The following is a 71876-nucleotide window of genomic DNA, read 5'->3' as shown; positions in this document are numbered from 1 at the left end:
CAGGGGAGGCAGACGTGCCTGCTCTTCTCGGGTACGGGTACAGCTGGATGCTGTGACCTGGATGGGGACAGCCACCACCTTGTCCTTGTTCTCCTATTAAGAGAGGCCAATGACACTGTGGGATCAGTTCCCACACGGTAGCAGGAGCCCCTCGGTGTGGGATGGCAGCAAGGGACACCCACGCTGGCCTGGCCACAGCCTTGCCCGTGACCCTCGATGGCCTGCAGTTCCCCAGTGTGCATCCAACGCTGTTGAAGGCCAAGTGCAGGGTCCTGCAGGTGGGTCAGGGCATTCCCAAGCACAACTCCAGGCTGGGGGGAGAACGGTTGGAGAGCAGCCCTGAGGAGAAGGACTTGGGGGTGTTGGTGGATGAGCAGCTCACCATGAGCCGGCAGTGTGCGCTGGCAGCCCAGAAAGCCCCCGGCACCCCGGGCTGCATCCCCCGCAGCGTGGCCAGCAGGGCGAGGGGGGGATTGTGCCCCTCTGCTGTGCTCTGCTCTGGGGAGACCCCCCCGCAGTGCTGCCTCCAGCTCAGGAGGTCCCAAAGGCAGAAGGACACGGAGCTGTTGGAGCAGGGCCAGAGGAGGCCCCGGAGATGCTGGGAGGGCTGGAGCCCCTCTGCTGGGAGGACAGGCTGGGAGAGGTGGGGGGGGTCAGCCTGGAGAAGAGAAGGCTCTGGAGAGACCTTAGAGCAGCTTTGCAGTATCTGAAGGGGGCCTACAATAAAGCTGCGGAGGGACTTTTTCCAAGGGCACGTAGTGGTAGGACGAGGGGGAATGGCTTCAGACTGGAAGAGGGGAGATTGAGATGAGATATTGGGAAGAAATGTTTCCCCGTGAGGGCGGTGAGCCCCTGGCGCAGGGTGCCCCGAGAAGCTGTGGCTGCCCCATCCCTGGAGGTGTTCAAGGCCAGGTTGGACGGGGCTTGGAGCAACCTGGGCTGGGGGGAGGTGGCCCTGCCCAGGGCAGGGGGTGGGACTGGATGGTCTTTAAGGTCCCTTCCAACTCTATCCATTCTGATTCTATGACAAAAAAATGATGCTGCCAGCCTGCCTTGCTCCATACCTGGCATTTAACGATGGCAGCAAAAGCAGCCATGGAGAACAAGGCAAGTTCAGAGTGGAAGTGAATTTTCTTTGCATGACACGAGAAATTCCTTTCCTGCAGCATTAAGCCGCTCACCAGCAGCTCAAAATGCAGACGGTTGGCAACGTTTTTCTGTGCAGACATATATATTCCCGCACTCGTCACTGGTGATGAATCTTTTCACGGTGATCTTGTTCCCTGCGGAGCCAGCACGCCCCACGCGCTGCCGGTGCTGGGAGTGTCCGACAGGAAAATCTGATTTGCGCTTCCCCCATTAAGCTTCTATTTCCAACCCCGAAAATTATGCTGGGTGACATCAGGCAGCCAGGCTCCGTAAAACAGTGTAGAGAAGGCTGTCAGATGGCTGCCTTGGCAGAATAATCTGCTCTGACGCTGAGGAAATCACTGCACGGGTAAAACCGAGCCCTGACCCAGCCAGGGACACGCGTGAATGTGAGACACCAGCGCTGCCACCGCAAGACGCGGGGACCCCTGGGTACGCCACGCGTGAGCCAGCGCTGCCCGCGGACGTGGCCAGCGCCGCGCACCCCCGAGCAGAGCCAAAGCACCTTCACGCAACCTGAACTGCACGCTATATGAAGCAATACCCCCTCTCCCCCCCCCGAAACTCCGGTGGTGGGGTCTCCCTCGCAGAAGGTATCGGCAGAGCATCCGGCTCTTGGCAAAAGTTGATGTGCCCGGAGCGAAAAAACACACGCAACTCTCGCAGCCCTGCACCCAACCTTTCTTACGACAGAGTGCGGTCTTGCCGCCGCCGCTGTCAGAGAGAGTTTCTGCGCAGATACGTTATTCAACTTTTAAGGAGTAACCAAAGCCCATCAATCACTAGCGTATTTCTTACCACTGTACCGGCCAAGGATTACTTCAATACTTATTTTAATGGATTGCTCAGCTATGAACGATTTTAAGGTTAAAGGTCTTGCAAGACTCTTTTTATAAGCTTTCTGAAATCTAATCCATCACTAATTTCCATATGTCTTGCACAGCACTGGGCTAATGTAATGCATCACCGCAGAAATCCCTCTCTGATAAAATTATCCCGGGTATTACAAAAATTCAAAGCATTGTTCCTAACTACGTGGGCCTTTTTCAGATGTGTCACTAGTTGACACATAAGCCCAGTGTGTTCGTGGGTTTTTTTCCTTGCTAATAGCTGGAATAGGAAGTTTAAGATGACACTCAGCAGCTTAGATTTTCCCTGTCAGCAAACGTCACGGGCTTTTTTAATGATACCTCTTAACAAAGAACAACCACCTTCCTACCCTTGTGTCTCCCCAGATTCAGTTTTTTGGCCCCAGTTCCGGTGTTTTTCACCCCGCAAGCCAACCCGCTTCCTCTAACACCACGTAAAACACTGACGTGACTCTTTTGTTCTTTCATCATTGATCTCCCCGAATAATTTGGGTATTCTCTGCTACCCAGGGTGTGCAAACGTCAGCCTAAGCGTCAAAAGTGCTCTGCTTCCGCTTGTCGCCTTCTTGGTTAGCCGGCTGTGATGTCCCACAGAGGAGACAGGGAATGGTGTTAAACGACTAATTCTGGTACACACGACTGTATGCTCAGCTAAGACCGGGCAGCTTTTTGCCTTCTCTATCCCCGAGTCACTAAGAAAATTCCTATAAATGGTATGAGAAGGGCAACATGAGAAGCCAGGTCAGCTCTACCACAGTATATGTTACATTAGGGGAAAGTTTACGTCCAGATGCAGAGACTAAGAGGAGCAAGAAAAACTTTTATTTTTCCAAAAAGTGTAAGGAAAGCTGTTAGCACCTCACAAGGTCAATACAACACCTGTAAGAGTACAGAAGAGGAGATAAACGGGAAAGGAAGCCCTGTCAGTACATTGGCAAAAAAAAATATGGTCAAGTCTCACATGTGAAGTCGTATGCAATGATTGTGGCAAGAGAAATCATTCTATCAAAGCTTGTAGGCAGCACAGAATCCCCGAATCCCAGAGTGGTGAGGGCTGGAAGGGCCCTCTGGAGCTCCCCCAGTCCCACCCCCCGCCAGAGCAGGGGCACCTCCAGCAGTGGCACAGGACACCTCCAGGCGGGTTTGGAATGGCTCCAGAGGGGGAGACTCCCCCCCTCTCTGGGCAGCTGTGCCAGTGCTCTGCCGCCCGCACAGGAGAGAAGTCCCTCCTCAGGTTGAGATGGAACTGCCCATGGTCACGTTTGTGCCCGTTCCCTCTTGTCCTGTCACTGGGCACCACTGGAAAAGGACTGTTCCCATCCCCCGGCACCCGCCCTTGAAGGATTGATAAGTGTTGATAAGATCCCCCCTCAGTCTTCTCTTCTCCAGCCTGAACAGCCCCACGTCCCTCAGCCTCTCCTCACAAGAGAGATGCTCCAGTCCCCTCATCATCTCCGTAGCCCTTTGCTGGACCCTCTCCAGCAGTTCCCTGTCCTTCTTGCCTCGGGGAGCCCCGAACTGGACACAGTGCTCCAGATGTGACCTCCCCAGGGCAGAGCAGAGCAGAGCAGAGCAGAGGGGGAGGATGGCCTCCCTCCACCTGCTGCCCACAACTCTCCTTGATGCACGTTTAAAGTCGTCGGTGATTCAGACCCGGAGAAGGTGCCGTTACCCCATGCAAAACAGCAGAAATAAATAGTGTACGTCAAGTTGCCCTCAGAGGCAGAAACCGGCCCCACGCAGCCCCCGGGGAAGCGGTGCCCGGAGGAGGGGCCGCAGGAGGTTCCCTGCCGGGGGGGGGGGGGCTGAGGAACTCACCCGGGCACAAGGAAGCTCGATAGTCTGTAATGCAGCTGCAGCACATCTGTACTACAGCAAAGCTGAGCCAGCAGTTCAGAATTAAAGGCAGGTGCAGAAAGCAAAGGCAGACATGAATGTGCAGAGAAACCAAAGGCTTCAGAAACCACCTTTTAAGAGATTTTTTGTTTTAACCTAATGCATCCGTCACCTTAAAGTCCTTGTATGCCATCACCAGCACTGCTGCACCGTACACAAAATGAATGCAAAATTCACCTTTGGCGGGATACGTATCACCTCTTCAAGGCTGCTCGGGGCTTCTGGGCGCAGGTATATATATTTCAGGTATTTCTGAAATTAGGAGACGCCCAGGCAGCCGGGCTCTTGCCCTCACCAGCAGTGAAGGTGGTCCCTTTCTGAAAACAACCTTTGTTGGGGTTTGCAATGGGGAGGACTCTCCCCACAAGGTTGTTTAACGCAAGTCCCACGACAATTCTTAAAATTGCAAGCTGCCAGCCCAGGCTTCCCAAGCCAATCTGTTTCCAGTAAAAAGTGCTTGTTTTATTTACAGGTTACCATTAAAGAGAAGATTTGCATCACATCATTATTAAACTGATATTGCTGAGAATGTTGTGACCGGAATAGCTATTCGTGGCTCGTGGCCATAAATAATTTATGCTGAGCCCACCTCCATCCCTCCCCCCTCGCTGCCTCATCTGTGCTGACATTTCTTTGTGAATATTTAAGGTAATGTCTGCTCTCATCGTCTTGTACAAAATCAAACACAAGCACGCTGCAGAGCGTGACGGGCAGTTGCTCTTCGGTACGCAGCACACCGACACGCAGAGAACGCCGGCGATGACGGGGTACAGCGCATCTGCAGAAAGGTAGTCCTCGCCGGGCTGCTTTCGGGGTCTGGATCGTGTAACTCTCACCAACGAGCCTTTAAAACTTCACCTGGAAAGCGAATGCAAAAAATTTTAGCCCTTTCTTTCTTTATGTTCCGGGAATGTTTGACCGGGCATGAGTTAAGCAGCGTCATCAAATGCGAAGGCGCTGCCACCGGTGGGAGATTGGCCATCCCAGGGCACGAGCGCGGGCAACGGCTGAGCCTTTCGGGACAATTTTCCCCATGGCAGGGTCTGCTCGGGAGTTTGCCTTTCCCAGGGCAGCTCTGCCCCGTGCGTGCCGGCGCCGCTAGCTGCGTGTGAGCCAAATAAGTGACGGCGGAGCTCATTCCTCCACAAATGCACCGACCTGGCGTGACAGAGTTGGGAGCGAAAGGCATTTTAAGACACTCCCGAGTGGGGACACCAGGTCATTTGTTCGTTTACTGAAACGACACCTCGTTGCCTGCAGGGCCATGTATTATGCCACTGTTAAACCTTCTCATGCAAGAAATATATATATATATATAAAAAAGCAAATTCTGTGCAGCTATGTTTGCGTGTTCTTCTCGTTGCGACCTCTTGGACATATTCCTGGCCGACGATGGGGCTGTCAAAACCACAGTGATGTGTCCCCCAGTGCCTGCAGGGTTTGTGCTGCCGAGCTACTGGGCGATGCACGGCATGTAGGAGGGACGGCGGCACTGGGGGTTATTATTACCACTTGCCTTTGCCACGCGGATTTTTTAGCGTGTGAAAGCAATCTCTACCCTGCTTCTGCCCGCCCTGGGGGGGGGAAATAACTCAGGCTGCAAAATAAGGACAGGCATGAGGCAATGGGGCTGTCACACTCATAGGACGCTGTGTCCTGCCGCATCCTCCCTCCCTCCGCCGGCTCTGCCTCAGCCCTCCCATGGGACGGTGATGTCCCCTGGGCTGAGCCGTGGCTCTGCTCCCTCCTTGGCCACGGGGACTCCGCCGGAGCTGCATGGAAATGGGATTGCCCCGGGGTGTTCCTGAGAGCAGCCAGAAGGAGGCTAAAGGCCCTCCAGCTCCCCCCTGCACGCCACGTCTGCTTTGTCCCCATCCTCCAGCATCACCCGGGATGAGTTTAGGGCTCCCCTTCATCGGGATGCACGCCAGCGGAAGGGAGCGGGTTCTGCCAGCTTCCCGAAGCCTCCACATGCTTTGTGGCATGTGCCTTTTTGTGACAAGTGCCTTTTTGGCACTACAAGGAAATTCCAACACTTCAGCAAAACGCTATATGTGTGTGTGTGTGTCCCCATTTTCTTACCATAGGTTCAACGTCTAGGATGGAAGCCCTGCTGCTTCCTCCTGGTTTGCTTTTCACTCTCTGCAAGTGGAAACTGGGGGGGTCACAGGGCCATTTGTGACGGAGGGAATGGCTCCTCTCCATCCCTCCCCCTCCCCCCAGCTCACTCGGTGCGTTTGTTGCCATCACTCTTGCTTGGAGACCGCTCCCTGCATTTGGAAAGCTCCCCCTGTTTACAACCCCCTGGAAACACCACTGGGAGTAGCTTTGCCCGTTACACAAGTTAAACCGGATTGCTGCAAGATTTAGAGAGATTTCACCACCTCTGGCAGTGTCAGAGCAGCACCACAGCAGCCGCAGCTGCAGACAAAGTCACCGGCTACTGCTCTCGGGCTGTGTTGGGGCGCAGAAAGGAGCCACGCAGGTGACAGCCACGCTGAGACCGGGGACATCCTTGTGTGCCACTGTGACCACGGGCTCCGGCTGTAACATCACTGTCTGTTCCGAACATCCTCTAAATAAAATCCCGTGTTTTGTTCACAATTTTTACATCTGGGGACTCTCCTGGGAAACCTCCCGTTACGCCTTTGGAAGAAAAGAAATACTGGAAGTGCTCCTAAGATCATTAACGATATAAACATGTCTATCGTGCAAACCCATGAATATTCATTCACATGAAGTTGGGCTTTTGTTATATTCAGCTCTCGATTAAGGTGTTGGACAAAGCAGACGTTCTCCAGGACACTTTGTACGTGTAGTCAGGGGCAAATAATAACTTGCATCAGTGCTCGAGTTTCGATGTATATGGGAAATCATGTTCTCCAAAATACAAAAATAAAAGTTAGGGGGGGGGTTGTGGTTATATAGTCGAAATATGTGTGTAGAAATTGCCGGAGAATGTTCTGGCAGTTGGTCTCAGCTTTTAAGGGGAAATAGTGAAGGAAGGACGGGCCAGTTTGAACCTGCGGAGGATCTACCGAGATGTTGGTGCTCAACCGCAGAGTTTACAAAACAGCACATTTAAAAAACAAAACAAAACAAAACAAAAAAACGTTCCCTGCAAGCAGTGGAACTGCCCAACAAGAAGGAGAATCCTTTACCCGAACGGCAATGGGACGTTAGAGCAGGCAACCTCCCTCCAGCAAGGGAGAGCCTTCAGCACCAGTTACTCACAGCGCAGTCCGCAAAGCCTCTGCGCCGCTTTGCCGGCGCGAAGAGCCCCCAGGTGATGCAGAGCTTCGGGAGAGACCCAGCAAGGCCTGCCGGGCCTGTCCCCATTGCTCCCCGTTGTTCCCCAGTGCCTGGGCGGCAGCAAATCCGGGTACCGCAGCGCCGGGGCTCCGCTGCAGCTCAGCCTTTGCCGGCATCCCGCGCCACGCGGCAGGGGAGAGCGGGTGCCAGAGCAAAGGCATCGCGGCGCAGTCTGTTGGCAGCGTGTCCTCTCTGTTACAGCCGAGACGTTTGAAAAATATCCCCGGTTTTGTTCACCGGAATGTTGGCAGCGAGGCGGGGAATCTGCGGGAGAATCACACAGGGAATAGTGACAGGCTAAATGGTTATTTTCATTACAGCCGCATTAGCGTGATTAGAGAAGGTGGTCACAGCGCAAGAGGAATTTTCTGTCCTCTCTCAGTTCTCCATTACTGGAGACATTAATCCAAAAACAAATCCAGCCCTCCTTCCCAAAACCTTACTCCCATCTTTCATTCTCCTTCCCTGCTGCAGGCTGCGAGCCTTCAGCTTGCTGGCGTAGAATCACAGAACGGTTTGGGTTGGAAGAGACCTTGAAGATCACCCAGTCCCAACCCCCCCGCCCTGGGCAGGGCCACCTCCCCCCAGCCCAGGTTGCTCCAAGCCCCGTCCAACCCGGCCTTGAACACCTCCAGGGATGGGGCAGCCACAGCTTCTCGGGGCAACCTGCGCCAGGGGCTCACCGCCCTCATAGCTAAGAATTTCTTCCTGATGTTTAATCTAAACCTGCCCTCTTCCAGTTTAAAGCCATTCCCCCTTGTCCTTTCACTACATGCTCCAGATGGTTCTTCAAACATCATCAGATGGTAGCCACGGAGAGTTAATACCCATGGATGTATGTGCATGGGTTTCCCAGCACAGGGACCACCTTCCTCACTACACACCACCTAAATGCAGAAATCTTCACCTGTGAAGACGGTCCCATGCTATTGCCGAGACAGAGGAGCTTTTGAGCACCATTCCGTGCGGTCGTGCACGGCGCTTCACATCCCTAAAGCATCTGGAAGATGGGCAGAGGGTCTCCCCCTTTCAGAAAAGGGAAAAAAAAAATCCTCTAAGTCTGAAGGACAGACAGTCAAGGAATGGGCGAGGGCAAATGGTGCCCAGGGAAATAATCACCCAAACTTAGGAAGCAAGAACCTTGAAGGAAACAGAAAATTGAACTCAGATAATTTTCCAACTCATTAACTGTCGAAATGGAGCGAATTCCACATCTGGACCTGGCTTCAATAAATTGAGGGTTTGAGACACATTGACATCTCACTGCCCAAGCCCACCCCTCTCTATCCCAGCTCGTGACCCCGTCCCTCAAGAGAGGCGCCCAGCAGCGCCGTCCCATCGCAGACCTTCCCACCAAGCAGCTCCAAGCTGTCCGGCCAAGCTTTACTACAGCCTTTTCGAACCCAACTCTGCTTTTCCAAGCCGTGGCAGCCCACCTCACCTCACGCCCCGAAATCCCGGAGGCAAAACGATCACCATCTGCCCACGCAGAGCTGACCTCGCTTGGAAACGCCACTGCTCCTGCTCTTCCGTCCCCCTGAGATGGTGTGGAAACGTTGTGCGGTGGCAATACCGGGCGCTGAGGGACGGACCAGGCTGCGGAAGGACCGTTGGCTGGTAGGTTGTCCAGCACCTAATCGTCTCCGGGAGTTCCGACAGCTCAAAAAGTTTGTGGCCAGGAGGGCCAAAGAAACAAGAGATACACGCATTTCGTTACCTTCAGTCCATATTTAGGCACCTACGCGCATTGCCTGCTTCCCAGCTGGGACAGACGGGATTTTCGTTGCGAGGAGCTGAGATGGAGCGCAGCGGGATGCCCACACATTTCAGCATCCCACACACTTTAATACCCGTGATTGTTACAACGTAGCAACTAGTCTGTAATTAGTACAGACGTTGCCAGAGCCGCCTTTGTATTACTCGTGAGTCACGCTACTAAAATATTCTTTATTCGTTATCCAAATCCTTCTCATTTCAGCGCCAGCCATTACCACGTTGCAGGCTACAGAGGACTCCATCAGGCTCGTCAAAGCCAAGTGCTTTCCGATAGGGATCTTCACATTTTATCTGATGAAGAGTTACTTTACAAAAGCGCGAGATCAAAAAGGTTCATCTCTGCACAAAAGAAGAAAGAGACACTTAAGCGTGTCTCAAAGTAAGGGGTTTTCTCCTTGTTGCTTCTCCAGGCACCCAGCTGCAGTGAGAAGAACCACGTTCAAACGCGGCTTAAATTGTTCTGTCAGTTAATTAAATATTTGTATTTTAATGCCATTCCAGTTAACTAGCGAGGAAAAGGGCTCATGACAAACTCAAACTGAATATGAAACTTTTTTTTGTTGTCTTTAATATAATATGTGGAACGGAAAGGGGAAAATGTAGCTGAAATATATTATGACAAGCAAATAAAAGTAATATCAGAAAATTCCTTTGGGCAGATTCTGTTCTAGGCCAGTAGTATTTACTAAGATTTCTTTTTTTATTCGCCGCCTTATTAAATCACTGGGTTGGAAAGTCCTTGGGTCATTTCAAACCACTGTCTCATTGATTTCTTATTCCTAAAGCATCCTTAATATAGGATTGTCGTTAGAGACGATGACAACGATCCCTCGATTTCCCCCGGCGGTGGACTAATTGTCTAAATGTTCTTGTTGTTGAAGAGGAACACTGACAGATTAATTCAGGCCCCAAGACCGGGTTTGTAAATAAAGGAGTAGGTTAGAATAAATAATTAAATAAATAATCTGACAGCACGAGAAAAGTTCCTACAAAAAAAAAAAAAAAAAAAAGCATCAGAAAAGGAGTGCCTCGGCTCGCGGGGGCCCCGCTCGCTCGCAGCCGGCCGGGCAGAGGGAGCGAGCGGGGACGGGAGCGCGGCAGGAAGAGCGCCCGGCTGCACCGCGGCGCCCGCGGGCGCCGGACCGCTGCTGGGCCAAAGAACGTACGCTTTGGTGCTTTAGATGGCGTCTGTTATTTCTCACCGCTGGAAGGCACGTTGCAGACAGGGGTGTCTCCCCCGAGTCTGATATTTTATGGGAATGGTGGGTTTCCATCCAGTTAATTCGATAATCTCATCGTGGTTTGCATTTTAAAGCTTTTCTTGAACGTCGCTATTCTTTTCAGATTTAGCCGTATACTTTAAAGACTTAGTTCTACCGCAAGGTGGAATCCATTGTTTTGTATTTTGGAAAATACGCTCTCAAGCGCGCCTGCTTCTGAAGTCGAAAGAGTTAACCTCACTTTATTTCTGAAGTTTCTTGAATCCCTTTTCCGTGAGCGTACAACCTTTGCCCTGCAAACAGAAATCTCCGCACTTTCCTGCTTAGTACATCCAACCGGTTAACGTCTCCCAACTTTATTCTCCTGCTTCTGTTTTCGACTCTTTTTCACTCCTCGCTCGCTAATTTACTTAGCGTTTCTCTTTAGCCTTTGGAAACCTGCTGGATCTGTGCTTCAAAGAGCAATTGCTCTCCCTCCCACATCTGCACTGGAGACAGAGTGGTTTTTTCTGAGCCGTGTAAGCACCGGAGAAGGGGAAAGGCCAACCCCGGTACCGCTCGGTGATACAGTGGAACAAGATTACTGATGTAGTGATGCCCGAGACAGGCCTGTAACGTATGAGCTGTGTCAGAGGAAATCAAAGTGCCGTCAAGAACAATCTTCCAACTATTCAGTATAGCAATCGAATTATTTCTCAATTAGAGAGGACACGGCCGAAATGCAGTCCAGACCGCTATCAAGAAGACAGAAAGAAAACTTCCAAAGCATTAATCAAGAAATAAAATTAAATTTCTGTTTTTAAACTGAATCAACATTCCCCCACCCCCCTTCCACATCATCCATCCGTCTTCTTCCTTTCAATAAAATCCCTGGGTGCACCCATTTCTGAAAGCACAAAAGCTTTTCAGAACGTACCCGCTGCGCCCACACGAGGAGGAGGGACAGGACCAAAGCAACCGGGATGAACCACCAGACGGGCAGCCGAAAAACTGCTGCTTTTACTCCTCCCTTCTGCGAGTGCTTTCGACCAGTGCTAAAAGCACATGCGCCCAGTTAAAGCCCCAGCGGTCGGTTTAGGGCGGCATTTGGCTTGCGGAAAGAGAGGCGGGCAACTAAGAGGTTCAGCTGCAGGAATGACCGCGGCTGCGGTTTCCAAATCATAGCAGAAGGGGTTTAAAATAATGGAAAATAATACAAAACTACTTTTGAGAGCCAGAATGAGCTTCTCTGTGGCACTAAGAGACACTAAATTGTAAATTTCTTCATTAACTCATCTCGCTACAGAAGAAATGGGGTTTCAGAGGGAATTCAGAAATCATTTCTTCCACATGAAAAATTTGTGCACTTAATTTGTGGCAGTAAACCGCCGTTCTGAATGCTGAAGAGCTCTGCGTTAGCCAGATGATGAAACAGCATCTGCCTTAACTGCTTTTTTTCTCCATTTAACTACTAAAATATTTCCATTTCGGTGATGAGATGAAAAGCACAGCGGAGGAAATCACAGAAGAAAAGAAACGCCCGGTTTTCTAACCAGGGCTTCAGAGTGACATAGGCTCAGCACAAAAGAAAATGATGGAGAATTCTTTTACAAAACTTGTTACAATGAACAACTACAGTAAGAGCGTTTTGGAGGAGCTTATAGAGAGCTTATAGCACCCAAGCAGGATTTCAAAACAACATAAGGCGCAGAGCTACATCTCTTTCATTACCCAAACTGTTAAGACTCGTCTTGGATCTAAAACCCAAAATTGCCAATGGGAGGACGTACAGACTCGGGAGTCTGAAGTCCGAGTCCGGTTTCCATAGATGTCCAAGGCGTTCAGAATAAGAAGGTAATTGGAAACTACAGCCTCCTAACGGCGCAATTAGGAGTAGGACAACACCTTACTGCATATAAAAATACATTATTCAATCTGAAGTGAAATCAGAAGTGTTTTAATTACTCAGAGCCTTGGGAGGCCCCGGCTCCGTCTGCAGCAGGAATGCAGTCAAGGATTCAGCCGCTGGATTAATCCCCTGGCTCAATGGATGGAGCCAAGGTTCAAACTGAGGAGGTTTGGGATAACCAGGTCACTGAGCCCAAAAATCCTTATGGTCAGTGATGCCTGGCAGTGGGCTCTCCCCACGGATTTTTTCTTTTTTTTCTTTTTTTTTTTTTAATGCGGGTTTTTTACTGCAGCCCTCTTCCCCGCATGAAGCGCAGCGTTCGGTGCGTAAGTGCCCCACCGCTGTTGCACTGCGTGCAAGGGACCCGCAGACCAAAATGACCGGGAATAACTTAATTATGGTGCGGAGGCTGTGAGAAAATGGACGACTGCAGAGCACGTTTCTTTTTCTCGCAACATTTGGGCAGAGTTCTGGGCACAGAAAAGACCCCATTCCCAAACAATGATGGGAAAGGGCAACTGCTATGCACTACTTATTCTTCATGGTTAACACAATATTTTGGGCTTAGTCACAGAGCGGCAAGGTCTCTTGGCGTTGCAGATGTTGGTTAGATCTTCTCCCCAGTGCAGGCAACACATGGAGTTGGAGAACCAGCACTTACAAATGTTCACGTGTTAAAGATGTAATGTAGAGGAGCGGTGAGTATTAACGGGAGGGAGCCCTGACTGCACCCCCCGGCTCCGCTGGGGGAGTTCCCAAAGCCTTTCTCTGCCTTTCACTATTTTATCTCGCTGGGAGACAGTGTCTCAGCGAGGTGCTTTGTACCCTTCTCCGGAGGAGTGAACTTTGTCCCCATAGGAAAGTGGACAAGGTAGGAGTGCAGATTTGGAGCATCACTATCTGTTTTCCAGCTACAAGCATTGCATGGAGGGGGATGTATGCATGGCTACAAATGGCCAAAAAAAGCAGAAAGCCACATTTGTCAGAACTTTTGGTCATAATTAGCAAAATGTTGTTAAAAACTGGTTACCAGCGTACCCATCTGATGACTATTTGTAATTTCATCGCCTTCCTCGTTGTACCCTGCACACGAAGCAGTCAGCAAGGAGAAATCAGAACATGCCAACCCATTTACCAGTGTGCTACAAGCTTCGCCGCAATCAAATTGCATCGACCCACCAGAGCTGCTCGAGTTACAGAAAGCACGAGATAGCGTCGGGGAAGAAAATACGTCCCTAGGAAAAAGTTACAGCGGTGATCTTGTTGGAAACAGCTGAGCGGAATGGATAATGAGAGTCCTCCCGAAATGTCAGCGGGTTGCGCGGGGACTCTCAGACCAACGCTGGTACAGTTGAGCCACCTCTTGCCATTTAAATGTTATCACAACAATTCCCGTAAGTCTAAATTGAAAAAAAAATAATTAGGAATACACAGAAATTGATCATTGCCTTGTACCGGGAAAGCAGCTAGCCAAAATATAAAGGACCTTTACGGTGTCACAGAGACATTTTTGACATAGTAATGACTAGTGGGAAGGGTTTATATTTGCCCCTGTTCTGCTGCCAGCCTAATCAGACCGGCACCGCTAATAAAGCGTATTTCCCTCTCGCTGGCTTCGAGCTTGCGAATGTGAGCGGAGAAAGAAGAAAACGATTGCCCCCACTCTGCTTTTCATGGGTTTCAGGAGAGGGACGATGCCGAAGTTTGGGAAATCTAGGTTCAAATAATCCTGACCAAGACTCGCGGGTGAATGCTGCTGAGCCCCGCGTCGCCCACCCCGGCCACGCTTCGCCCGCGCAGAGCGCAGTGTGCGGGGCTCTGCAGCTCCGCACGGGGTATCCGTGTGGCCGATCCCCCCTCCCTCGGTGTCCCGGGGCTGGACCAGTCCCGCTTGAGCACCCTCCGGGCAAGCACACGGGCTTAAATTGCCCGTGCGTGAAATTCCCAGGAAAGCTGGGAATTTATTTTACTTTATTTTCCCTAAACCACTGCTAAGGCTGGTTTTATCAAGTACCTTTTGCTCGTCTAACAAAATACCGTCATCGCTTCCGAAGGAAAGCCAGATGGGCAGCAGATGAAGCCGTCCAGGAGAGCGTTGGTGACAGCACTGCAGATGCACTTAGATGCATTCAATTTATGATAACAACGCTGAGCGATGGAGCAGATGTGCCAACCTCCCGGCTCGGGTTTGGATACTCCATCTCCTGACGCCTTTAATCCTCCTTCTCTCCGCCACGTTCGGCTCTGAAGTCGGCCCGTCTCCAGGCGGAGGGTTATCCGGTGTAGACAGCGCTCACACCTTCCCCACCGCCCCCCCGCGGTGACGAGCCGGCGACGCTCGGGTGCATGTGCAGGCTCCTGCCGTGCTCCGCTCAGCGAACAGATTCATTTCTTCTCGTCGGCAGCCCCGAGACGGTTTATTCCTGCCTCTGTGTTGGGCTGGATGTCAGTTTGTGTGCCTACAAGGACCGGCTCACTGCAGAAAAGCAGGTATCACGCTGATTTTCTTGAAGTCTTCCTGAGCAGCCTTTCGTACAAAATACAAATTACCTAGCCCACCGCTTCCCTGACAAATATCTTTTCTAGCTTTTTTTTATTGCACAGCCGTAAATACCTCACGTGGCAGTGTACATGCAGAACCTGCTGCGAGATCTTTCCACCAACGCTATTTCATCTTGCAAAAAGTGGGATATTGACAAAATACGCGGTCTTCAAAGTAAAGCGCAGTGGCCACTTCGTCTGAACCCACCACTTAAAGGAGGAACAGTCCCATAGAAATTCATAGAATCATAGATTGGTTTAGGTTGGAAGGGACCTTGAAGATCATCGCGTTTCAACCACCCTGGACACCTCCCCCCAGCCCAGGTTGCTCCAAGCCCCGTCCAACCTGGCCTTGACCACCTCCAGGGATGGGGCAGCCACAGCTTCTCGGGGCAACCTGCGCCAGGGGCTCACCGCCCTCAGAGCGAAAAAATTCAAGTGTTTTCAGAACGATTGTGCTACCTTGGCTCAGTTTGCAAGAACACTCGGCTGCCCATATTTTTTATAACGCCTGAAGTTGGTAGTGTGCTGGACACTGAGGGTATTTGATATATGGTTTTATGGCAGCGGTAAAATTAAAAATGACACAATAAATAATGTGTTTGTGAGTTGACTCGCGAGTCAACTTTGAAAAAGCAACCCAGGAGGCCACATCGCACCTTCGGGTTCCTCCCCAGTGAGGGTTTCTAACCCCAAGAGCTGCCCCGTGTGCCCTCCCCAAGAGGACCACACTCAGCATCGCTCCTCTGCAGCCGGGCAGTCGCTGACTGTGCTTCACATTTTGTTCCCCCAACAGATCTGCTCGCAGAAAAACTTAAACAACCGCACCTCCGAATTGCCCTGTGCTCAAAGGAGCCCCAGTGCGTGACACTCGCTGGGACCGAAATGCCAACAGGACCTTCTGGCTCCATCTCCCTGCAGATTAATGTTACATGGGTAACCTTACAGGGTCACACATAGCGTGTCACCCTACGGTAGCTGCCCCCTGACGCTGTCACATTTGTGAAGTCGAAGATTATTTTGCCTTTTGCGCTATCTTACGCTGGTCCTAAACATAGGAAGAAGAAGAAGAAGAAAAAAACCCGCCTGTTTTGCACATCACTAGCTATTAGGCTACGTCTGGTTACATCACGTCAGTTGACACAACGTAAACCACTGTAAGCAGATATAATGTGACACAAACGTCACGTTGCATCAGATTTTAAAGGAGTTGGCAGCTTTTACAGCGGGGAGGAAAAATACCAAGTTCAAGCATCACACCTGCAAGCCTTCAGGATAACGCAGTGCTAGCCACCACCTGAAATCTACATTTTCATATTCTAAAAAGGCGCGTTTCTAGCTTCTGAAACGACCATTTTCACTCTCTCTTACGCTCCTAGTCCTTCCCCAAAGACACACAAACATGATGAGGGCTAACCTTCACAAGGCACACATCAGCCGGGAATTCACCTACTGAAAAATGGATAAAACATAGAGCCTGTCTCAAAAAAAAAACCCAACCCAAAACGAAAAAAAAAACCCCAACACCAAAATCAATAGCAACCTTTCCATTGATTCAAACAGGAAATGGATCAAGGGCTCCATGCCTCAGCACATATTTTTACTGTACAACTAATTTTCTATTAGAAGGAAAAGTGTAGGGTTTGGTTTGTTTGTTTTTTTTTTTTTCTGTAGGCTGGAGGGGAAAAAGCAGAGCAAATTTTATTTAAGGGAGCCGACCGATTACAAAGGGGAGGCAGCGCTCAGGTGATGTACCAAGTGCGAATAACCGCGTTTGGTTTTTCGATGTTTCCCATCATTTTCCGCTCACACAGAAATTGCACACCGAGGAAAGGGCGAGCCTGGTGTTGGCCCCAGTGGGATGCTCCTCCTCGCTACGGGGGTACCTGAGCGAGCCCACGGACCCCCCCCCTCACCCTGCTGCCGGAGCGGAAAACAGCTCCGGGAATTCGGGAGCTCCCTCACACGTGGTTTCTGAACTAGTCATTACAGAGCCACATCATGTGGGAGCTACAGAGGAACTCTGCAGGAATTCCTCTCAGCCAACTATCAACTACTCGCGGCAGCCTGAGGGTATTTATCCCGCGGTGGCTCCGTAGGATTCTGCCTCTGCAGCAGATCATTGCCATGAGGCTGTTGAAACTCCCGTGCCACGCTTAGACGGTAACGCTCCGGTGACACAGTCGGTTAATAACTTTGGTTTACAAGCAGAAGCCGAGTCAAAACTACGGGAAAGAAAGCCGAAGACGGGCAGCACCGGCGTTGCCTGCGCTCCTCGCGTCCCACCCGCCCTCCGCCGGCACGGGGAGCTGCGCCAGCGCGGGGAGGGCTTGAGCTGGCTGAGGGATCCTGCTCCCCAAAACACACCACCTCAAACTGCCTGTCGGAGGTGGCAGGAATTAAAAAGGATGCTGCCCAGGACATATGGTTCTCCATAAACCCGCAGTAATCTCCTCCTCGGCGTTGCGTCCGTCACGTAATAACGCTTCGGGAGAGGAGTTGTGCTCAACACCCAGATCTCGCTCTGCCACGCCGCTCGCTTTGCCGTGAACCTCCCCTTTCTCTCAGCGAGATGAGCAAAGGCTCGTGTCTCACACGCTTTATTTTTCCCCCTAAAAACTCTAATAGCTCCACTCTCAGCCCAGTTCCGGGGGGAAGAGAGCCCCCGCAGGTTCCCGCTGGGGGCAGAGGTGCAATTTGATAATCGCTGGAGTAACTTTCGGAGTAAGATTTTCAGTATGTCGAAAGCGGTACCTGTGCGCTCCTCCAGGCAGCCATGGGCGGGCTGCAGAGAAGACAGACGCCACCGCGGAGGCCAGCGCCGCCCGGCGAGCGTTCACCTTTGGCGCGGAAACTGGGCGAAAGGGCAGCCGAACCAATCAGACACCGTCTCTGAAGTGGAAACGTTGCCAGCTCGTCCTCTTCATCCTGCAGATTGTTGAGCATCGAGTGTAGGAAAGCATTCCCCGCGGTCGGACCCAGGCAAAGATTCAATAATGAATCCGGCAGTTTACCAGTAGACTTAAGACTCGAATTGCGAAACGATTCATCTTAGAACCCGTTTGTAAGTGAAAAACAGATATCTCGGGGCTGGTGACCTTTTAGAAACACCACGGTGACAGATTCTGCCTGACAGGTTTGATATGAATTTTGCCCGCTGTATAAATATTGATGGGTTTAATGCTGAGCATCGCAGCTTTAATCTTCTTAGAGGGTATATATCCAGATCTAGAGCTGTGCTGAGCGCAAGGTGTGTCCCGTCCACCCACCCCCCCAGCCCCGACTCGGCACTCAAGGTGTTATTTAGAGTCATTAGTCCTTGAAAGGAAAAAAGTTAATTGACAAGTGTTCACAAATGTTGTGTACTTGCGCGTCTCAGGAGAATCGCCCAATTAATGTACTCGCAACCAAGCAGATTTGGGATCATTAAAATCCTCTGACACGTTAAAGAAGGCAGAGAAGTGAACAAGGGCTCCTGCGGTCGCATTGCCCTCGTCGCCATGGGGCAAACGAGCCACCCTGCCACTGCCACGACACTTCCACATTTCCTACAGAGCCCCTGGAGATCTCTGTAAACAGGACAAAAAATAAGCAAAAAAGCAGGATTTCAATGTGAGTGCTTATTTTTAGACCCCGATCTTCTGACCAGCTCTTCCGAGGAGGTCTGTGTCCACAGAGGCTCCGAGCCCATCTCCACCAGCCGGACGGGTAATTTATAACTCCTCCTCTTCAATGTCAAAGCCAGCTGCACAAAGGACATACGGTATTGAGAGAGACCCGATTTTACTGACACGATGAAGGATTAAGGAAGCAAGACAGGAAAAGAATATTAAAAAAAATAATCTGTACATCAGTTTGCTTTGTCTTCTGGCCGGCTTCTGTTTGCTTATTCCACCCGCACATCTCAGTTCACCTTTAGATAAAGCTTAGATAGATGAAAGTTTATTCCAACTTTTTAAATAAAGAATGTTTTAACCTAATTGTTGAAGTTAATGAGCTGCCCTGTGTGTTTTCTTTTTTTGAACCGGAGCCACTCTTGGTCGGTCCTGCCAAACCAAATTCTTTGACCTAATTTCTAAGAATAAATTCCCTCCTGAAAACTGAACGCAGCTGCACCAACCCGTATTGTCCAGCCTGCTGGAACTGGGTTTTTATCACGAAAATATGCAGAGCCTTCAGTGATGGTGATGCAAATTAAGCTACTGTATTACTAATTTTTTTTGCCAAGGCTATTCTGAAACTCTGAGGTCAGTGCTTATATGGCTTGGTGACAAGGGAATTAACTGCAGAAAGATCAGGTGATATTAGAACGAAAAAAGCAGCTCACTGGGAAAAAATAGAAGCATTCAATAATGTATGAAGCATTGATACACCATTATTTAAAGCAAAAGAGCTGTAATACTTTTTTTTTTTTTACTTTTACACTGATAAATGGAAGCAAGAAAAAAAAAAAAAAGGACTTTGTGTTGTCTATCAACAAATATTCTTTGAAAAAATACCATCATAGAATCATAGGATGGTTTGGGTTGGAAGGGACCTTGAAGACCATCCAGTCCCACCCCCTGCCCTGGGCAGGGCCACCTCCCCCCAGCCCAGGTTGCTCCAAGCCCCGTCCAACCCGGCCTTGAACACCTCCAGGGATGGGGCAGCCACAGCTTCTCGGGGCACCCTGCGCCAGGGGCTCACCGCCCGCACAGGGAAACATTTCTTCCCAATATCTCATCTAAATCTCCTCTCTTCCAGTTTGAAGCCATTCCCCCTCGTCCCATCGCCCCCCTCCCCGGTCAGGAGTCCCCCCCGGGTCTCCCGCACCCCCTGTCCTGGTTTGCCCTCAGCCGGCGACAAAGAACCCCGCGGCCGCCGCAGCCGTGGGGGAAATCAGAAGAAAAAGGCAAAACTCAGTGAGTTGAGATAAAGGCAGTTTAACCGACCAACAAAGGAAAGAGAAAAAAAAAAAAAACAAAAAAAAAACCCACCAACAATAACACCGATAAAGGAACGTACAAACGTGACTGCGGTACCACCGCGCCCCGACCCGACCCCGACCGCTCCGAGCGGCGCCTTCCGGTGTTGTGTCGTGTCCCCCCCCCCCGGCAGCTCCCCCCACAGCCCGGGCACGGCATGCCTGTGTCCCCTGCGGCACCCCTGGGGAATTAACCCCATCCCTGCCGGAACCAGGACTCCCCTTTAGGCACTGTAAGGGGCTCTGAGGTCTCCCCGGAGACTTCTCTTCTCCAGGCTGACCCCCCCCACCTCTCCCAGCAGAGGGGCTCCAGCCCTCCCAGCATCTCCGGGACCCCCTCTGGCCCCGCTCCAACAGCTCCGGGGCCTTCTGCCGTTGGGACCCCCCGAGCTGGAGGCAGCACTGCGGGGGGGTCTCCCCAGAGCGCAGCAGAGGGGCACAACCCCCCCTCGCCCTGCTGGCCACGCTGCGGGGGATGCAGCCCGGGGTGCCGGGGGCTTTGTGGGCTGCCAGCACACACTGCCGGCTCATGGTGAGCTCCTCACCCACCAACACCCCCAGGGCCTTCTCCTCAGCACTGCTCTTCATCCCTCCATCCCCAGCCTGTATCGATACTGGGGGTTGCCCTGACCCCAGTGCAGGACACTGCACTTGGCCTGGTTGAACCTCATGAGGTTCACATGGGCCCACTTCTCCAGCCTGTCCAGGTCCCTCTGGATGGCATCTCATCCCTCAGGCATGTCACCGCACCACTCAGCTTGGTGTCACCTGCGACCTTGCTGAGGGTGCTCTCCATCCCACTATGACATTGATGAAGCCATTGAATAGTGCTGGTCCAAATACGGACCCCTGAGGGACACCACTTGTCACCGATCTCCATTTGGAGATCAGATCTCTGTGATCTAACTTTTAAAGATATACTCTATAGCATGAGTTCACCGGCTATTATATTTTAACTGCCAGTCACCTGCGACCACAAAGACCATTTGCCTTTGCCTCTGCTTTCTGTTTAGGCTGCAAACCCACGAGCCGCGGAGTGTATCTCACTGTGACCTCTTGCCCGCACCTTAAATCAATGGTAGTTTTGCTGCTGAGCTGCTGTGCTTAAATCAAGCCCTGTGTGTGTTAATAAATATAAAATCACGCAGCAGCTCGGTGCTGTAATCCTGGTGGGACTCCGAGGAGGCTGTCATCAGGAGCGCTGTAGCCTGGTAACAATCGCACCCCGGCACCCAGGATTTGTATTTCTGCTCAGCGACGGCTAGAGCAAGGCTCCGCTTTGCTTCAACTAACGTAGATTGAGGCCTCTTTAATCTCTCCTGGGGATATTTTTACCTGCTATTTTTTTCAGGGGAGGTCACGACAGAGGGAGAATACACGATCAGCCTTTCTACGAGGGCTTGATCTCGCCAACTTCTCACTCAGCGAGAGCCCGGGGTGCCCAGCGCGGAGCGCGGGCTGCCTGCGCTAAACCGCGGATAAAAGGAGCATCTCAGGGAAGAGCTGTTTGCTGCCACGTCCCCAAATCTCTCTGAGCGGAGGAGGAGGAGGAGGGGGCAGCAGAACAAGCCCAGGCTGACAAAGAGCAGAAATCACCGCTCTCCCAGTGCAGCGCTTGCCTTAGAGGCAATAACAAATGCGATGCCCAAGTCTGGAAAGACGCCGGAGTGATGAGGAATTACAGGCAGAATTGGACCCCTGGGAGGGGACCGGCAGCAGCACCGTCAATACTTGCTGCAGAAACCAGGTTCCCTGGCTGAGCCGCTTACCTCTTTCTGAAGACGAAAGGCACGAAACAAAGTTTTGTCAACACGAGCATCTCATGAAACATGGATGAAACCCCTCTGTAGCGGTGTTCCCGTCCGTGCACGCTGGCACGTGGCGGGATGAGGCTCGGGCTGTGCTCCAGCTACCCCAAGCTCACCCCCTGTCAAGGAGCCCAGCACTCACCCAAAAATACCGCCCGGAATAACTTAGGACTTGCTCGCGCTCTGCCTTGACTCGCAGAAGTACTTTTTTTTTCCTGCTGAAAATATACAAATATATTTAGCAAAGCTGACATACCTTAAGACTAGAAACTTTGCAGCTCTGTCATTGCTATTCTCTTCAGAGAGGGCACGTATCTCCGAATCAGTGCAAAGAAGGGACTTTTCTTCTATTGGAGTCAGAAAATGGCATTTGTGCATCTCAAAGAGAAATATTTAACAATATTCAAACGGGCTAAAAATGTCACTCGAAATTCTTGTCTAGATTTATCATTTTAAATAAAAATAGCTAAAAAATCTTCCTTAATAAAACCAACAAGATGAGTCAGCTTTGAAGGAAAACCAGGAAGAACTGCGGTTCTCTACAGCAGCAAAGATACATTCACAACTGAAAGAAAGAAAGAAAATACCCAACTTACTTGCAGGTTGTTTTGTTTTTAAGGGAAAAAGAGTTTCTTGTCTCCAGCTGTAGAGCAGAGAGCTATTTCCAGTCCATCAAAGAGAGAATCTCAGCACAGACCTGGTCAACCATGCAATCAATTTCCATTATTATTTTTTTCCGAAAGCAACAAGCTTCTTGTGAAGCTGCATTTGTTCTGGGTTTTTTTTTTTTTTTTTTCTTGGCTGAACGATTTTGCATTAATAACAAGATTATCAGTAAAAGCTATGCACATACTGATTTCTCGGGGTGTACCGTGTGTAACTGCGGGATTTCGTTCCCTTCAAAGACGAGAGGTCGACAGTGAAACCAGTAGTGGATACGTGATGGCCACCTGCTCTGGTCGGTAGGAGACAGAGCTGAGATGAGAGAGGAAAGATATATTAGAGGATCCTGCACAGCTGTATGAGCCAGTAGACAATCTTAAAGACCTTCCTCAACTTGGACCAGAGCTACTCATCACGTACCAGCTGGAGAAGAGCTCTCCCGCCATACGGGGCTGGCACGATGCTACAGCTCAAGTACTGCAGGTGCAGCAGAAGGTCTTGTCAAATCAATATTTTGCTTTTATCCAGAGTCTAAGGACATGTTCGGACCACTGCTATCTCCATGGCTTCTCCATATCCCTTTGGAAACAGCAGTACTGGGTTACCACCCTGCATCGTCTCCCCTTGGGAAAGAGGGAGGTGTTTCTGCAGAACAGGGCCCATTAACTAAATCTCTGCTGCAGGGCACAGCTCAGTCAATCCATTGACTTTTCTGTGCACTCCCTCAAAAGCCTCTGGGAAGCCTTGGGAAACTTAAATAATGTGGGGGCACCAAACAGCGAACCTACTCCTTTTTGTTTTTTGAGTCCACCCGCTTTGCTCTTCGCCTCGTCCCCCAGCGGGATGGAGGAGAGGGACGCGGCGTCAGCAAGCTTTGCCGTGCAGCGGGGTGACGGCATGCGAAAGGCACAGGGAAGTACTCCCGATGAGTGGATGTCATCCATTTTCTTCTCCTGGCTTCTCAGGGGCCCAGAGTCCTCCCAGGTCCGGGCGTGCAGCGAGACTGCATTAGAATAATTTGTTTGTCCAGGGATCAGCAAGGAGCGAGAGCACCAGCAGGGTTAACCGCAAGAGAGAGGCAGGAGAGGAGAGTATTCCATGCGTGGAGGTGATCCGGGCTGTGGTTCTGCCTCTCCACCCTTGCTGGAGTGAAGGTACAGTAAGTGCTTGTACCAGTGGAGAAGAAAACCATGGCAACAGAAACTTCGCTCGTACTTTAATTTATTGCCATCGAGATATTTGCCAAGTGCCAACTCCCTGGGAAAAATGCATTTTTCATCAGTACTACACAGAAATTAGCATCAGAAGAATTAATGCACTTAATAACTGTCGGGGAACACCGAGAAATGTGCCTGAGACATGAAGACAACTGTATTTATGAGTCCCTTCAACCTATAGCAAACATCGGCTAACTGGATAAATGTCACTGCACGTTTGAATCGTGATTTGGTGTCATTTTAAATTTAAGTGAAGCACGGATTTTCTTTATTTAGCTAAGGCTGGAAGTGACATAATGAATAAAGGGCACAAGCTCCCGTTTGCGTCGCAGATCTCTCAGCCTTAAACCTGGAAGAAGGTATTTCCCAAATGGGTCGAGCCATAAGCAGACGTGGCTATTTTGTACCCAGAGGGGGAGAGGTGTGGAACCGGTCAGACCCTTTAGCCAAACAGAGTTGGGACTCGGGTCATCTCCTCCTCCTCCTCAATTTTCCTCCTTCATCTTTATGATTCCGTCCTTCATTTAGGACAACGGAGCTGTGAGGGGTCTGGAGCACACGTCTCATGAGGAGCGGCTGAGGGACCTGGGGGTGCTCAGCCTGGAGAAGAGGGGGCTGAGGGCATACAAACACCTTCTCGCTCTCTACAACTGTCTGAGAGGAGGGTGCAGAGAGGAGAGGAGGGTGCAGAGAGGTGGGAGTCGACCTGTTCTGTCAAGTCACAGGTGATGGAACAAGAGGAAACGGCTTCAAGTTGTGCCAAGGGAAGGTTAGATTGGATATTAGGATGAATTCCTTTACTGAAAGGGTCATCGGGCATTGGAATGCATTACCCAGGGAGTCCCCATCCCTGGAGGTATTTAAGGGTGGTGTAGATACAGTGCTGAGGGGACATGGTTTAGTGGTGGCCTTGGCAACGTTAGGGTAATGATTGGGCTAGATGATCTTACGGGTCTTTTCCAATCTAGGAGATTCTGTGATTCTGTGACCTAAGCAAGGAGCCGCTGGAGCCCACCGGCATTGCCGTGCAAGCGCCTCCCAGCCAGGAGAGCTCTCATGAAGCCCATGCAGCCGGTCGGCTGCTGTTTCACAGCTGGCAAAGCAGCAACACAGAACATGGGTGGCTATAGGAGACCCAGGGGTTAAATCTGCTGGGTCGAGTGCTCCCCAGCCCGCTGCGATGCTCCGTTCCCTGGCTTACCTCCGAGGCTATCCTCCTGCTGCCCCACACTCCCAACAGCATAACTCCTCCGCGTCGCTTTGGTACCTCCCCTCCCTCCGTATCACTGCCTGCTAATTTGAAGTGACAGAAAACAAGCAACCGACTGCCCAGACCGTCTCCGGGCTTTACATCCTTATCTCGAGAGAGAGTCCAAGTCTTGGTTTTGGCCCAGGGACAAAAAGAAGTAACTCTTTTCCGCAACACTAATGTTGAAGCACAGCTAATGCATTACATACACAACACACGGGCTTCAAACACAATTAAGATGACTACAGGTAACATCATATTTCTACGAATATTTTTGAAGCAACGTCAGTCTCTGAATTTTTTTTTTTTTTTTAAAATATACGGCGTTGCCAACAGAGAGCAACACCTACTGCCAGACACGTCCTGCAGAACGGAGTCCTGGGTTTGCTTCCAGGACCTACAAAGCCTTTAGGAAACGGGGGTTGCGATGGGGCCCGTCTTCCCCATCTGAGGCAGCAGCTTGTTCATACATTTCTAGAGGATGGTGTTTTCAGACTTTCTCCTGATCCGGAGCCAGAAATCCTCCTCCGAATTATGAAACGCCCTTCGCTCGCGCTGGAGGCTGCGTTGCTGACATTCCTACCGTGCGTCCGTCTGCAAGCTGGTAACAAACTGACCACTTTATTCAGCCTCCCGCTTCTAGCAGGGAACATCATTTAGCGCCACATACAAAACGGCATCTTTACTGTGAGAAAAATAGCAACTGATTCATCGTTCGGCTGACGGGAGGAATTACCTCCATGGCTGTGTGATTCATCTCGATTCATCCCACGCCTGCAATCATGAAGGAATAATTTAAAGTCAACTCAACACAGAGGGAAACTCTAAACTAACTGCAGCCACCGGGCACGGTTATGGGCAGCCGGGGAAGGCCGGTGCTTTGTGCACGTTGCTGATGGACAGAAGCAAAATGTTGCAGAGCAGCAAAGATGAAAGTACAGTTATAGAAATATAGATGTTCCCTCACCCGGATTTCGCCGCGGAAAACCGCCTCTCGAGGGAGAAGGTAGAAAAAGCTGGAGAAAAGGAATCAAAATGTCACTGTAGGCAAAGCAGGATCTGTGCAGGGCAAGAGTGACAAAAAAATCGAACTGTTACATGTGCTGACGAGACAAATAGGACAGGACGCGGTAGATCATCCTAAAATAGTGCCAAAGCCCGGTGCGTGCCTGCTTGCACACACGAAGAGCAGAGGACAGGTAACAAAAGGAGAAGCACGCAAGCCAGAAGCAAATATGGGGAAAAGGGAGTTCGAAAATATCAGCAACACAAAGCCGATACTGCAGGACCCGGTAACACTGTGAAATGTAAGATAGGGATAACGAGAACAAGAGGAAAATAACTCAGAGACCAGAAGGATTTAGGTCCCCTGACGGGGTGGGGTAGGAGGGGTGACCTTATAGACAAATCGCCGAGTATTTCTCTGCCACGGAGCACCATTTATTTCAGGATCCTGCTACGGTCCGAACAAAGGGCTGCGTAAGACAGTAAGACGACGTATAGTGTTCCCACGGCACGGCTTCAGCGCGTCCAGAACCACGGGGTTTTCCGACACTGTTCTAGCGGAGGTTGGAAAGCGTGCCGCGGTGCCACGGGGAGCACAGGCGGGGCAGCCCTACGGACCGGACCGGATTATCGATTCGCTAAGCGAATACGCTGAAACACTGTAATTGCTGTCTGGGATGCCTTATTGCAATACGAGGGTTTTAATGGAGAGTTAAGAGCAGCGCCGACCTTTAAATACCCTACGCATTCTAAGGCTGCGCTAGATGATTTTACACCAATTATTTATTAGCATTATAAGTAAAGGAGTTATTATCATTCATGAATGCTGTAACACTCAATTTGTTTCTCTGCCCAGAGCCTTGAAGTGCCTATTTCACAATTTCTTAGAGATGTAACCATAGGAACTAAGTGGTTGCCAACATAAACCTTCATAATTAATGATGATAAGCTTTCACCCTATTGAGCGATACCGAAATGTATACAGAGTCGATGAAATACACCTCAAGGGCCGCGGGACCCTGAGGGCAGCGGTACATCGCCTTGCTGCATGTAGCGCCTACGTACCGCCTGAGTGAGTACATTGGCTCAGCTGTGCATTTTTGAAACTCTCCCACAAAGAAGCGCGCCGCGAAACGGCAGACGGAGAAGGCGGATTTTCTGCCCTGGAAAGCAGAGATCCCTCTGAGCTGTATCAGAGAGCAGAGGCAGAGCCCCCGACCCTCTCCCTGAGCATCACAGAGGGAGGGGGAACGGCAGCGGAGAGGGGCTGCAACCCCCCCAGGCGCAGCGGGCTCCCACCCCCTGGGTCACCAGGGTAGCTGCAGCGCTGGAGGGTCACGCTCTTCCGTGCAGTTTTGGGAGCGTCCCCCAGAGCTGGAGCCGCCCCCAGAGCCGGAGCCAACTCCTTTCCCATAGCACAGTACCCACCGCGGAGGAGGGATCCGCCTGCAGTTACCTCCCGCAGGCTCACACACGAAAAAGCAGTCAAATATCTTCTGTGGGTATCCTTCCTGTCCCCGTCACGCCGGGATGAGCATTTCCACTCTGCTCCGCTCCAAAGAGTGTTTTTCCCAAGTATATACCGCTGGAGGATAGACAACTCCACTGCAGATGATCGTCCTCAGACGGGCGCATGGTTTCCAAGCAATAACTTGGCTTTTCCTGAGAACCCACGCAGGGACACAAACCCTCCCTCCCTGGAGGTGATAGGACGTAGCAGGACGTGAAGGAATGCTTTTGCTCTTGCTTGCCCGTGACCAGCAAGGCACAAGACCTCCTTAACGGGGAAAACTGTCCAGTAACTCCACAAATTAGGCTGGCACACTGCTTTCCCGCAGAGGATACCATAGTCAACAGAATCGCGTCGGGGGGGGTGGGGTGGGGTGGGAAAAGTCAGAGGGCAGATTGAACCCGGCGCTGCGGGTCCGGGAAGCTCAGCTGTGGATCGCCGGGTGACCCCATGAGCCACGAGGACTGCCCGTTTTCACACGCCGTTAAAAAATCGCAGCCCAACCAAGCTGCACTGTCCCCCGGCAAACCGGCTCTGCAGTTACGAGCGGCAGATCTTTAGGGAAAAGGGGGAGAAAGCCGCAGGGCTGAGATGAGATGCCTGGGGGGGGTTCCCAGTACGCTCCGCTTAGGAGCCACCGGCAGCAGCTCCCACCCACCCAGCGCAGCCCAGGACGGTTCAGCGCAGGCTGCACGGAGCGGCCCCGAGGAGAAGCGGCGGTGGGAGCTGAGAAGCAGCGGGTGCGCGCGCAGGGCTCGTGTCCAGCCCCGCTCCCCAGATGGATGCACTGGCGCTGCTGGCGTCTCGCTTGCTCTGCAGGCAAGAGGCACAGCAGCTTCTGACGGTTGCGATAAAAGGCTCGGGAGCACGTCTTGCAAGATGTCTTCATTTATTGCTTCAAGAGAAATATCTACAAGGATCAATTGTCCCTTAAAAAAACCCAGAAACAAGATCCGGATGACTTTTCCCGCAGCATGATAGTGTGGTAATTGGAGGCATCCTTACAAATGGTTTGGGCTTTCATGAGGTGGCTCTATCATAAGAAGATATAAGAGACTTTCCCCTTTTTGGCATTCTTCCTAGAGGGGTGCTGTAGAGGAAGATGACGAGCATGCCCCAATTTCACAGCATCCCAGAGTGGTGAGGGCTGGAAGGGCCCTCTGGAGCTCCCCCAATGCCACCCCCCGCCAGAGCAGGGGCACCTCCAGCAGTGGCACAGGACACGTCCGGGCGGGTTTGGAATGGCTCCAGAGACTGGAACTTCCCATGGTCATGTTTGTGCCCGTTCCCTCTTGTCCCATCACTGGGCACCGCTGCTGAGATGGAAACTGTTATGTGCCTACAAGGAAGTGGAGACCACAAGAAGGGTCACTTGGGGCCTGACCAGGGGTGATGGGAGCGCCCACGCTGCTGGGGCAGAGAGAGCAGAGCAGGGCGAGCAGCACGTGAGGGGCTGCAGGTACATCTCCCCCCTTCCAGCGTAGGGGCAGTAAGGGGCTGCCCGAACCCACGGGCTCAGCCCTGCGAAGGAACGCAACTGAGAGTTTGCCGTTCCAAATGTTTTCTGAAGGCAAACATCTGAGACCGGACACGGCGATAGGTTCCTTCCATCTCTGGGGAGTGCTACTACAGAAAAGCGAAGTGCTTCAGGGGAGAGGGAGTACAGGCTGGGCACACTTCTGCGCGTAGATACACACACACACACTCACACACACACCCCCCCATCCATTTCTAAGCTGTCTCTGCACGGCAGCTTGCGTTACAAACCCCCGCGTTTTGCTTCCGTAGCGCAATAATGCGAACAATAAGGAAGCACGTTGGAATATTTGACTCCATTAAGTAAACTTGCACTGATCCTTCGAGCAGGTTATTGGTTATCATCGCCATCATCAGAAACGCTCAGAATCCTCTGTGTTTAAATGTGTCTGTCTTCAATTTGGTATAGATACGCAGTCACTGGCAGATAACATTGTCACACAAGATAATAGGCTCCTGCTGCTAGATAAACATTTAGAGCAAGATGCACATTTGAATTCTTATTCTGTTGGCTTTAATGAGACGCCACCAGCTCGAGTTTGGCCCCGTTTTTAGGTGTCATTAAGAGAAGCTCTATACAATCATAACAACAATAAAAACGTTCCAAATCATTTTTAGAATAACCTCTGCTGCAAAGAGGTTTTTTCTTGCAAGCACACATTTCCTTGCAGACTTGCTGCAGCATTGCCTCGGCAGATAAGGACCCACAGGCAGCGAGGGTGGAACTGAGGGTTCTCCTGGGGTGACCCAAGACTCGGCCACCTCGGTGGGGGAGGGGGGTCCAGGTGCCCCCCACAATCAGGGATGCAGCCTGTGCCCACCGTGGCAGCGATGTCCTCGCTCCCAAGCCCTGGTGTCGGTGCACGTCACGACGCTGGTGCAGTTATGTTTGGCATGGACGTGGTGTACTCATCTGGCCACCTACCGCCCTGGGCAGGAGAGCTTTGGGGCTGCTGAGGGCCCCCGTTTACAGCCCTTTGAGCTCCTTCGCGCTCGGGGCACCACCCGCTGCTCCCCAGCAGCGGCAAAAGGCTAAAACCAGCCGTGTTCGCTGCTTCTCCTCTCTTTGTGCTGAACTCCAGTGTGTCCAGCTCCACATCCCTTTCTTGGTGACCTCTGAGGATTTTAAGACATCCAAACCTCATTTTCTCCTTCGTATTCCAGCAGGGGTAACTTGGCGGAATATTAATTTGGTCATATAGGTATATTTATAGCCTATCGTATTATACTCTAAACAAACTGCCTCTGGGTACAAGAAACCCCATTAAAAATGTATGCAAACTAAGTTAACAAATGTCAGCTAGAGGTCCCAAATAGAAACTGTGCCTCTCAGCCCCCAGGCTAGAAATCTGAACAAACAGATGCTCTTTGCACTGTGCCCTGAAAGTTAAACTTAACCTTTGTCAGACAAACAAGGGACGCCGATATTCTTTTCTAAATAAGAAGGGTTGAGGGCATATATAATCGAGGCTCAGACCATTTGACATATTTTCAGTTAGGGATTTTAGCAGAGGAAGAGAAGTTATAATATTTCTAGGAGAAGAGAAGCAGACAGATGGTACACAATAAATCGAGAAATCTGGAGGCCAGAGGCATCCACTGAGAGACACCATCACCCTGGTTCCATACCTACTTTCTTTGCAGCTCGGGGTCCACGGCAGTTGGAGGGATGGTCTCCAAGTCCCCTTGGAGGAATGGCTCCCCACTTGGCAGGTTTCCACATTCATTCAGAGGAAGACCCAAGTTTTACTCCTTCACATAGCAGGGAGACAGGGCTTGCGATCTGGACGTCTGTAATTTCACCAGAGAGAAATCTCGTCAGCAGTATTCTTATCCACAAGAAGCATTTCCAAAGTCCACGCTGCAAACTTGGTTGCACTTGATGATCTTAAAGGTCCCTTCGAACCTAGGCAATTCTGGCGTTCTATGATTCTAAATACCTCAGCTCAAGTTCCGGGCTTAAAATCCATCTCTAAAGTCTGGTAGCTTTAGACAATCCCTACCGAAGTACCCAATCTATTTTATGCGTACCTCTCCAAAGTCAACGCGCGTTAGCAGGATCCCGCCTAACACAGATAACAACTTAGACACAAGGTAAGAATGATGGAACATTTCCAAAGACTCTTTTCCTTATTAGCTCAACATGATGTTTACCTGGAAAGGTACGTCCAGCCAGGGCTTTGCCACTGAGATGCCGCATCTGTCCCTCCCCTGAGCAGCACAGATTGGCTGGTGCCACGAGAACGGCATTCACAGAAGGTCACGTCCACTGTCAGGGAGATGGTGCCTCTGTGGGCTCTGAAACCTCCACGCCTTTGAGAAAGGCAAAAACGTCACAACCACAAACTTAGTTCCACCTAGCAAACACGAATTTATATAAAATCGTGGTCTTGTGCAGCTGCTACTCACATTTACATAGCTTGCATAGAAGTCATCATCGCTGGGCTCCTCTCCACGCTCCTCCACACACAAGGGAACTATTAAAGTAACAGATGTGGAAAAAAGAAGAGAAGCTCTAAGGGTCCGCGGTGCCTGTGGCTGATGGAGGAAAGGTTTGCAGTCTAATAAACACAAAGAGCCTTAAAGAAAAAATCTGGAATGACCTATAGAGAAAACGGTGAAACACTTTCCCCACGCACATAAAAATTGAAGAGAAGGCTGGGGAGAATGCTAGCCACCGTGCTGGTTTTTCCCCTGGAAACGGGAAAAATAAGTATACCGAAAGACCATTTGCTTCCTCACACGTTGGTCAGTAGGGTTTGTTCTAGGGCTCTTTTGGGGCTTTGCAGTATGGAATCAAGGCACACGTTCCTCTGGCTTTTTTTGGCTGATTATCTGCAATGCTTCATGTTTCACTGGGCTGTGCTGCCTTCTCCTGCCTGTGCATCTGTTCTGTTCTAACCTATACTGCATATCTTTGTGGATATTTTTTTTTTTTTTAATCATCTGAAAACTTCTAAGCCATGTACATATCCCATCTTTCCAGCTCAGCAATAAATATGGTGAATATGAGCAGTCCATGTTCCAGCTGTAAAGCGCTGCATGTGGTAGGGGCTGCCTCCCACGCTTGACTGCTTTAATTGTCCCATTTTATTACTCTTCACATACCTAAGTGAATTCTTTCTCTACCTGGGCCATGCTTCCTGACCTTGGAGATTATTTTTTTATTCAGACGCTTCAAGTTCTGCTGAACTAGTTCCAAATTTTCTCAAGGTCTACCAAAAGACATACTTTTACTCTGTATTGGGCAAAGTGAGACAGGCTGCTGTAGTCCACCGACCTGAATTGTCTGAAGGTGAGATATGAGAACCCCCTGGAAAACAGAAATGGGTAGTCCAGCTTGGAACAGCCATGATGGAACAGCAGATCCATCCTAATCCAAAGGAAGATGTTTAGGACATACTCCTAGGAGGAGCAGGGGGATGGCGTAGATTTGAAGACTATATGGGCTTAGTTTTCATAGAGAACCAGAATAAAACATATCCCCCACTTCAGCTCACCGTGAGGGACCCTGTGGCCAAGGTGGGCCAGCCCTGCGAGAGCAAGGGTTGCCGAGCTGGGAGAGCCATTAGGACAGTTCCATTCCTCGCTGCTTTGCTAAGATGAGTTACACATCAGCAGGTTGAGGGGGGGGATTCTGCCCCTCTGCTGCGCTCCTGGGAGACCCCCCCGCAGTGCTGCCTCCAGCTCGGGGGGTCCCAACGGCAGAAGGCCACGGAGCTGTTGGAGCGGGGCCAGAGGAGGCCCCGGAGATGCTGGGAGGGCTGGAGCCCCTCTGCTGGGAGGACAGGCTGGGAGAGGTGGGGGGGTTCAGCCTGGAGAAGAGAAGGCTCCGGGGAGACCTCAGAGCCCCTTCCAGTCCCTAAAGGGGCTCCAGGAGAGCTGGGGAGGGACTTTTTCCAAGGGCATTGAGTGATAGGACGAGGGGGAATGGCTTCAACCTGGAAGAGGGGAGATGTAGATGAGATATGAGGAGAAATTCTGTCCTGTGCGGGCGGTGAGCCCCTGGCGCAGGGTGCCCCGAGAAGCTGTGGCTGCCCCATCCCTGGAGGTGTTCAAGGCCGGGTTGGCGGGGCTGGGAGCAACCTGGGCTGGGGGGAGGTGGCCCTGCCCAGGGCAGGGGGGTGGGACTGGATGGTCTTTAAGGTCCCTTCCAACCCAAACCATTCTATGAATTAATCCAGAATGACTCTCAAAGACCACTGTTATTCAAGAGAGGCCAATCAACAGGAGTTTTTACTTTTTTGCCACGCTGTTTCAAGAATGCAGGTGCAGAGACAATGCCTTGGAAACTGTCTGCAATAAGATACTTTGTATTAGGAAAGTACAGAACCATGATTGTTGATTACCTAATTAAATTTGAGGCTAAGTTTGCTGTAATTTGATTTACTGATGTGTTCTGAGGGAATCGCAAACATTTTGAAATAAGAGGCTACTACAACAACTGCGTACAACGATAGAGAAAATAAAGGCCTTTTCCATGCCAATTGGGAATAAATCCACAGTTATTTAAATAAAGACATGAATTATTTACGGAACCTCTGTAGGACGAAGATGCTGATGCAGTCACTATCATAACAGGGAATATAAAAGCAGAAACTAAACATGTGACTCAACTGCCAATAATTCTGTAACATGTCTAAAGAAATAGTACCCTGTTTACGACAGCAGGCTATTCCCCCCAACACGCAGCGGACACGAGTTTTTCCATATTACATTCATGCAATCGACTCGACTACATGAATACTAAAGATTTTCCTCCTAAAGCCGAGTCCTCGTTGATGTTGTTATACAGAGAAAGTATCTTGGACGAAAACATCCAGACAGATTTGCCCATTTCCATCATAAGCTTTACAACAGTTTGAATGTCTTCCACCAAAAAGTCAGCGTTTTGCAAGATTAAAAAAAAAAAAATAATAAAAATTTGAAAACAATTCGAAACCACAGCTTTCATAGCCATTTTCCATGGGAACAAAGTCTTCCATAGTGAGGGCAATTATTCCTTTTAAAGCATGCTTTCCACTGTTCTGTTGCAAGTTGCACTTAAATAGGGACCAAACTCATCATCTCATCATTTAAACGTCTGTAAATAGTCTGAATACAGGACATTAGATCTGGATCAGAAATCTCCGCAAAAACGTTCATTGGTATTTTGTGCAAATTAGAGCTAGCTCCATTTTGTACATGACGGCGCCGGAACTTCGCTGCTCCTCACAAATGACGCGGAACGGTAGCTATTTCTGCTAAGTGGTGGCATTTTGGCTGCCTCGAGTGCAAGTTGAGGGAGCATGGCTGATGCAAGGCGTAGTTAAATATTGGTTAAAATCAGGGCTTTGGTAGATTCAAACCAGAATCCATGGAAAAAGGGTGCGAGCCGCACTATCCTGCTTCAGAGACCCACTGCCAGGCTTGTGCTATTTCAATTATGAGCTATTAATAAAAGAAATAAAATGACAACCTAGAGATGTTGCACTTGCCGCGTCTTTAGCGTTAACGATGGTCTCATCCCACCTCATCCCACCTGTACCAGGATGTTAAATAACATCCTTTTAAAACACAACTGGACTCTCTACTTTCAAGAGAGGGACTCGGTCCCCTGGTGCTCACAGGAGCCGCCGCGCAGGAGCGCAGCAGCTCAACATCCATTTCCAGAGGAGCTCTTAATTGACTGCACTTGTGGAAGATGCCTCAAAAATGTCCCAAAACGAGCACGTTGTAGCTTTTTTAATTTGCTGACAGTTTGCCCCCAGGTAAACCTCTAGCGCACTAATAGTTTTTCTTGGCCAGCATAACCAATGTAGATTTAGTATCCTTCTTTGCTAAACAAGAGGAACATTTAGAAGAGCTGCCGGCTAGAAAATTAACCAAGTGAACTCTTCAATTTGTCTGTCCCCGTCTGTCTCCCTCATTAATTTTTTATGGAAATCAAAGACTAATTCTGTCTCTCTGCTTGTAATCACATTCAAAACATGCTCATGACTCAGTAATCTGCTTATGAACATCGCCGTTCTCTGCAGTAACTCTGCAGACACCCACATTTGGGGCGGTCTGAATGCTCACACCGCTTGCGATTGCCAACACAGTTGTTTGGTTTTTTTTTTTTTTTTCCTTGCTGTTTTTGTCATCTTAGACTCTCCCCTCCATTCCGAAAGCTAACGGGATGAACAGGAAACCCATCAAGCCAAAGTTAGAAGTCATAAGAAGCTATTCACCACTCTGCAAAACCCTGGTAAGCAGTTTCTGATGGCTTTATTCAAAAAGGGAAATTGCTGCTGGTGCCTTATCAAAACAAGCCCAGCCTGAAAGGCCAGATGTGAAATCCCACGCTTATTATCCTCCGTGCAAGGGAAGTCTGATCCAAATTTGATATTTTGGCTTGAGCAAATGCAAACAGCACGGTTCCTCTGCATACAGAACATACTGTAGATGAGGTTTTCTTTTAAAATTAAACCAGTTGCCAAGATGTTAACTTTCTGAGCCGTGTTCAGCATCGTAATTACCTGCTTCCACCAGTAATGGGTTGCCTTCGTACAGCGGGGCCAGCTAGTAGTTATTCCTCATTCTGCCCCGGTCAAAAAGCCCCTGGGGAGGAACTGCGAGCGGGTCTCCGTGTCACCTTCCCACCAGCTACCGGAATAAAAAGTGACCACGGCGAGTTCGTATTTAATGGTAGGACCATCCTTTCAGCTGCGTTTTCACATTTTAGCAGCCCCGCTCATTTTACCTACGAGAGAAATGGCGAAGCAAAGTGACAAAGCTTCTCCCTTAAGCAAACGCCCTTTCATTTATAACCCAATTTCGGATCCCGAAAATAAAAAAAGAGAGGAGCGCAGAGCTGCTTTTCTGGTTTTGTGTGTAATCCGTATAAATGCTTTTCCACGTTCAAAACGTGCACCAAAATCGACCGTCTTGCAGCGTGCAAATTTTATCCCGGCTCTGCGGACAGCACAAAGACACCGTTAGAAGAGTTTGTAGCAAAATGATTCGAACGTTTCTGCCTAAAAACTTGCTCTGTACGCAACAAACATACATGTACCTATTGCACAGAGCTCTGGTAATGTATTCTAACGTTCTCTCATGCTTCCTGCCATCACAGTCCCCGGAGCACAATATTTTGGAAGAAGCTAATTTGTCTTATCATCTAAAGAAAACAAGCAGAGTCTTCCCTGCTCCGCTCACGCAGCGAGGCATAAAACCAGAAAGGCTTTCTTTATTCCTAAAGAATGAGCCCCGAGTCGTCTAAAAATAAGCTTTGAGAAGCACGTAAAAACAAACACCACAAATATGAATGAGAGAGAATTCTAAATGAGACATTTATTAGAGCCAGGATGGCAAAGGAATAACGCAGCAACATGTGCCTTCTCTTGAAAACTAATTCCGTTTGATTCGATACGCTCGTTTCTTTCTGTGTTTACAGCTAGGAGGGATTTGCTGACGAGCTGTGGTCATGGGGACGTGCAAATGGGTCAGAACCACACGTTTCTGCAAGCTGAATCGCACCTTTTTTTTTTTTTTTTTTTTTTGACAATTGCCTCCTGGAGAAGGCGTAAGGACAAAACCACGCCGCTGCCGGCTAAGCGAAACCTCTGCCGGAAGTTCTTGTGCGGAACGTACTGTACTTCTGCTTATTTACCCCGTTTCTTTGTTTTATTTTGCCAACTGCAGTATTTCCATATTAATCTAGAGCATGCTCATTTCAGGCTTTAAAACTGGGTCAACACACCCAGAAAATTCACACCAAACTGCAGCTCCTGAGCACAGATAGGCAGAGTTGTCAAAATATTCTCATCACTGAGTAAATTTGTGCTTAGAGCAAAACCAACAGCCTGGAAAACACAAGTGCCCTGCAAGCTATCAATTAGCCCCTGCATCAGGATAAACTCGTGTCAAGAGGAAATGACTTCCTTTTTACGGGAGGAAATTCAGCTCTGCTCTGACTTACAGAAAAGGACGGCTCGGGAAAGACTCCACTTGCCTAAAGACAGGAGGTGTTCTTGTTGTGCGGTTCGATAAGGTCCTACAGGGGAGCTCCTACACCCTCAGCGGGGTACGATCTTAGCCTGAGCATCTTCTCAGGTTTCCAAGATTTCCCCTTCCTCATCAAAATGAAACAGAAGCGCTTTCAGGAGATGTTTTCACAAAACACGCGGTCTCCCCAGAGCAAGCCAAAGCTTCACGGCTGGGGCAGCAATCCGCATGCTGGAGTTCCCAACCTTGGTCTAAGTTGGATGTAGGGGGGTGATGAAGCAGTTCTCCCAGACCTTGTGCAATCGCCTGCCCAAGGCTATTCGCAATTTAGGGGAAAAATACTCTTTTTTTCAGGGAATGGGTGTTTTCCAAAGAAAATATTCCTCCAGGCATGATATCGCGTCAGGTGCTTGCAGCATCTTTAGATGAACTAGGGATCGCACCTCATCCCAGCTTGTCTGCTGGTCTATGAGGCAGGTGGGTACAACGTCGGGGCTGCAGGTCCACGGGGGTTTCTGAAAGTACAGAGGGGTTTCTGCTCGTACTGCCTGTGCTGTGCTGGACCTTGCAGTTTCGGCAGGAAAATTTAATTTGTCGTGTATTGTTAATCCTGGTAACCCTGCTCACAGATCTGGCAGCGTGACCAGGGACCCGCTATTTTTGGAAATGGGAATGAGCTGTAGGAGGTCAAAGATCAGCCGTAAGGGAAACCCCAACATTGGGTGTAGTACAAACTCTGGTCTTTCTGGGGCCATCCAGACGAGAGCACCCGACGCAAACTGTTCCGGCCTGCCCCAAAGCCCACCACTTTCAGCTCCTGAGACACTGAGCTCTTCACCATGGACTCGTGCCAAGCTAACGAAAGCTCGGCGATGCCAGTCCAACCTGTAGATTAACTTTTTCTCAGTTAAACCAATTCTCCACAACCACCTGCACGTCAGAGAAATCCCCTTTCCTTCAAATACTCTGGAGAGACCCCTTCTTACCCAGCTGGTCTCTCCTTGCTTGCAGCCTTCTAGGCCCGCGAGCCCTCTGCTTCAGAAGAACAAGATGAATCAAAAATGTTGAGATATAACACAACTAAAGCTGCAGGAAGAATGCAACATATTTTAATTTTTTTGAAGTTTCTTTCATTTGCGATGGCTCAAATTGGACTTTCTGCCTTTTTTAAGCTTCTCTTACTGCCTCTAATTAAAGAATTCATTTTATTTGACTAACACGTGCAGAGACGTATTCGATAAAACTGTACCGAACCACATTTTTTCATTAAGTTTAACAAAATTGACATCTGTTGGTTTTTCTCTGATCTTTGGAACAGAACTAAGCTAAGAAAATACTCAGAGCACTGTTTTTGCGGGTTATGCTTACCATCCCTGCTTCTCAGCTCCGCATCAAACACGCGGCCAGATGGTAATAAGCTGGTGAGCTTTCCCCCTCCTGGAGATACTCACACAGGCATACATGGGTAGTAATGAAGTCTACTTAGAGCGGATGAATCCAATACTCAGTGGGTGATCAAATCTTTGAACGGAAGGTTTGGTAGAAAAATTAATATTAATGACTATTTCATTATCTCAGGTTATGGGAGGTGTATTACCAACTACCGCAAGTTATGTTTAGATGGGAAAAAGCATCTTGTGCATGATTCAAAACAGGGCACCACAAGCTAAAAGGCAGAAATGTCGGCTCCACAGACATCAGTCAACAGAAAAATTCCCATAGACTTGGATGAAGCCAGGGCTTCCTCCCAAAGCACTCTACCTTCCCATGCTGATATTTTCCTGCTGTAGTATCTCTTTTTCCTCTTCTTTTACATGACATCCTTCACCTATTTACGATGTCTTTTATGTTGTCTCTTTTCAAGGCACCACCTTGCCCCAGTACATCTTTATCTTCTTCTCTTTCCCTTTTCTTTTTGCATCTTTTTCAGAGCCTCTGAAAAAAAAAAAATAAAAAATAACCTTTACGGCACAGTGTCTTCCCAGACGAATGAGGCAAGAGAAATCAAAACGTGCCTCCTTTTTCCCAACCAAGGCCCTTTCCAGAGTTTTGGTTCCTTGAGGAGACTGAACTCACAAACCTGAAATTTGCTCAGGTGTATTTTCACGCACAAGTCCTAATTTAGTGTTATTGGCTGTACGTGGCTCCCAGTCCCTGTCCCAGTCCTGCCCGTCTGGTCTCCAAGTAGCACTGCAACACATTTCTGGCTGAATGTCACAGGGGCACCTCTGTCTTAGAACCCAATGGGATTTAATGAAGAGGAAAATATCCCTTTTAAAACACATGATGGCTTTCAGGCTACTGAATGGGGTAAATGTAAATTGAGCGCTCAAGATCAGTTGAGTTAAAAAAAAAAAGCGGAATGGATAAACTAGTTTCTAACAAGATACGTTTTCTAATAAGACATATATTCCCCCTCCAGTTGCAGTACTGCCAATACAGCGTTACATCTATTAGTATGGCACACAGGATGGATGGGTCAGAAGATTGCAGTCTTGAAATTGCAGGAAAAATGACGCTGTATGTATTTGCCAGTTCTTGTCTGCGTTAAACTCTCCGTCTTGAGATATGCAATATTCACCACCTTACACGTTTGACATTTCCCGCGGTCCTTGCTTTGACTGAATGCCCATTCTCCTTCTGCTTTGGACTACTTCAGAGCCTGTTAACAAGGGAAAATAGAACTGGCCAGGAAAATAAATTACTTTTTGAAAAAGATCACAGTAGTGCAGACGTGTTTCTGAGTAACTGGATTGAGAGAGGGGACAACGATTGCAAACCACATGTTTAAAAGTACCTGGACAAAGGGAATTTGCATTACAAATTGGGCTTTGTGTTTATTCAAAGGCATCAATTTGGCTCGTGTTAATGGTTAATAGTAGTTAATTCAAGTAGCAGTTAATAATATTCAATAACAATTAATAGTTAATTCAGTAAAAAAATAAAATAAATAATAAATAGCATTTATATAAATATTCTTTGAAAATAAACCCTCCTAACCTCCAGGCTGCATCATGCTATCAGTTGATGCGCAACTCTTTCTTTCCATTAATATCAGTCAGTATTACTGCTTTAAAACGCTCCCGAATTGTTCATTGCTAGAAATAACGAACCTTCTGCTGGGGACGCCGTGAAGCTCTCCCAGAGCAGTGGTGTGACATAAGGCTGAGCCCTGCGGTGTCTGCGTGGGGGACGAGGGCTACCAAACACCTCCCGTTAGCCGGCCCCTAACCGATACCGATAGCTCCGGCTTCCCATACCGAGGTCTATTTTTTTAGAGGAACGTCGGCCAGGTAATGCAGTCCTGACCCCCGTATGACAGCGCTGTGCCGTGTCTTTGTCAGAGCTTTTTGCAATGCGGTCTGGGGTGATGGGTTTCCCTTCCTCACCTCTTCTGCAAATTCCCACTGGGTCAAAACCACCTCTGTAGACTCCCCGCCTGCCCCAAATCCTCGAGTCCGACTCCTGGTCTCTCCTACACAGCTCTGCAGCAACGACAAAAAAAAAAAAAAAAAACAACCAAAAAAAAAAAAAACCCAAACAGGAGAGAAACTGCCTCCTGCAGAAGAAAACTTTGCAAGAAGGAAGAGATTAATGTGGAACAGCTGCACTACGGACTTTGTGAATAATTTGCTGAAAATAAACCTTAATGGGAAATTAAGAACAGAGATTAGCTCTGCAGTGCTGCGTTCTCGGCGGGGAACTCGCTTGCACAAACCACGGCGGGACGAGGGGCTCGACTGGCGGCGTCTCCCCGGCAGCGAGACAGCGGTGGCCCGTCGGGGCTGCTGCCTGCCGGGGGGCTGCGGTCCCCCCAACCTGCTCGGCTCTGGGCAGGCTTTTGCTTTCGGGAGCTCTAAATGCAGCGAGCTCGTCCAGGAATAAAAAAAGGAAACAACGACCAAAGGGATCGGCTTGGCCGCTCCTCTCCCCTCGGCATCACCCCCAAGAGGTGACGTGGCTTTTGGGCAGCGGTTGAACGCCGTCGCCCATGGAAGGCACTCTGCCCGTTTCAGCCTTCGCTCTCCTGGATGGATCTATTTTCCCCTGTTGTATTCAGGAGGGCATCAGCAGTTCGGACCCCCCGTTGAGCCGCCACGGATTCTGGTTCCCACGCCGGGCGCGGGGGGCAGCCCACAGCTACGGGGCAGCGCGCACCCCGCTCGCCTATTTGAATGCATTTTCTGAGCTCGCCAAGAACTCAAGTTCTTCAGTTCTCCTCTCCTAAATACTCAGCAGCTCAAAACCCCTCCTCTCCCTCCTGCCTTCTGCCCCCGCCCCGGGGCTTTAGCCCCTTCTCCAGCAGCAGGGCACTAGGGACGGGTGGTCCAGTGCTGCGACAGCCCCTTCCCGTGGGCAGCGGGATGCAGGGTAAAGGGACGCTCTGCCCAGCGCGTCCCACCTCCAGCAGTGCCCATTTCTAGGACCTGTTTGCCCAGCACACATCCTCCAGTTGGAGCCCGCAACTTCGGGTGAAGCGCTGTCGGTACAGAGCTGTGTCGGTTCCCCTCCTGCCACCCCGTGCTCGGGGACGGAGCCCGCGGGGGGTGTCCTCCTCCGGAGCGTTGGGGCTCGTGTCCCCGGCTGGGAGGAGGGTGGAGGGTCTCCCTGTGGGAAGGAGGTTTCTCTGCTGCACGCCTGCGATCTGTGAATTAAACCCCTGGGCTCCATCATCGGTCTCTCCCATCATGGCTGGGCATTGACGGGGAGAGGGATGAAAACACGGAGCCATTCCTCCTCCGCTGAAAGGATAAAGGCCAATAAAAAATGGATATTGGCAGGCTGGCATGAATTACCACGTTGGCTGACGTTCTGAAATGTGCCGGCTTTGCCAACATGCCCGACTGCTTCGTGGACATTGAATAACAGGACCCCAAACACAACAGAAACCACTTGTGTCTGCAGAAATGACGGCAATTCATTCTGCGGTTCACTCAGCCAGCTCCGATCGCCGCTTTTGCTTCAGTTGAGAAAAGGCATTAATCTGCCTAATTTTTCTCTCTGCAATTCAGATCAGACAATCTCCGTTTACTAAATGTGATTGATAAACGAATTAATTGCACAACATTCATTCCTGACACTAGCACGGAACACGTAAAACTGGAAATAAGTCACCGGGACCCTCTGTAACTGGAAGATAAATTACAGATCATTCGGGATATTTTCAAGCTCAGTGCCAGGGGGAGGGCTGGAAGACTGTTTAACCTTGTCCCGTCCAATTCTTCCCCCTCTTACACCCTCAGCAGCCATAAGAGATCACCGGAGTTGCACGGCCAAACACAAAGGTCTGTTTGGATGGATATATTGCATCTGGAAGAAACATTGCTTCATGTTTTTCTGAATTGTGTTCTCATTCCTACAAGCACAAGAGGCCTTGGGTTTTTGGTTTGTTGTTTTGTTGTTTTTTTTTTTTTCCCTTTTAAAGGCAATACTACGCAGCCAGCAAGTAAAATAAAAGTGTTTTCTCTTCGGTATTAAATTTTCACCGCTTTTTATGCTTGCTTATTAAAAGAGAAAATGTGAAGCATTACGTAGTGCTCAACAGAGGAGGTCATTGCTGGCAAGAGGCAGTGGTGGAAGGACCCCAGCACGGCCGGCAGCAGACCCAGGCTCACACGGAAACGGCATTTGCTCCTTTACTAACCCGCACAGACAGGCGAGGCGGGTTGCAGTTGAGATACACCCCGATTAAGGGAAAATTCTTCCTCCATCGCTCATCGGGAAACACGAAGCACATCCAGTTCCTTCCAACCGTTTACTACCTGCTCTGTACGCTTTACTGCAGTATCTCCCACAAGTTTTATGCACGCCATCAAAGCGTCTGCATCAAGTTCTGCACATTTTAAGCACCTCCATAAAGCAATGTAATGACCTTCGCCAAAAAAAAAAAAAAAAGTTAATAAAAGCCAATAATAATCAAGTTTTATGTCAGTGAGGCACAAATATTAACCATATGCAAATTGAGCTGATAAATCTGGAAGGAGCAGGTGGTGTTTTGCATAGTCACTGGAGATACTGGGACCAGGGACAGCATCAGAAAAGGCTCTGGTTGGCAGTGCTGCGTGACGAGACACAGGGCAGACACGCGTCTTGAGTGGGGAAACTCAGCGCAAACGCCTTCATAGGGCCCTCTTTAAAAACGAAAGGAGCAAAGTCGGTAATTCAAATGTCACTTAATTTTTACGACTTCGACAGCCAAACAAATGCCCTTTCCCAGGATTGGTTAACGCTCCTCTAATGGCATACAATTAGGAAAGGCATTTAATAAATCACTGCCAAACCCCCCCACACACGCCTCGGGCTGACTGGCACCTCCGCCCGGGTCCTTGCGAGCTGTCCTGCTGCGAGGGGGAGCGGTGAGCAGTGGGGGGACAGGGACAGGGCCGTCGCGGCGAGGAGAGCATCGCTGGTACGACATCTCTCCGCAGCATACTGCATGTTCCTCGCCCTGAGCCCACGCGATCCACCACGGGGGGAGGGGGGGGGGGAAAGCTCAGCAAAGCGCTCCCTATTTTTTTTTTTTTTTTTTTTTAATCCATTGTGATCGTATAAAGACGTACAGGTAATCCCACAGCTCCTCCACCAAAAAAAAAAAAAGGTTTGATAGATCACTGTATTCGCTGGCTGGCTGCCGCTACCTAGCCAAGCGCCTCTGTTCTCATGTCTTCCTGCATTTAATACGTTGTCCATCTAACGGCAACATTTTGGCTGATTTTGTTTGCACTGCACTACGAGCTCATCGACAGAGTAAGGGGGTCAACCTCTTCGGAAAGTATTGATAGGGAAAACTGAAAAAAAAAAAAATACTATGATTGTACTATGATTGCATTATTATCTCCTCCTTCATCCCTGCTCCTTCTCCCGTGCTCTGAGGACGCAGACATCTGACAGCGGTGGTGTTTGAGGCACAGAGAGCTCACCTCCAGCACGCTGCTGTGACCAGGGCTGCGAGGCTCTCGCCTCTCAGAGCAGCCCCGAGACCGCGAGAGGGATAAGTTTCAACAGCAGAAGCATCATCACATCAGCCCACGGCTCAGATTTAACCTGCTCTGTCTGTACATTCACAGCCGTGCCGCAGGCAGCGCGTTACCAACCTCACCGACTCGCCAAGGACCAGCCCAGGGCCAAGCTGCTCCGTCCGCATCAGAAGAGGACATTTGGCATGCATTTCTGCTCCTTCTCCATGTTGTCACGTGCGATCCGGCAGAAGCCCATAGCACTTAAATAGCTGGAGCAAAGCATCGTCTCTCCTTCCTCCGCAGAGAAAAGACAACCACCCACCGCAGCCCACCCCACCCCACGGAGAAGATGCCCAAGGCAGTTTCTATCTCCGTGCCTTTGACGGTATCGGCAGATCCATAAAGTTCGATGCCCACCGCTTGCACTCAGGTCGGGGGCTGCAGAAGCACCCCAGCAGCGTCCAACCTGGGGTTTAGATAAACAATTTCCCTGTCTGCCTCTAATTCCAGTTTTTGCCCCGCTTACAGCTGAGCGAGAGGTGACACTTCCGAGTCACAGAGCGGAGAGCGGTGCTTCCAGAGGCCACAGCAACTGCCATCACATCACAGCCATGATTGATTTTCCTTAGGGGTCTTCCACGACGCTAGTCTGGTCCTATAATTGCATTTCAAAACAAAGTTGCCTATCAAGATGAAGCCTACTTTCCTGATGATGCTTTTTTTATCTTCCTTTCATATTGCAAAATAATACAAATAGGATGAGAGCGCCTTCCCCCCCCCCCCCCCGATCTATTTTTTTTTCATCTAGGCTACATAATTTTAACCTCCAAACTAGGTCAAGCTCAGAAAGGGAGCATTTAATTTAATCTGTTACAGTGATTAACAAAGCTGTTATATTGTTAAAGATTAAATGTGAAGGGTTTACCAAAATATCAACCGCTTGGTGTAAAAGGTTCCTAAGTGGTGCTAAGAAAAGGCAGCCAGGATGCAGAGGAAAAAGAAAGAAAAGAGCCCGACAGAAGCCCATCAGTCTGAAGCTCTGAAGTTTTGGGCATCTTGTCACTCCTTGGGATTCGGAATGATGTTATCCCGTCCATTAAGAAATTCGGCACACTCCACAGCACGCACAATCCTCATGCGCAACAACTGCCAGGGGTCAAGGGCGAGGAAAGCCTTGTAGACTCCACAATTAAATACAGCGGGTCTCACACCTTCCGTTAACTTACGTCTTTCCAAAGTCAATCGGAAAAGGTGGCATCCAGCCCTTTAACATAAATAAAATGAGAAACAACCCCCCCTCTTTTATCCCTCTCTCTCTTCCCGGCCTTTGTGCTACCTGCAGACAAAGCCCTCCGGGTGAGCGGGCTTTGAGCATCTTTATTTTGGCTACGGAGCAATACCCCTCAAGCACAAGACCATGGGCTGGAGATGTTTCAAGCAGCCCCATGGGCCTGGCCAGGGCAGGAGGCTGTCCATCAGAGAAGCTCCGCTCGCTCACCGCTGTCATTTTCCTTTGGTTTTGGTTTGGCAGCCCCTGCTCGATGGGCTTTTGTACTTTTGGGTTTGGTTTTTTTTTTTTCTTACTTAAAAAAGCAGCACTCCCTGTCCCGTTGGTGCTCCTGAAGGGTCCAGGTGATGGCCGGCACCTCTGCTCCCCGCCGGCACCACGTGGCCCCAGGGAGGCTGGCCCAGGGCACGCACCCCCTTGTTTGCATCCCTGATTCGGTTATGGTAACAAAGAAGCATTTTATTACCCTTTTATTGTCTTCATTAAGAGTCTCAACAAGGGAAATGAGCGCTCCTGTGAAAACCGTCGTTATTGTGCCCAAGTTAGGAAAAACCTCCTTGGAGCAGACTGCCGTCGGTGCCGTAGCCCCCGCTCAGGTGCAGCGTTTGCTGCCTTGTCTCACTTGCTCTTCTGGCTCTCCTCGTTGCCTCAGCCCGGCCAAAATACCGAGGGAGAGGAGCGCGCTGAGAAGAGCCTGGAGCTCAGCCCAGCTGCCTGCCAAACACGCGCCTCCATCGGCTTCCTCAGGAAAAGGAGCCGACCTTTAAATCCGGTGTTGCGTACGGCTGGGAACAACTCAGAGCTCCTTCTGTACAACGATTTTCAAGTATGTTAATCATACGCAACAACCGGCGGAGTTTCTGTTAGTTCGCCGCCACCTTATTTCCCCAACCCCCTGGCGAATAATCTCCTCCACATCTGGTGGTGTCTGGAGTACGGATGCTCTTCGGGTGCCATCCTCATTCCTCGCCAGGGAGCCGGGGAGGTTTTACACCTCGCAGTCAGGGATTTTGCCACCTTTGTAGATATGTTCTGCAAAATCCTCGGCTCCTTTTAGGACTAAAATTAAGCCTCCTTCATTGTGCGTTTAATTAACTTTTTTATTTGCTTGACATTTCATTTTTATTATTTTTAAGCAACCTGAGGTTCTTGGCATTAGAAGCACATGTAAACTAATCCAACTGATAGACTATCTTCACAAAGGACTTTTTTTTTTTTTTTTTTTTTAAATCACGCCACTAGGAATATTTTTCTGGGGGAAAGCAAGCGGCTGCAAAAATTCACCTGGATTACCTCGATACAACCGACACCACGCAAGGCAACAACAGGAGGGGAGAAAGTACCCGCTGAGAACGTGCGGACACTAAATCCGACACATTATGCTTCTGCTTTAGCTCCTCCAGGTACCAGTAAGGCAGTGGAGTGACTGCAGAATATATATTTTACTGGAAATAAAGCGTTTATTTCCTGTGTGCTTTAAAACCCGATTTTAACCTCGTTCCTTCAGGGATCGAAGAAGAAAAACGCTCTGAACTCCTCTGCCTGGTTATTTCCATGCCTGTCCTCCCTCCCATCCCGTTTTGGGCACGTTTGGGAAAGGACCTGGCGACTCTTCTGCCCGGGTGGTACATCGGTGGGGGCTCAGGAGCAGGAGCCCGTCCTCGCCGGGAGCACCGCGGGAAGGGAGCGGGGAGCAGCCGGGCTCCGCCAGCGTCCACCCCCCTCACCCGGGGGCTGCTTCGAGAGGAAACCTTTCACCGCCAAAAAACCCTCGCCGGTGCGCCCGTCGGCGTCTAGCCTGAGCCTGAATCACCCAACAGAAATGAAGCAAACAAACAAAAAAAGAAATCATCAACACGAAGACTAAGCCCGAGGGGGGCACAAAATCCGCTGCTTCCAACAGTTAACCTATTCTAATAATAATTTTATATAGAGATACACACACACACACACACACCCTCCCGAGAAGCAGAGGAAGAGTTTAGGAGAAATGTTGCATACCATTAAAAAAATGAATCAATTAATAGAGTGGGCATTATCAAGACAGCGGCTTGCTGAAGTGCCCCCATGAGAGCCAAGAAAAAAAAAAAATACTGCTTTTGCATTTACAGATAATCTCAAGCCACAGTTCCCCCTCTCCATTTCAAAGAACTCATGTAATTCAGCAAAGAGAGGAAACCCGGTCCTTACTGAATGTGAAATATTTTTTACATTTTTGTAATGGCATTTCTGGTGTATTGATTACATGACTTCTTTTTTAAATATTTTAACACAGTCTTTGGCTAATGGAGTATTTAATTAAAGAGAAATAAACATTAGTTTTCAGTTGACGGGTAAGGGATGCTCTTACCAGTACGGGCTGCAGGATGTGATCCTCACTGTCTTTGCAGATTTATCACTTGTACCAGACGCAGAGGATATAAATAACATCAGCCTTAGACTGGTGGCACCCACTCAGTCTTCAACTCTTCATAATATTCTGCTGAAAAATCAGTGTTCTCTGAAATCCTAGTCCTGAATAGCAGGCAACTTCTTCTCAGCAGAAATTAAAAATTGTTGGGAGGTGAGCAATGGGGGGTACGGCTGTCATTATTTAGCCATATAGACAACATAGTCTATTTGGATGATAATAAAGCCAGCATGCTGTTTCCTGGGAATTGAAAATAATGTTTAATAAACATTGGGTTTGCAAATACCCGATTTTATTCCTGTTTTTTTTTTTTTTTAAATTAATTTTTGCTTCCATTTCCTACAGCCTGATGGATCCAACGTGACAAATTCAATTTGCAAAGTCCACCCCCTTACTGCACGGATGTGGAAAAGACACATTCAAACGCAGCGCTGCAGAGAAATGGGCTCTTCGGAGCCTCTGCTGCCAACACCCCCACAGAAACCAAACGAATAGGGGCCAACCAAATCTTTCTGCAGCCCGGCAATAGCTTCAGAGCTCACCAAACCCCGAGAAGAGACCTCAGAGATCAGGGAAGCCTCCTCCCCAGAGCAGCCTTTGGGGTGGAAGATAGAGCTGAGCTCTTAAAAGAAGAGAGACTTCAAAAAGTAACTTTGGACAAGAGAAAAAATTGAGGATAATCAGCCACAAAGGGATTATCTTGGCCATCAATGGTATCTGAATGCAAACGGGTACTTTCACGTGGTTTTCGCAACATGACAAGGTCGACACAGGGAAGGGACATCCGTGGTTTGAGGTGGCTCAGGTATCCCCTTGCAGAGCTTCAGTCCTTCTCCAGTGGCTCAGACCCACCCGCAGCTCCCGGTCCCTCACCACCGAGCTGTCCCCAGGAGGCAGCGACCCTGCGCCAGCGCCGGGGTGATCAGGCTGGGAAAGCTCAGAGCTGGAGGACATCGGGGAAAGTAAAGAGTTATATGGGGCCAAACCAGAAATCTCCACCTAAAAGACATAGCTGTGGGGGTGTTGACCAAAAGATGGGAGCAGGAACCTCTCCCGAGGCACCCTCGAGCTTCAGGCATGCTATTTGACGGTGTCACCGTAACATTTCGGGGTTTGTCACCGGTCCCGTGACTGGCACTATGACATTTCTACTTCTGCACGTCCAGGCGTGGTTTTTCACCCAGCTGCCGGCAGCGTGGCCCACGTCTCCGCAAACAATCCGGAGCTCTGTGCCAGCGATTGAAATCATTTCTTCTTCTTGTGCAGCACCTCGCAATTGTCAACATTGAATTTCAAAGCTTGCGGGGCAGCGTTAACCAGGAGCTGCTCTTTCCAAGGGATTTCTGCTGGCGGTTTTTCTTCTCCTCCTCTTTATTTTTCTCTCCTCAAACAGACCTTTGGGAGAGAGCGCCTGGGCACAGAAATACTTTGTTTGGGTGCCAAATCCTCATCGCGGCGGGGCGTAGCCAGGAGGCTTCGCATCCCTCTGCCAGAGAAACTCTTTGCTTTTCAGTAGCTCTCAACACCCAGCATCCCTCCGGCAGCCAAAGGCAGAGAAGAGCAACCTTATTCCCACCCCAAAGCACTTATTTTTTCCCCCCCCTTCTCTACAGGCTTCAACTCCACGAGGCGCATCCCAGCTCACAGGCGTTACTCTGGTGGGGGTCTCTCCCCGCAGTATCTCCAATTTGCCGTTCTGGCTCCGAACGTAATTTTTAAAATCGAAAGGAAAGCAGAGGCACGGGAGGTGGAACGCGCGACCCAGCTCTGGATGCGAGCGAGCCGTGCGGCACAGCCCGCCCCGGTCCTCGGCACCGTCCCAGGGGACACGGCTCCCCCCGCGCCTGCTGGCTCGCCGCCCTCCGTTCGAGCAGATTACGTATCCAGAACCAGAAGAGACTTTTTAGTTGCTACTTCTCTGGAGGGCTCTCGAGTTGCTCTCTGAACAGCACTCATTCAAGAGCTGGCAGGGCAGCCATTGCATCTCTTTTTAAGCAATCAGCGGTGGAAGCGATTTTAGAAAAGGAACGTTAATTCCCGTAAGAACAATTTCTGCCTGGGCAAACGCTGCTGTCAGCAGCGGCACAAGGAAAACTGGGAAAAAACTGCCGGGAGGGGTGGGAGCAGCAAAGGCTGCAGCAGGGCTGTGCCCCGTGGCTTCTGATCTCCCCAGGACTGCAGCCGTGGGACAAGTGAGCAACCCCAAGACATGGACCCCCAAGACATCTCATCCAACAAACCCCACTGAACGTCCCGTGAGTCCTTCCCCTCTCAGAAAGAAGGCAGATTAGGGAGGTGATTCTGCCCCTCTGCTCTACTCTGGCGAGACCCCACCTGGAGTACTGCCTCCAGCTCTGGAGCCCCCAACACCAGAAGGACACGGAGCTGTTGGAGCGGGGCCAGAGGAGGGCACAAAGACGATCAGAGGACTGGAGCCCCTCTGCTGGGAGGACAGGCTGGGAGAGGTGGGGGGGGTCAGCCTGGAGAAGAGAAGGCTCCAGAGACACCTTACAGCAGCTTTCCAGTGTCTGAAGGGGGCCTACAAGAAGGCAGGAGAGAGACTTTTTCCAAGGGCATGTAGTGATGGGATGAGGGGGAATGGCTTCAGACTGGAAGAGGAGAGATTTAGATGATAGATATGAGGAGAAATTCTTGGCTGTGCGGGCGGTGAGCCCCTGGCGCAGGGTGCCCCGAGAAGCTGTGGCTGCCCCATCCCTGGAGGTGTTCAAGGCCAGGTTGGACGGGGCTTGGAGCACCCTGGGCTGGGGGGAGGTGGCCCTGCCCAGGGCAGGGGGGTGGGACTGGAAGGTCTTCAAGGTCCCTTCCAACCCAAACCATTCTAGGATTCTGTGATGATTATTAGCCTTTCTGTCCTGCCTTTCTTTGCCGTTTCATTCCTAGTTTTCTTTCCCCGGCAAGGAAGCAAAACCATCACAGCAGTGCATCAGGTCGGAGGGTTTTACCCCTTGCACCATGGACCATTTTGAACCATGCTGGTTGCTCAGATGCCCTGGGGAAGGGTTGGGCTGCAGACCTCCCCGGGTTCCCCCGCTCTTCTCTGGGCAACGAGAATCACGCCAGGTAATGCAGCACCATTTATGATCTAGTAGAACTTTCTTCCATGCTTTGAGACAAAGGCGCCATTCCCTGTTTCACACCCCTCTCATTCATTTGCCATGTGCTGCTGGCTGAGAGTCCAGCAGAGTGGCTTGCTGGTGGGAAACGTCTGGATGCAGCAAATAAATAAACAGGATTTTAGGTGACTAAATTCTTGGGAGATTAAAGGGGAATATATACATAGAGTTATCCATCTTACTCATTCTTTCATATTATTTTTAATGGATACCTGAGGTGTCCCTGCCTATGGCAGGGGAGTTGGAACTCGACGATCTTGAAGGTCCTTTCCAACCTAAACCATGCTATGATTCTATGTTGAAAGACATGGAAAAGTAGAGAGAAAATAAAAACCGCAGGAAGCGTTGGGTGGGATATTCAGGACACAAGAAGGGATGGTGCCATGTGGCACCGAGGAGAGACGCGGTACTAACAGCAGCATAAAGCCCAGCAAGCTCCTCCACGGGGGTCCAGTGACACCCCACACCCCCACCCCCCCCACCCCCCCCGAACAAAAAGCCACAACAGCCACTACCTGCAGAGCTGGAGCCGGCACTGCAGCTTTCAGAGAGATTTTAACCAAACCACTGCAGCTATTTCTTCTGGAAACAATGCAAAGAGGGTTTTGTTTTTTTTTAATCGGCACATCTACCTGGGAGGGAACAGGGCAGGAAAGAAAAATTGCCCCCGCAGACTAGACATTAAAGCCCCAAGGGCACGGCCCTGGGGACCGGCCAGATCTTCTAGCACATGCCAGAGACTCACTGACGAAGTAACCTAGTGCCGTTTTTTCTTTGCTTTCCTTATTTTCTGCTTTCATGACAGAAAACCCTAAAGGACAGAAGGCGAGGGGAGAATGGAGGGGAGTTTGGCTCTGGTAGAACACTGACAGCCCCATCCTATTCCCTCCTCGGGTTCATTCCTATCCCTTCATCACTTGACAGCTTCTGGTTATTATTAATTTCAGCAGGTGAAAGAGGACAGATCCTCCTTCCCCCCGTCCAAAAACCTGAGTTTTAAAAAAATCTGCGTAACGAGCTGAGAAAACAAACCTCAACACGTCACATACAACTCCGATCTGGGCTATGCTGGAAGAGAGCTCTGCCAATGGCAGTGTTTCTCCTGATAAAGTTTTGTAATGATGCGTTTGTAGGAAAAATATATCAGGCCCCAGGAAAGCACTAAAACTGCTTAAATCGCCGAGTCTCAAACATCCACATTTTCGAGGCTAATAGCTCTGAGAAATGGAGCACGCTGCACCGTAGAGCAGACAAAAATGCCCGGCTCACAAAGCCCAACAGTGAAACCCAGTTCGCAATTTCCATTTCCAATGGGATTTGGAAATTGCACTTAGCAGAAGAAAAAAAAAAAAAAAAAAAAAAAATTAAGACCTTTTCATTCCCCTTGAAATGCGTGGCTATGAGGATCTGACGGCACCTGGATCCATCCAGCAACAGCAGCGCTCACCTGGTGGTTTGTCAACCCAACGGAGGCACAAGCCTTGCCCAGTCTGCAGTGCCCACCAGGCTCCGGACCCTGTTTTGGCATCTTTTGGTTGTGGAGATCTGCGCTTTGGCAGGGAGTTCAAGGGGTGTTTTGCCTCTGCTTAGTGCACTCGTTAAGCTCATCAGTGAGTCTGGGATAGATCTGGTTTTTGCTGCCATCCTTCCCTCAGCACGCCGAGGACGGAGGGATCTGGCATCTCACGCCAGGCACGCACCGGGCTCTGCCAAGCTCTACGAGTGGTGGAATTTTTAAAAAATACACTTGCTTCTATCTGCCACGTTTCTCTGCCGGCAAAACATGTAGCAGAGATGCATAGCGTCAGCCTGAATTGCATTTGCCAATTAAGCTTATTTTCTTCAGCTTTGAAACTGCATTTGTGTTTTGCTGCAGCGGCCAAATTTCTCAGTGCAGTCAAAGGTGAATCATAGAATGGTTTGGGTTGGAAGGGACCTTGAAGACCACCGAGGGACACCTCGATGGGCAGGGCCACCTCCCCCCAGCCCACGTTGCTCCCAGCCCCGTCCAACCCGGCCTTGAACACCTCCAGGGATGGGGCAGCCACAGCTTCTCGGGGCACCCTGCGCCAGGGGCTCACCGCCCACATAGGGGAGAATTTCTTGCTAATATCTCATCTAAATCTCCCCTCTTCCAGTCTGAAGCCATTCCCCCGCGTCCTATCACTATGTGCCCTTGCAAAAAGTCCCTCCCCAGCGCTCCTGGAGCCCCTTTAGGCACTGGAAGGGACTCTGAGGTCTCCCCGGAGCCTTCTCCTCTCCAGGCTGACCCCCCCCACCTCTCCCAGCCTGTCCTCCCAGCAGAGGGGCTCCAGCCCTCCCAGCATCTCCGGGGCCTCCTCTGGCCCCGCTCCAACAGCTCCGGGGCCTTCTGCTGTTGGGGGCTCCAGAGCAGGATGCAGTACTCCAGGTGGGGTCTCGCCAGAGTAGAGCAGAGGGGCAGAATCCCCAGGTCTCAGCTCTGGTGGAGCACGGGAGGGGTCTGGCTGTCCCACTCCTGCCCGTGGCATGGCGCCTCCTCTCCCTGGCTTCCCTCCCCCTGCCCATGGGGAGAACTGACCTCGGGTCGACTCGAGAGATGCGTTTTCACACCGCAGCTTTCATCTTGCCGTTTGTCTCGGCTAAAAGCTGCCCTTTTTGCCGTTTGGAGAACTAAAATATTACCCGGCAAAAACCAAACACGACTCTCCGTTAATACAATCTAAAACGCGTTATCTTTTTAAGGAAGGCTTCGAAGTGAAGATGTATTCGAGTTAGAGCAGCAAGGACAGTTTAAATTGATGTTGAACGGTTCGGTTTCTCCCCCAACCCTTGATTAATGAGCATGAAATACCATCTACCTTATACCTAATCCCAAACACCTACCGATGTTAAACAGCCTTTTGATTCTCTCCAGCTTTTTGACTGCGCGTGAAGCGTTGGCTGAATGCAATTGGTACCACCAGCAACCGGAGTTATTCCGCATTTGTCACTGGTGGCATTACATTTCTCTTAACCGTAATGAGGTGACACTGAATTATAGAACTCTTTATACTGTTTTAATACTGTGATCGTTCGGGTGTTATGAATCTGCAGGAACGTTAAGGCAGTTAAGCTATACATCTGCCCAGCTGAAAAGTGTTTCCAAGGAATTTTTGACCAGGTAAATTCAATCACAATTTAAGCCAGAAATGGCTCTCCTGCACCTGCCCCGCAGGCAGTCAGGAGGGTGTCTTCTGCGAGACTTGCCGAAACGTCTCAAATAAATCTCAGCCATCAGTGGGAGCAAGACAGGCATAGGGAAAACAGCTGTTCTCCAGAGACACTCGGGTGTAGTGAAGCCACGCACTCAGAGAGCGACTAAAGACATCTCCCCGGCAAATTTAGGACCCAGAGGCTTGCTGAAGGTGTAGGGTGAAGCCTTGCTAAACCCCGCAGATGGATGCCCCTGACCCCCACGGCGACTGCATCCTCCCAACACCCGCTCCCAGCTTTTTCCACCCTTTGGGCTTGCAGCAGCCTCCGGGTGCTCATCCCTGCGCTGGTCTTCAGCCTGTGACCCTCCTTTCCCTGGCACACGTGAAGGGTCAGGCGTTTGCCTTGGACCACGCAGCCAAAAACATCTCATCTACCAAAACAAATGCAAGATTTCTGCAGTGGGCTAAACCACAGTGTGCCCCCCAAAAAAAGGCTCTTGGCAAATCCCTGTCCTCTCCCGTGCTGTCCTGCGGAGGTGGAAATAAGCAGTACACCAGGTCCACGTGAGCCAGGGGAAAAAAAAAAAAATCAAGAGCGCTGTATTTTGACAGTCGAGAGATGCAGACGTGTTCCAGGGTAGAGACAGAACGAGGCGGTGGACAGGCACCAACATCTGCACGAACCTCTGGCCACAAGCACAAGCTCCGAACACGCGGGCAGAAGAAGGGGACCGGTTTTAAACTCTGTGCCGAGAAGGAAATCTGCGCTGTCGTCTTACCCAGCGGAGAATGCAAATACTCATGATAAAGCATGAACGAAAAAACTACTAAATATTTTAATCAGCTCAGTCATCATATGAAACAGAAGCAATTTTCCCCTCTCAGGGCCGCACGGATGGGTGCACACTGGCTGCCTGATGTAGCAGCGAGCATCTATTTAGGCTGCTTTGGCTTATTAGCTAAAATTCAGCTCTTTAACTTCCTGTGCTTAGGAAAGAAATTGATATACATTTTTTAAACCTTGAAATAGAAAGAAGCCAAGAATAGCCACAAAGAGGGGGAACAAAAGAAGAGCATTCAGGGCAAAACACAGCCGAGGGTAATCCAGAACAGGTTTCAGACTGTTTCCCCTCGTACTGCCCATTTCTTTCACTCAGTTAAAATCTCTCTTTGAAGATCCCCGCAGTCCTTCCTAAATCTTTGTGTTGTCTACACGGTGGTTCTGTTATTCCCCATCCAGACCATTAAAACAGGTGTGGAGCAGTGTGGTATTGAGGGCAGGACCCGAAGTTCCCGGCTGCCAACATTTGCCGTGAAGAAACCCGGCTATTTTATCTCAACCTTCGCTTGCCCTTTCCTCCTGAATTTTTAAACGCACCTCTTTCACCCCGTGGGCTCTTCGCTTCTCCAGCGCTCCCTTGCCAGCAGGGCTACACACCAACCTCTGCCACGGTCCTTGTCCAAGAGCCGCTCAGGGAACACTCGTCCCTACCACCCCAGATATTTTCCCCTATAAATAAAAGCATCGGAGCTGCTTCCCCAGCTTTTTGACCACTCTCATCTATCTTTCTTTAATCTGCGCGTGTATTTTCTAACATTTACCACATGCGCGTGAAGAACGTCGGCTCCTCTTTAAAAGCTTTAATCTTTCCGTTAATCTAACTTGAGGGGTTTTTTTTGTTGTTGTTCCCGTCTCCCTTCCACTGCCAAAGAAAGAAAGAGAGCGAGCAGGAACCTGCTGCCCATTAAATGATCCTGACAGCAGAGAGCCTGAAAACAGACAGTCAGGCCAAACTGCAGGAGACTTTATTTTCATCATCTTTCAGGCCAACCTCATTTGATTCTTAATGGTAAATCTTAACTATTAAATCTGTGGAACCGGTTAAGCAAGCGATAAGAGAGGGAAAGCAGAGCTAACAGGGACAAAAATGGATTTTCAGATGGGATAAAAAAAAAAAAAAAAACAAAACATAAAATACGCCCTGCTTTCGGGCTGCTTTCAGCGGCGCTGTGTAGAGTGAAGTCATCTCAGCCCCATTACTTCCCTGATGTCCCCCCCAAGCTGCGGTGACACCCCGCGTCAGCCCGTAACGCTGCAGAAAGAGTTGGTATCGCTTTTCCCCAGCGCACGGCACTGACTTAGGCGTTTAACCGGCCATTCCCCAGTGGAAAGGCCAAGACGGAAAATGAGCTGCTCCTCTAAGGAGTGGGTTTCCCTTTCATCTTCAAGACACACATCGGACTTTATGTTTTGCTTGCCAGGATGGTAAAAAATTCCCCTGCAGAATCACAGCTGCCGACAGCTTGAAATGAGCATAGACAGCCATGGGCAATTAGCAATCTTACGTTCATTACCAGGTTCAGGATTTATCATATGACTTTTTTTTTTTTTTTTAATTCTCTCCTTATTAGTGAATTCAAGCACAGATAAAAAATGCAATGAAAACTAAAAACAAACAAAAAAACCCACAGCCAAACCCAAACCACTGCAGACTGCATTTAGAGTGACCAGAAACTAGATTTTTAGACAAGTGCTGTGCACAAATATATGTCTACACAAAGCGCACACAAACTTTCGTTATCTTGCTCTGCTGAGGAGAGGAAGGATGAAGATGTCAAGGGATGTATTTCAATTAGATTCACCCAGAGCTCATGTATGTCTTACCATTATTACTAATTCAAATTGGCATTATTATAATCTGTGTAGATTGTAATAATAACAGACTAGAAAGTACTTCTGGAGTTCTCCAGTCCATTCCCTGCTCAAAGCAGGGCCAAATTCAGAGCTGGACAAGGTTTCTCAGGGTCGCGCGCTCAGACAGAACATTTCCATCGGAACCCCTGATTCGGGCTGTATTCAGACAACCATTTACAAGTTTCAGGTCTGGCAGATGTTTTACCAGTCCAAGCGGATTTTCCACCTCATTACTATGTTCTTAGCAAATTTCCATAGGGGAGAAACACGTGACGGTCACCAACCGAGACGCTTTTTGCGGAGATGAGAAAAAACCCCCACCTGAAATGGGTCTTGCCACAAAAGCTTTGGAAAGCAATCCGAAAGAGACTTAGATACATACCATGCACCTGATTATTACTCCGTAGAGTTAACTATAGTGATTAAGAAAAACACATCAGCGATTGCGCTGATACTTTACCATCATCCAGATCCGTGCTCCATCTGGGGAGCCCCATCACAGTGAAGGACCGGAGAACCGCTCCCGGCAACTGGGAAATCCTACACAGTGCATCCGCTCATAGGTGAGGTCTCCGTCTTTGCTGTGAGAGGGTCCTGCTCGTATACAGTTTAACAAACAAATCTATACGTCAAAATGCACAGAAACATCTGGCAGATTGGCTTGCCTCACTCAGGCATGTCCAGGATCTGGCCAGGATCCCGGGCGCATCCGAGGAGCTCCTGTCTCCTAGCTTAGGTGTAAAGGTTTCTATTCCTATCTTTTACGGTTTCCAGGGGTTTTTCCCATGGTCATATTTCATGCTGATATGATGCTGGTCGAGAGGTTGACTCAGAAGTCAACTTTGGTTCCAGGCCTATGGTTTAGGCCTTTTTATGTCAGGAACGCACCATTTTTGGCACCCGCGTAGCAAATCTCAAAATGCACAAGATCCCCAAACCAAAGCAAAGCCCTCCACCCTTCAGATGGAAAAAAAAAAAAAAAAAACAAACAACAAAATGCATTTTTTCCCCCTTATTTGTTTCCCCTTTCCTTTGTACGCTGCTTCTTTGCCAGTGTCTCCAAAGCCAGTTTTCTCTCCCAGATTTTGCAGCAATCCCAGTTCCCACCAACAGCAGCCGGACTGGCAGTCAGCGAGGGAGGCGGGACTGAGCCAACGGAGCAAAAATAATAACCCACATTTAGGGCTGTGCCTAAAACTGGATGTTTCCCCGGCAACGTGGAGAACTCGGTCCATCTCATGAGTCGCGGCGTGCACAGACTTTCTCGCCGTCGCATCAGCCCGGGAACCCGCAGGGAACTGCCTAGAAATAAATAAGGCCTCCAGGCACCGCGAGCATCCCAGCAGCTCCAGCCCAGCACGGGTAGGGGGGGTCCCCGCTACGCATTGAACAGCATCTTGGGGGGGGACACAGCCCCTTCTGTGTCCTACAGAAGGACAGAGCAAACACCATTATACTCGTAAACGCTCTTCGCCCCGGCACGCAGCAGTGCCATCAACCGAAGACAACATAGCAGCAAAGCACAACTTAAATTCCTTTTCGCTTGAAGAAAAAAATGATATATAGTTTTACTTCAAGGACTTTGAAACCACCGAGCAGCTTGGCTCTTCGCGGAGCGAAGCCTGCGAGAAACACAGACCCCAAATCCAAAAACAGGCACGCGCCGCGACTGGGAGACGGGAGGCAGCTTGATGCAAGCAGAAAAGCCGTTAATTCGAAAAACTTTCAGGGCTTATAGAGAGATCGCGTCACAATCCGGTTGGTTCTTTCAAAGATGTACAACTAACCCTACTACTTCTAATTGGCTAAGGGTAACATCAGAAAGCCGTTGTTAGGGGCTTTCCTGGCACTTCTCACAGCCCATTGTTATCACCTCCGTAGGTGCTGTGCTCCACTTAAGACCTATTCATCAGGTGGCGCCTTCCTGCAACCTCTCAACCTTTTAGCGAGGTCTATGGGCCCACAGGCTCCGGCAGGTCTCTGCTTATGGGGTGTGTAGAGCTCGGGGTTTTGCTCTTTAACCCTTCTCTTGCCGAATCTCCTCGCAACCCTTGTGCCACATCTCCCCCTTCTCTTTGCACCACAGGCACCTTCTGCATTGACCGAGACACCAGCCTTTGAAAACATCGAAACACACAGGGTAGTGTCAATAACAAAAACATAAATGCAACTAAGGCATCAAAACTGTAAGCCGTCCCAAACTACAAGGGCCTCCTCTGACATGAGAAGGGATAGCGGGCCATGCCCTGTCCCCACCGATAAAACAACATTCCTGTGGGCAACTGCTAGATGTTGACATGTCTTTTGCCGTATAGTTACACCAAGCGGTTTCATTCCTAAAAATGGGATGCGTCGGAGACACATTCCAAGCCCTTGATTTATTTGGTCCTGTGTAATTAAACTTAACACAAAGATCCATTTTCACCAATCTTAAGAGTTCGATTTCTTGTGGTTCCCGATCGGCCACGCAGGCAATTTCACAAAGCATGTGGAAAAGGGGATATTTGGCAAGATCATGGCAAGACATAACATGTCCTGTCCTGTAATATTGGCCAAAGTAACCCCAGACATTAATTTTTGGAAGCGGTGGAAAGGGGTATCCTACTACAGTTCTTAATATTAGCACAAAACAGAAAAGAATAGTACAAAAATCCTTGTTACCTTTTGCCTAACTTCCACGCAAATCGTTGCCTGCATTTCTCTTCAGTCTTTTCCCACTCCCGCCGGGAAATTGTCCAGGCGACAGGCACTAGAATGCCTTTGCTGCACTCAAGTTTACACACCCAAAAGTTTTCTGCACATTTATACGCAGACAAAACCCAGTCCCGGGAATAGGCCCAATATCGGTGTCCGTTCACCGGCTTGTGTCCAGTGACGAGCAAGACCTCGACAACGTCGAGTTCAAATGCGAAGCAATCCTCACCCCGCCTGTTGGCTAGCCATGCTCTTACGCCATCGCTCCACCTGGCATCCGTGGCAAGTGCGTAGTCGATAACAACCGCGCTAGAGACTTTAAATCATGAGGAGTCCTAACATATGTGTCGAGCACGGAAGACAACGGACTCGCAAAATAAGGAGAAGAAAGCCCCGTGCTCGGTGACGGTACGGCGCAGCTCCTTAATAACCGAAAAAGATAGGGCTTCCCATTGCGCCCTCCGGCCCTGATAAATTACCGGAGCCACTATTGTTTTAGCAGCTTCCAGATCGCCCTCTTTCAGGGCTTGTCGTCTTATGTTAGCCCACACATCGCGTGGGTCAGGGGGGGTATAAGTCCGGTTCCTTGTCCGGACCGACCGGACCCGGATCGAACGGGTCTCCCTCTGGGGGGGGGGGGGGGGAGGGGAGGGGGTAACCGGCGGCGTATGCGCTTCAAGGTCCGGGACCCGGTGGCAAAGGAGGTGCCGTTGGGGTTTCCGCCTCTCCCCCTTTGGCTTCTATTCCCCCTTCCTGGGCTTTCGGAGTCTCAAAAATGCTTCTCCACCACGGGAGCATACGCTGAGCTTCAGCATTTCCCGGTGTTGCCGCGTCCCAGAATTTCACTCCCACGTCATCCCAGAGGTCCCGGGTAAAAATACAACATGCGGTTACAGTGGGTATTTCCACCTGTACCCATTTAAACATTGCCTTGAGGTCACGCTCGGAAATATTTTTCCCATGCATTTTAAGAAGACCTTTCATAATTTTATGTACGTCTCTTTTCTGGGAAAAAACGCTTGATTCCCCGTGTTTCCCACAGCTCACCTCTCTCCTCCGGAGGGGTTTCAGGCCGGCCCGGCTCCCGCTTCCTTTCAGCGGCTCATTCAGCGTTCCGTGGGACTCGCAGCAAGTCGCTCGGCGATTCATAGACCCATCACGTCGGGGTCCCCAATTCGCCGCGACTGGGAGACGGGAGGCAGCTTGATGCAAGCAGAAAAGCCGTTAATTCGAAAAACTTTTAGGGATTATAGAGAGATCCCGTCACAATCCGGTTGGTTCTTTCAAAGATGTACAACTAACCCTACTACTTCTAATTGGCTAAGGGTAACATCAGAAGGCCGTTGTTAGGGGCTTTCCTGGCACTTCTCACAGCCCATTGTTATCACCTCCGTAGGTGCTGTGCTCCACTTAAGACCTATTCATCAGGTGGCGCCTTCCTGCAACCTCTCAACCTTTTAGCGAGGTCTATGGGCCCCACAGGCTCCGGCAGGTCTCTGCTTATGGGGTGTGTAGAGCTCGGGGTTTTGCTCTTTAACCCTTCTCTTGCCGAATCTCCTCGCAACCCTTGTGCCGCAGGCACGTCCTCGCTAGGAAATATGCCCCAATTCCCACGGCACAGCTGGAAGTGGAATGATATTTCCTGACTCGGGACAAATTACACACGGGTCTCAACCTTTGGTAACGAGTCCCGGCTTCCCAAGCGACTGCGTCACAGGCAGATGTGTATTTGGAGTCAGGGTTTGTAGGGAAAAAAGCATGCAGTGCAACCAAATTAATTAGAAAATATAAGAACTGACACGATGATGTACAAGAAACGAACAAAAAGGAATCCAAAATTATCTCCTTTGCTGCTTCTTGCTGAAGATGTTTTAGCGTATTGTTCTTCAATACAATTCAAATTATCAGCTGGTAGAACAATTATCTAACTAAAAGATTTAACCGTGATTAAAGTCTAAACAATCTGCTGAACAAACACCTACTCCGCCTCGCTAGAACTGAATTTCAATTCCCCGCACGTTTCGTGCTTTACCTACAGCTTTTTCTGGTGATGAGGGTACCGGGCAGCATCTCTTACCCTCTCACGCGCCATTTCCAATTCATCCCATCATTACCAGGAGGACCAGTGCCTTCGTTGTGTTTCTTTGGCCTGGTCCAGTCCCCGCGATTAGCTCATACCGTGTTGCAGGTTCCCATCCGTAGGCAGTTTATTTCTCTCCCACCGTAAAATCCAGGGAAGCCTAAAACCGCGTTGGTGTATACACAGGACATAAACTGCAACAACACAACATGGTGCTACAGCTATTCATTTCTCTTAGAGGTGCTGCAAAATCCCCCACCAATGCCTTTAGGAATACATGGATTCAGCAGACAACAATGGAGGTAAAGAGCACCGAAATTCTATTTTCAGGTGAAGAGCAAGAACAGGCAGTAGAGGGAAAACAGGGAAAGCGATGTATTTACTGTGCTGGGGAGAGGCAGTGCTCGGCAACACTTGACGACCAGGGCAGCATCCCGCAGCTAAGGGGATGCTCGCTCTTCCCCGCCTGGGGCTGGATCACCCGCGCTCACCTCATTATGCCGGTGTGAGCAACACAGGATTCATTTCTATTTCAGTAATTTTGCTTTTTGGTAAGGTCTTTTCTAACGCTTGGGAAAACTGCACTGTTAGAAGACTCCGGTGTCTGAATTTGTGAAAATGTTTACATCACAGCCAGCGATGGTGTGCGGTTTCGAGGTCTCAGTGTTCTCGAGCTCACCGGGTGCGGGGATGAGGGGGAGCGAGACCCGGGCACTGGACCCGAGCTGCCAACAGGGTTATTGCATACCATGGACGGCACATTCCATAGAAATCAGGAATTTTGCTGAGGAGTTCTCACTCTCCACCCTGAGAACCCCTCGCCCCGGTGCCGCAGCCCTGAGCCCTTCCCTTCCTCCCGCAGCCGCAGCGCTGGCGGTGTCCCACGTTGGCTGTCACTGCGGGGAGTGATGAGGATATTGATGATGAGTATTACTACAGAAGTAGCATTTTTTTTTCCTAACTCCACTTAATTTGGTGACTAAAGCAGCACTCATGATGGATTCATTAGCTCAGTGCAAAGGACATGTGCCCACATGTATTCTGTTCTTTACAGTCCAGAAAATTTAATCAAATTAGAGGATCAATGAGTGGATAACAGGAGTGACTAGCTTCAATTTTTAGTTAGGTGAACTCAAAGATATCTTTCTGTTCCTATGGAGGTGCAAGGAAACAATCGGCTTAACTCCACTTTGATAAAGCCAAACAGTATTTTTTTGCTATTCTATTCAAAACTTGGTTTATAACGCTTTTAAATTATTTGATGAAAAGATCTTAATGAATGCTACTGAATAAGAAATAAACTTCTGAGAAAGCATTTATATAAAATTATATAGTACCACAGAAACGAAGTGAGAAAACTTCAAGCCTTCAAAATTTTCCTTTCATTAGTGAGGGCGAAAGCACAGTGAAGGGGAGAGAGCTGCAATGCACCCCACCGGCATGGAGAACGGTGATGAAAAAACTCCCGGTCCCATAACCAGTGAGGCAGTTACAGCTGTACTACACTTAAGCTTTCAACTACCGAGAAAATACAGAGCCTTCTCCCAGAGCTCGAACCCTGCGCTAAGGGGCCGCCGGGATGGGGAGGTGCTTTCCGGCAGGCGAAGAAAAATCTGGAAAACTCCTCAGAGCTCCCATTATAAACCACAGCCCTCTGAGACAGACCCAGATAATCAGCGGGAGGTACCTAAACGCCAGCGGCACCCGCAGAGCCCACGTGGAGGTGTCCACACATGCCGATATCTGCTCAGCATGAGGTACCATATTCTGATTTTCAGTTTAAAATCTTTCAAATGATAAAGCTGAACAGGACAGGTAAGTGCAGACACACTCGGGCATCTACTCGGACAAGTTGCAGCTGGGAAGAAACCTTATACTCGGGTAAGCACTGCCCAGGAGTTTAAGTCCAAAGAAGAGTGGTGTCGTGGTTTGGCCTCAGCCGGCAACAAAGAACCACGCAGCCGCTCGCTCGACTCCCACAGCCGTGGGAAAAATTCGGCAGAAAAAGGCAAAACCCGTGAGTTGAAATAATGTAATTTAACAGAACAGCCAAAGGGAAGAAGAAAGAAAAACAGTAACACCGATAAAGGCGTATAAGAACGCAACTGACAGAACAAGAGGGAATGGCTTCAAGCTCCAACAGGGTAGATTTAGACTGAACGTTAGGAAAGAATTTTTCACAGAAAGGGTGGTCGGGCATTGGAATAGACTGCCCAGGGAGGTGGTTGAGTCCCCATCCCTGGATGTGTTTAAGAGACGTTTAGATGTGGTGTTGGGGGATATGGTGTAGGGGAGAACTTTGTAGAGTAGGGCAGATGGTTGGACTCGATGATCCCAAGGGTATCTTCCAACCTAGACAATTCTATGATTCTATGATTACAGTACCGCAGCGCGGCAACTGGACCCGCACCGCCGCAGCCCGCCCCCGACTGGCGACTGCCCCCCCCTCCCCGGCTAGCGCCTCTTATAGCTGGGCATGGCTCCCGTGGGATGGAATACTGCCTCCCCTGCCGGCTCCTTGAGGAAATTAACCCCATCCCTGCAGCAACCAGGACACCATCCACCCCTTATTCCATACCATCTATGTCGTGCCCAGATCTTACAGTTCCCATAGTCTATGATGAGTCATCCCTCAAAAATGTCCATTAAGCTCACTTAGTCCATGACGGTAGGCTCCAGCGGTGAGAACAGTCTCTCGGGGCACATAAGATGGTGTGTGGTGCTGAACTGGTGGCTGCTGTATTTGAAGCTCCTGACTGGGGTACCCGATGCAGTCCATGCCCACGGTTCACAGGTTGAAGATGTCGATCTCAAGGAAATTGCTGGGCGCCAGCTACTGAGATCAGTTCTTATTACATCATCACTGCACTTTATTCAGTCTCATCAAAGTCATTGATTTGGGTGATTCTTCTGTAGTACCATTGATAGTAATAATAATGATAACATACACCAGCAAGGTTATTTAACATTTAACATCATAAAATTTATCCATTGGCTATTCTCACCCAAAATCAAATCCCCATGAGGTACGCATCGGACCTCCCCATCCTCTCGCATCACCCACCAAGTGCACCCGGGTCCTTGTGCAAAAGCAATCCCACGGATGGGTGGGATTTGCCTGAGGCAGGGCTAACCCACACTGTCTTCCCCAACATATTCTTCATATGCACTACAGGGACTTTATCCCCTTCTACTGTACGTGGAAGTTGTGATTGGGCAGGGCCAGCTCGATTGGCAGATCCCCTGGCGTTAACTAACCAGGTGGCTTTTGCTAAATGGGTATCCCAATGTTTGAAGGTCCCACCCCCCATGGCTCTCAGGGTAGTCTTTAGCAGTCCATTATATCGTTCTATCTTACCCGAGGCTGGTGCGTGATAAGGAATGTGATATACCCACTCAATGCCATGCTCTTTGGCCCAGGTGTCTATGAGGCTGTTTCGGAAGTGAGTCCCGTTGTGCAACTCAATTCTTTCTGGGGTGCCATGTCACCATAAGACTCGCTTTTCAAGGCCCAGGATAGTGTTCCGGGCGGTGGCATGGGGCACAGGGTATGTCCCCAGCCACCCAGCGGTTGTTTCCACCATTGTGAGCACGTGGCGCTTGCCTTGGCGGGTGTGTGGGAGTGTGATATAATCAATCTGCCAGGCCTCCCCTCAAAGTAAATCATCTCTCGTACGGCTAATTCCCTCCGGTACTGGATACCTTTTTCCATGGTGGTCCACTTGCTTGGACGACATACAACATCTTCACTGAAAGGATACTTTTCCCTCACACCTGCCAGGAGTCGCCTCCAGAGGCTGAGGGCTTGTGTCTTTTTCCCAATCGCCTTGTCAATGCCCGCCTCCCTAGACAGGGATCCCAGCTGCTTAGCTTCCCTGCCCTCTAATTCCAAGCGACTGGCCCCGTTATCCCAGCACCGGAGCAGCCAGGTGACAATATGCTCACCAGGAAGGTGACTGAAATCTTTTCGCATATCTCGCAGCTCACTCAGGGATAGGGATCGGGTTATTACCTCTGGTTCTGTCTCTTCCTCCTGTTCCTTTGATGGCCCTGGTTCATCATCATCCTTTACTATGCGAACTGATTTCTTGGTGTATTTCTTCTTCTGTATAGGAGCAATTGATACTGGCACAGGTTGGTTGTCCGGTTCAGCTGCAGTGCCTGCCACTGGGGTTTGAGTGGCTGCATTGCCTGTCACCAGGGTTTGAGTAGCCACAGTGCCTGCCACCGGGGTTGGAGTAGGCTCCTTGTCTGCCACCGGGGTTGGAGTAGCCTCCTTGTCTGCCACCGGGGTTGGAGTAGCCTCATTGTCTGCTGGTCTGGCTTTCCCCTCTTTCCCCTGAGGGTCCTGCATAGTACTGAGCAGTGTTTGGTAGATACTGGCCAGGGCCCAACACAGTGCCGTAAGTTGTGCCTCTCTGGAATAGCCACAGCATTTTCTTTTCAAATATTCTATTACTTTATCAGGGTCCTGTAGTTGTTTGAGGGTGAAGTCCCAAACCATTGGAGGTGAGAAGTTCTCTAGATACCTGCCCATGTTCTCCCACATCCCATGCCACCTTGGGACAGATCTCTGAGTGGTAGTCTTAAACAGTTTTTTAACCCTAAACAAGACTTGAAAAACATTCAGGAGACACAGCAATAGGAACACGCTGGTTTGAGCATCCCAAGGATATTCAAAATACTCAAGAGGTGTCATACCTGGCCCAAAGGAGAAAAGGGAGGCAAAAGAGCTGGGGAGAGTATCTCCCCCTGTTTCTCCCATAAATTGGGTGTGATTATTGATAACCTCTGAGAGACAGTAACCAAGGTATGGACAGGACAGCGATACTGCATAGAGAACCCAACAAAGCCACCTGAATAGTGATGTTACCATATCATAAGCTGATATTGCACAGGACAGCAAAATGATAGTCCTGATCCCTCTCCCCGAGATAACAAACAGCATCACGGGGAGTACATACAGCATTTAAGAATTTACATAACACAGCCCTGCAAACAAACAAAGCAACGTTGTAACCGCCTGGAACCAGGACAAGTGGCCATGCAGCAAATCTTCCTTCAGATGTCTTTTCATAGAGCCATCAAGAGAAATTTAAATGGAAACTTATTCAGAGAGCAACAGAACTCAAATTTGGCGATGCCAAAACAGCCCCACGCCCCAGCAAAGCCACAATGCCGGGAGCCACTCGGCACTCAGTCCTCGCAGCCGAAACGATGCAAGGACGTCACCCGCAGCTGAGGTGACATCGTTTGTCCCATGGAGAGGCTGCAACGTCCCCTCTGTCCCAGCTAACAGCCCCCCACGGCAGCCACCACATCGATGACCCATTCCCGGAGGTGCCGCAGAGCTCTGCGGATCCTTTTGGAATGAACCGATGCATTTAAACAGGGGATTTCTGCAGAAAGGGCCGGTCTGCCCAGCCGAGGCTTGGAGCAGAAGGCAATTTTATAACCCTGTGTAATAACCAGCATCCTAACGAGCAACGGCAGAAGGGGAGGAGAGCCAGCGCTCCTCCTCGCCACCCGCCAGCCTTCCCCGGTGAGGCAGACGCGGCTGACCTTTCCGCGGCCACCAGGTGAACGAACCCATCAGTTTGCCCACCATAAATGATAGAATGCGTTAAATTAAGAGCTTTACGGCAACGAAATGTCAATATGCCAATAGGGGCTGGTGGCTTTCCGTACGACTAAACAACAGGTTCACATCCAGCAAACGTCACCGCCTTGTGGCAAGAGCCAACAGGCGTTCAAAAGATGTTTGTTGAGGGACACAGGCAGCCACAGTGTCACCACGCTCATCATTACCTGCCGCCACGCACAAGGAAGGCACCAGCAAAGAGCAGGGAGAACCCACTGCTGAGGGCAATAAGAAATACAAGGGCTGCCTGGGCTTACTGCAGCTCTTGGGCTAATTTCGAAGCGTTTTAGAAACTGCTCAAGTGCTCACACCAACGCGACGTTATGCCATGGGTGAAAGCAGCTGAAACCAGAGAAGATTAAACTGACAGTCTATATTCTGATTTATGACATAAAAATGGCAGGATCTTTACTCATTGGGCTTGATAAATAGTTATGCTGCTTGACTTTTTAATTAAATTGTGAAGACTGTTTATTATATGACCATAAATTGTTTGTATAACTAGCTATGGTATTGAGGGATCTGAGAGCAAAGGCCAAATAAAATAAAAACTAATAAAAAATGTATTTTTTTAAACCATAAAATCAATAGTAATTTAAGCATGCTAGGGGTCACAATTCTATTTCTTCACAGGAAGAATTTTTAAACGTTTGGCTGGTTCCTTCCATTTTCCCGGAATCACTTTCTTTTGGAGAACCGACAGCAAAATGTTAAAATATGTTGATTTTAAAAATGCTGGGCTTCGAAAATCACTGGCATTTGTGCATATCAGGCAAGTGATGGGGAACATATATCTAAACAAAACTGCCCGTGAGCTTGCTAAGGAAGGCGAAACACACCACCACGACGCACTGCACATTCCCACGCAGTAGTAAAAGTAATCTGTAATACCTATTCCGCCACATATGAATGCAGCGCCAGGTAATAAAAAAATCAATACATCATAGAAGGGGATCTACAGGCACAATTACAGATCTGATTTTGTACCACCGGTATTTAAAAAAAAAAAAAAAAAGTTAACTTACAGTAATGTTAGGAGACTTTTGTGCCACTTGAACGACAGAAAACTGCAAGGCAAAACCGCAGCTGAAGGAAGCTCGTTATGGAAAAACCTGCGTAACATAACGGGGAAGGCAGACGTGAGTGTAGCTTCCACGCTTTTCTGCCTTACAGCCGTACAGATTTGTTTAGGTAGATATCCTCGAACAGTAAAGAGAAATGTGAGCATAAAAATATCACGTTTCTCTAAAGAAAACAAGAAGCGGCAAGCTAACCCTGGCTGGGAACGCCTCCCTCGCCTTCAGCTCATCCTCACGCCTCCGCAGGGATCTTCCCCCCAAGAACCGTGTCTCGGCAGGTACAACAGGTTCAGTATAATTTCTTCTTTATGTGTGAAAACTTTACATCTTACGAAATATTAGATATGCAAGTCTAGGGAGTGAAGCTTACGGGGTCTCGGCTCATTTAGTCTTTGACAGGAACACCGAAATCATTACCGCGCCTAAAGCTGGAAGCTGTTATTTATGGGAACCGTATTTGAAAGCAAACCAGCTGAGAGCACTCACCTTTCCCTGGAACCCATTTCTTGAGTTTGTCTAATACGTTCTGTTAGAAATGATGCCTGTCGCCTAATTTCTGAGAAGGTCTTACTTACACCTCTGCCGTTCGCTGCCAGACACCGAAATTCCACGGAGAGAAAAGCCCCCGCAGCTAGACAAGTGCTTTTTCTTGGGTTCGTTCTGTTTGGGGCTGCTCATGTGCCTTCTGCTCCCGGTGCCAAAAGCAATATTTTATTGCTAGCCTGTCAAAACAGTGATTAAACCCAAGATTGCGCTCTCACGCCAGCCCTCAGCGGCCCCAGAGAGCCCCGGCGGAGGCAGCCGGGTTCTGCCCGCCCCGAGGGTTTCAGCAGCCACCTTCTACGGGGAGGGATGGGAAAGATGCGGGGACCGATCCCAGCAGCGCATCCCACCCCCCTGGTAACAAACCCACCCGAGGGCCTCGCTTCTCCCCGGGGGCACCGCTTTGCACCACAGCCTCCCTTCCCCTCTACGGCCCCCATGGGTTGCACTGCTTTTTAGGGATTCTTGCCTCATCTACGCGGCAACGGAGGGAGCCCCAGCCATGCCCAAGCGGTTTTCCCGGCTCACCCTCCATGGGGAGGTATCTGGAATGTGAAGGGGAGGTGGCAGCAAGGCAGCATCCCCCATAGGGGATGAGGCAAGGAACACATTCGCCAGCTGAACCTCCCTCGGAGGCAGGCGGAGGAGGATGCTGGTAGTCGCTCGGAGGAGGGCTGCGTGGGGCGGACGCAGAGATAGAAGCACTCAGAGGAACGTTAATTTGCCAGCAGGCAGAGGCAAAATCTGCTACTGAGGAGACAATGATGATTGCTGCATGAAAAGCAGGATCTGGTGCTTGTAAGCGTCTAGAACACACCTTAGCAGCTACATCAGAAAGCGTTGGCTTTTGTTGCAACATCAGAAAGCGTTGGCTTCTGCAAAGGTGGAAGAGCAGCAGCCTGACAGAAAGCGATGCTGTAACCTCCTGAGCTTCTCTAATGTTTGTGATCCCTCTGGCAGAACCTGGCGAGAAAGCAAAGATTTTTGCATCGTGCAGGCCACGTTCTTCCACTAATACGTCTCATTCAAAGGCAAATTGACGTGCTTCTAAATATTTTGAAGAAATCTCTACATCCACACTTGCATTATTGTGTATCCTCCTCCTTACAAATTAATAGCGCCAATTAAGTTTAAACAGCTCTGCAAGCTGGATGGGCGAGGCCTACAAATGTTTTGGCTTAGACACCACATTGCTCCTTTTCCTCCCAGCCCCACTCTCACGTTCCTTACACAGACCAAGTCACATCTGCACACGCATGAAGCCCCACAAAGGGACTTTTCAGCGCAAGGCTTGCAGAATTTGCCCTTTACCACCTGCTACAGAGGTTTAGGAGGACACGCGTGAGGCAGGATTCCGAGGAAAGTGGGTGTAGAAACCGAGCCGCTCTCAGCGTGCCAACTGGCAAAGCAACAGGAAAGGTCAAACGTCTTGGCAAAAGTTCTGTGAAACATTTCATTTTCAATGCATTGGCATTTTCAAAGGAGAAAGCGCTTCATCGGAATATTCTCCTTTAGCTCTAATGTGAAGATACACCACAACAGTTTGATTTGTAGCGAATCCCGCAATGAAAAGCGCTGAGCAAGCAGGGTTGTTTGCCCGAAAGGTTACATGGAAGATTTGTACAAACACCATCAAAGATGAAATGGCGTGTTAACTTCTGGATTATAACTAATCCCTCTGGAAATAATCATTTATTCAATCAAAAAAAAAAAAATAAGATCAGTTACATTAACCTTGCAAGATCTACTATCAGCTGCTCTCCGAGCTTCACATACACAGACGATGAGGTTTAGCACCGCCAGTTCCCAGAATCTGCTTCCTCGTTCTATTTTCACCATAAAAGAGTGAAAAATATCCTCAGGCCTTTTATACTGTTTTGCTTACATGGAATGAAATAATATGGGAGCTGATTTTCTTTTCACATGCCCGTGTTTATCTCGGGCTCGACTTCAGCGGAGTGGCTGTATTTCATGTAAATGTAGGGGGGAGAGCACACGGGGCCGCAATTTCTCCGTACAGCACTATGGGGTTTTTAGAACATCCAATTCAAAGTGCATGCTGGAGTTGGGTCCTGGTTGGAGACACATATACAATTTTCTCAGGTATGCAGGAGACCTTCCAAAACCGGGGCATCACCAGGTATCTCCGGTCAGACAACCGGCGTGGGTTTTGAACTTTATGCCCCAAAAAATCACCACGGGTAAGGGGCTTGTAATGTTTTCAGCATGTGCTGCTGAGCTTCAGAGCAGATGGACAGAAGGCTGGGAGAGGGACTTTTTCTTTTCTTTTATTCTCCCTATCATCCATAATTGAATTGCACCATCCGGCGCAGTGTATTTTTGTCTCAGGAACAATTCTGACCTGAGAGAGTTTCCTGTGGAAGAAAGTGTCACACTGCGGTGTCCCTTGATTCATGGTGTGCTGCTGCTGCTGTGCAGGCGATGCTGTACTGTCCCCCACTGCACCAAACCTCTGCGAGAGGAGAGGCTTTGCAGCATCCCCAAGCTCAGTACGGCCGTTTCTGGAATATGGCCGTTTCTGGAATATGGCCATTTCTGGAATACGGCCATTCCTGGAATACGGCCATTCCTGGCACTGGAGCTCTCCGTGAGCACCAAATGGATGAGCACCGAGATCTTGGAATAACCCACCTTCACGTGAGCAGCATACACAGCTGGCCGGCAGGAAAGGCAAGGACATTCCCTGGGTCCTCTCCTATTTCTAAGCCTTTCATGTTTTTTTTTTTCTCAGAAGGGAAATTCAGAACAAATGAAACAGAAAAGCTGATTCAGAACCCCTGGCAGGGAAAAACAAACAGGAACATCAGAATTTTTTGCAAAGCCAGGTCCTTACCCTGCCAGAGCTCCACGAGCGCTCCAGAGGAATACACTGACAACAGAAACTGCCAAGAAAGGATGGCTCAAGAAGAGCCAATGACCAACTGGAAGGCAGCACAAAACTGTGGTGTACTGCAGCCAACCTTCAGCCACACTCACAAAATTGCAAGTCAGCTTTGCTCAGCATTCCTGTAAAGCAATGGCATCTAGAATCGTAGAATGGTCAGAGTTGGGAGGGACCTTGAAGACCATCCAGTCCCACCCCCTGCCCCGGGCAGGGCCACCTCCCCCCAGCCCAGGTTGCTCCAAGCCCCATCCAACCCGGCCTTGAACACCTCCGGGGATGGGGCAGCCACAGCTTCTCGGGGCACCCTGCGCCAGGGGCTCACCGCCCCCACAGGAAAGAATGTCTTCCTCATATCTCATCTAAATCACCTCTTCCAGTTTAAAACCATTCCCCCCCATCCTACGGCTCCCCTCCCTGAGCCAGAGTCCCTCCCCAGCTCTTCTGGAGCCCCTTTAGGGACTGGAAGAGGCTCTAAGGTCTCCCTGGAGCCAATTTAGCTACTGGCTACAAAGAGGCACCGGGATGTCAAGGTTTCCTGGAGAGCTGGAATTACCTGGGAAACAGTCACCAAAGTCCAGGTCCGTAGAAGGGTTTGAGTGCTGGACTCCGTTTCAAGCACGGTGCCCGGGACAGCAGGTTGTCACAGGATGGTTTCCACAACGGCTGCACGGTCACATACAGGAGCTGCCCGCAAAGGCGGGG

General features: G+C 49.7%; 1 long non-coding RNA gene across 1 annotated transcript; it reads right to left on the bottom strand.

The window, feature by feature from the left end:
• Positions 1–35121: 35121 nt before the first annotated feature.
• Positions 35122–60049, bottom strand: LOC309675876. Its single transcript, XR_014269545.1, has 3 exons — positions 59974–60049; positions 38332–38505; positions 35122–35326 (listed from the first exon to the last, which is right to left on the bottom strand). It is a non-coding gene; the product is annotated as an uncharacterized lncRNA (long non-coding RNA).
• Positions 60050–71876: the final 11827 nt, after the last annotated feature.

This window comes from Vanellus vanellus (assembly GCF_965231255.1).
Source record: "Vanellus vanellus genome assembly, chromosome: 10".
NCBI lineage: Eukaryota > Metazoa > Chordata > Aves > Charadriiformes > Charadriidae > Vanellus > Vanellus vanellus.
Note: the sequence above shows the minus strand (reverse complement) of the source record. Positions and strands in the feature narration are given on the sequence as shown.